Consider the following 72,089-nt stretch of genomic DNA (forward strand, 5'->3'; position numbering starts at 1 on the left):
TTAGTCAATTCTCTGTCAATTATCATCTTTAGTGAACTTATTGATTACTTCTCTTTATTGTCTTTTCTTTTGGTACATTCCAATTTTTCCATTAGCTTTATGGACGACTTTCTTAATTTCGTTTTACGAGGAAGATCTTGTAACATTTTCTCTTTCAACTCGTTTACCTTCTTTAATTCGAAAGAACAAGAGAATTTGATTTATGTTTATGTACTCAATATGTACGAAAATACAGAAATACGGTAAGATTATACTGTACCTGAGCATTGTCACATGGTGTATCATATTCACCTATGTTCAAACAATTGGTTGTAATATTATACCTAAATTAAGAAGAAATAAATAATTCATCCAAAAACTATCCGCCACCTCATACTTTTGGCACAATATTTTATAATGTTAGCACGGGAATTATGCTAAAAATATGAGGCGGCGGAGGGTCAGAGTTCCACCTTTGAGAGATCTCCTTAGCATTTCTCTAAAAATAAAGGATTGTGAAATTAAAATAGAGAAAAATAATATAAAAAAAATAAGGGTAATAGTGTACAAAATGGAGAGATCCCAAAAATCGAAGTTTTTTATACTATTGATTCTTAAGTACATATAGTACAATGTCAAAGTCTAAAGTCTCCAGTTGCCATTTTTCAATATCAAGACAAATGGAAACTACTAATAGACTACTAGTAGGAGCAGAAATTCAAATCGCATTAGTACAGTGAGTTTCTGAGAACAATGCCAGGGAAGTTAAACTCTATCGCCGTCCAGATCACGTTTTAATTCCAGCGTTTGGAAGACCTCACTGACGAGCTGCTGCCGGCAGTAGATTTCCGAGGACCTGTAATGCATTAGGGGAATGAGTAAAGAGAAGGGGCGGCGTCGAGAGAAGGAAATGAAGGGGGGAGGGAACGGAGGTTTGGAGAATTACAGTAGCAACGGTTAAAGTAAATGAATAGCTGCTAGTCTAATGCTTGAATACAACACAACTGTTAAATGCAGACATAAGGATTCAGATACATACTTGGCAAAGCCTTTGAGGAACTTCTGATAACTGACATCCGAGTAGCCTTTGTTTCTGCTAACTTAGGTGATGGCTTTGGAAGTTTAGATGGTGCAAACCTTGAATCCAGATAGAAAGGAACAATTGAAGCATTAGATTTGAAGGAATGAAGCGTGTTTAATGACTAGAGTTTGGTAAATATGAAACCTTCCAAGTTCCAACCTCAATTCAAATCAAAATTTTGAAACGTTGACCAATTAACAAATGGTGCATAAAAAAGTTGAGAATTTCAGAAGGAAAAGTTAGCAACCTTTTATACTGTCAACCAGCATTCTGGCAATTTAGAAAATGTCAAGCATGACAAGTGCAGCCAGCAACAATTAAATAGTGGCCCAGATAATTTCAGCAATTAATTATTGTTCTTACTAACAAAATAGCACGTTATCAATCACACGAGGTTGTGAGGAAATGGGAAACTCACCTTACTGTGCGCTGGGATGGTGTCTTCTCGCCTCGAGCATTCTCAGCTTGAGTTTTTGTGACTTCTGTATTTCCAGCATTTGTATTTTCTGTTGGTTTTGTAACATCAGGGAAAAAAGAAAACTCCATAAAACTGGCCATGGAACCCTCGGTTTCTGTTCCCATTGAGAGACCGCCATCAGATATGTCGCTTAATCTCTCCCCAGAATCTTCCTCACCAAAGCCCAAGAGCTCAAAATCTTCAATGATTTTTTGACTTGACTCATCTCCATGCTTTTGTTGAGTCGAGTGCTCCTTGTGACGTCTAAAGTCATCTATTGACTGTTCAGAACTGCCGTCAGAATGCTTTCCTCTACCTCCATACTTTGGTTGAGTTGAATGGCCATTATGATTTCTAAAGTCATCCAGTGACTTATCAGAACCAGCTTCGGGACTCTTTGTCTCACCTCCATGATATGACCGAAGCGAATGTTCCTTAGTATCTTTAAAGTCATCTGCTGACAGCGGAGAACTATCTTCAGAATGGTTTGCCTCACCTTCATGCTTTGTATGTTCCTTGTGATGTCTAAAGTCATCCATTGACTGAGAACTACCTCCATTCTTTGACTGAGGAAAATCTTCCCTACGATTTCTAAGGTCATCTATTGACAGCTGAGAACTAACTTCAGAACGCTTATCACTATAATATCCTGAGCGTCTTCTACGTGGACTTTTTTGGCTCAGTCGAGGAGACCCAATTGAATGTCTTCTTGGAGAGGAAGACGCAAATCTTAGTGAGCTCATGCCACGGGGTAACCCATTACTATTAACCTTCAGCAATCGTTCAATCTCCTCATCTTTCTTAGCAATTGTGTCCCTGAAGGATGCCACCTGCAATATTTAACAGAATTACACAATTGAATAAAAACATTTTCTCTCTAATTCTGAGGGGATACAATATTTGTCAGCTTTGCAGTGTTGCAACCCCGATATTTCATCTTGCCAGCTGATAATGTCAATAATATTAATCTGGGAACTTTTTTTTTCTGGCCAAAGGAAAACCTCCTACAATCATTGAGGCTTTATTCCCAAAAGCCACAGTATTGGGAGGTCATAATGTGAACATGAAAAATACCCCTCCTATGAGCTACCATGGAACAAATGCTTTCAATCAACATTTCCTTTATTACATACACCGAGTCACTGAGTATGCAAAGTATTCTCAACAGTCTACCAGGAATAGACCCAGAGGCAATGCTGGAAACAGCATCAAAATAGGGCGCCTAAACAGAAAAAGGCAAGTTCATGTTAGAACTATTCTCTATTGGTAGTTGACATGCTAAATAGGGCACCATCACACGTGGCAGGTGCATGCTCTGCTCTCTGAGCAGCAATTTGAAGTGGGAAGCCAGAAACACTTAACATTAAAGGAACTCCAGATGCAGTTAACTCTCGTTATAGCAAATTTATTCCATTGGTGCCTGCAATGCTCACTAAACCTCCGAGCTACTTTTTTGCCTTTTTTTTTTTTTAAATGGAACAGAGTTAATGACCAGCAATAGCATTCCTAGTGGACAACCCATTACTTTCATAGGAAACAAAGAAAACGAATCAAAAGGACATTCAATTTTCTTTAACCTCTACTTATTTTACAATATAGTGAACTAATTTGAAAAGGTAACAGAAATTATCTTAACTTAATCCAAAAGGCACAAGGGAACTACATCTAAGTAGACATATTCAAAAAATAAGTATTTGTACCTGTTCCATAAGTTCTCTCACATATCTTCCCTCTTTGTTGCTCCGGGCAGCACCTAATTCAACACCAGAAACCCTCTCTGCAAACTTCAGTGTACTTGTAGTTTCAGCAAAGGATTGAACATCCGGATTCAGCTGTACAAACATAAGTGTCTTTGCTTGACCACCTACAGTTAGGGAAGCAAAGCAATAAATAAACAATCCATAAATTGAAGATGGTGAGAATTATAGAACATAACTTGCATACCATAACAATGAACTTGTCATCAAGAATGAAACCAAATAATTGAACAAGTACCTAAAGAACTCTGAAGCACTTGAGTTAATTTGCTGTTTCTATACGGTACATGTGAAGACTTCTGTGCAAGAGCAAAAATCACATCCCCGAGAGCAGACAGTGATTTGTTTATATGCTGTGCCTCCCTAAGCCTATCTCCAGTAGCTTCAGAGCGATCCACTCGTTCGCTTCCGGCAAGATCCACGAGGTGTAGACTACCACGCATTGAAGTGTCAGACTTCAAGTCCACGCCACGAACATGAACAGTCAAAACACTGCACCATTTTTATTGATTAAAAAGCATGTCTCATGGCAGAACAATTAATATAATGTCGGTCAAAAAACCTCTCTACTCAGAATATAACCTATGAGATCTGCTGCTTCTTTCATTTAGGGCCGTGGCACCAACTGCCCGGTTCATCAACCCAATATTCATTAACTTTAGGACATCTGCAGTTGAATTAACAGGATGCATGCTTGCATCAGGGACAGCCAACCCATTTGGTTGGGTAGTATTCCAAATCCCAAGTGTGTGCAAGTTAAAGGAAACCAAATCTTTTGTAATACCAAAATGAGGAATCATATCAAATAAATAAATATGAACAAAACTATTAGTCAACACAAGCACCCACTTCTCAACCGTGGCATTTGAAAAGGTAACACAAATTAACGGAATGAAGGATATCTTTTTTGGGGACCCTCACTTGAGAGTAGATCACGAACTTGTTCATTATATATCTCTACCATTTGAACACCAACTTCATAAGCTATGGAGTGTTCCCTGCTCTGAGATATTTGGAAAAGATCATTTAATGCTCGATAGTTGACACCCCAGTCATCTGTCGATGATACACTAGGCCCAGTCTAGAAGTAACACAAAAAATATGTCAAGACACGGGTAAAAATAATTTCAACTGTTGATCTGAGAAATCAAAAAACATACATAAACTCTTACCATGGTATATGTCTTTCCTGAACCAGTTTGACCATAGGCAAATATACAAACATTGTATCCATCAAGGACAGAACGAATCAATGGTTGGGTGTCTAAAAATACGTCCTCTGTTGACATAGGTAAATATAAGTTTGCCAATATTAATGACAAAAATCAATGCCAACATCCGTGTTATACAGTATTAGATATTAAATACCTTGTGTAGCTGCAGGACCAAATACTTTGTTAAATTTAAACAGCCTGCGACTGTCTTTTCCTTGTTTAGAGGGATTTGCAATAACTAGATCACCATTTTCACCAACATATTCTATGGTGGTTTGCTTTTGGCTTTGACCCGGAAGGAATGGTCTTATTCGACAGTACACTCTAATATTACCTTCATAAAAGAAAGCATCATAACCAACCAAGCCAAAATCAATTCAAAATATGATAATAACATTATTATAATTGACAATATACCTTTCAAATCCTGAACCTCATTATACAATTTCCGATTTTCATCAAGAACAGCATGATACTTTTCAGCAGCATCTGTCAGTCCTTTAAGCTTCAAACCTTCAATATGAAAAGCATAAATTGTGAAGAGATGCCCTTCCCAAGAAAACATTACAAATTATCAGCAAAATTAGAAATTAATTATCAGTCTTACCCAAGTAATTAAAATCTTCGGAGTAACTTCTTTTTGTCTTCAAGATTTCATGTCTAGTGGACTCCAAAGCGCCACTTAATTCCTGTCAAGCATCAGTATATCAGGTTGTAGAATCAACGTCAACATATTGAATCCATGAGACAAAATTAAAGTCAACAACGACAAACCTGCAAAACTCCAGATTGGTAAGTTACGAAACTTTGATAAGTGCGTTCTTTATTTTTCCATCTCCCTGATTCATTTTCCAAAGATGCCTCTAGTTCTTTCTGGTTATGCTTTGAATCTGTTAGTATGCTCTCAAGTTCTTTTAACTTCCTTTCCAGTTGAAGTTTAGCTTCTTTTGCATTTGCCTCTAACTTCTGGCAGTAACTTTCATGTCGACTTGTGGCCAATTCTAGTTCTTGTTTCAGTGTTGAAATCTCTGAATCCCTGTGATACTTCTCTTCCTTTAATCGCACCGCATCTTCCTCCTCAAGCTTTTTCTGCTCCTCTATATCAAACTTCTCAAGCTGCAAGAAAATAATAACCATATTATAACAATTATATAAAAGTTTCCTAAAACAAGATCGCCTGCCTTTTTCTACATATGAAAACGTATCTTACAAATAATATCCGAGAGTCTTGTTCTGTTATTTAATCAGCATTTTCATAGTTTAGATGAGATGAGAATATTAAAAAGTTAATTATCCTTAATTCAATAGCAGGCTCTTCAGCAAATCAGGTATACACACATACAACAACCACCACCAAGCCTTATCCCATTAAGTGGGGTCAACTGTATGAATCCTAGAATGCCAATTCGCTCAGTTTTGCACCAAGTCTTCCGTTAGCTCCAAGTCTATAGTTAGCAAATTAGGTATAGATGGAGACAAGATTAATAAAAATAAATCACGCATGCTTCCCCAACAAGTGTTATTTCATAGAATGTCAACCAAGAAAGCATATGAGAACAGCATACATGTTACACATATTACACAGCTATCTACACTAAGTCATAGATTCACAGGTTGGGTTTGTATAGCAGAATCAGTTTTCCGGACTTCTGTACCTATACCTTGAAGTAGGATTCTTAGGAAGAAGTGAAAAATAGCTATTCTCAGTCCAATATTTTAGAAATAGTTGAAGTATTTTATTATCAGGACACTAAAGACTTTTTCCTTGGAAGCATCGAGTTAAGGGCACGGTCATTATTATGACTCATTTATGAAGTCAAAGCTAATGGGTCCAGGAAACCCACTTCTTTCCCAGGGTTTACAAAAAACTTTTGCATTTAGACAAGGGAAGCAAAACACAAACTAATTATACCAACCAAACATGAAAATAGAACACTAAACCCATTCCTTAACCATGATTCCATAACAAACACATGTGCATAGTTCTTAACTCACGTGGCTATATCATGTTAACAAAAAAGAACATATGGATTTGAATGGATGAGATATTCAAAAGATGGGTAAAAGAGAAGATGTGCAAGAAATACACGTGTTTCAAAGAGTTTTAAGACAAAAAAAGTCATTGAAATCAAAGAATCAACAGTAATAAACACTTCGTCATTGCTAAATTCAAGATAGGAATAAAAGATTGAAATTGCACCTTGATATTCTGAAGCTGTTTCAGAACAACCTAAAGGAAGATGGGAAGAAGGAACAACAAATGAAAATCGATTAGATTAATATCGAAAATGATAATTTAAAATTAAAAAGGGAAGCATCAACAAAAACATAATAGTCAGTGTACCTCATTTTCTTCGGTAGTCCCAGATGCAAGGGTTTCAAGTACTTTTATTTTCAATAGAAACTTCTCCTCACGGGCCTTATATATGTTGTTTTGCTACAAGAACCCAACATGAAAATTTGAACCCTTAAAACTCATGAATAGAATAAGAACATGATATTTCTTGAGAAAAACAAAGCCTGAAGAATTTACAATTCTCAAGTTCACTGCCTGATTTGCGAATCTCTGTTCAATCACTTGCATGACTTTTCTTAGAAGATATGCTACACACTGAAATTTTTTATAACAGATAACAGTTAGAGATACAAAATAAAATGTACAGCACAAAAAAGAAAATAAATAACTGTGAATGGATTCATGAACGCTTTTACTGGTGTCCATGTATCCTCTTACGGCCATACATGAGGTACATCACCATTGTTTCTGTCGATACTGTCATCCAGAATCTTATTCCCAACATTGAAAAGTGCTCGAGTAGATGCATTCTGCAACAGAGAAAAATTGCAATATAGAACTAAAGTTTCACTAAGATACAGCAATAACTTATCATTATATGTACACCTAACAGAATGTAACAAGAAACAAAAGGGTCAAGAGATTACATCTAAACTGCTTGATTTGACGGATTCCAAAATCTTCGCATCTGAGAAATCAACAAAACTCCCCTGCTTCAGTTGCTGTCCAATATGATGTACTAAATCAGCTGATGGATCTGAAAACAAGGGGGGAAAGGAAAACAAAAGTAATGTATTAACAATATTGTCGCACATATGCAAAAACAAAATCAAAATAACATGCGCAACCCGCCACCCTTTCACTCCGAACATCCAGTCTAACTTTATAAGGCTGTTGCACTTAAGTATTAACAAAGGTACCCCAAAGAAAAAGGTCTCACACATCTAGCTTCAAACCCTACCCCTCTAACACCTAGATTCACCCAGTTGAGCACTAATGCTGCTTGGCACACAGTCTACATGATCTCATATATGCAGCATATAATTGGAATAAAATCTAACACAGACCAGCATCATGGACAAAATTATATCACTACAAAAACATAGAGAACAGTCATAGTCATAGATACCTTTCTAGGGAGGATTTCTCACTTGAAAGTGGTACAAATAATACCTTCAACCCTAAACAACTTACCACATTTAATTTTATGTATGCTCTTCTTGATCATGTTTGCAAGCAAAGCTGAGAAAAAAGTAGCCTAAATTTTTAACAAGATAAATCCAAAAACTAAGTTGAGTTCCATTATTGTGATTTCTCTCATGTGCACCAGTTAGATGACCACAAAAAACTCTTGAAAATATTAAAGCATCTAAACCGAGATATTCAAATAAAATTTCTAAAATTTGTTCCTACATGTATGTTCATACTTCATACAAGTCTATGATTTCCTACCTGTCACTTGAGATGTTGAGTCACTTGAATTTCCTTGAGTATCTTGTCTATTTTGAGTAGATTGTTGTCCAAATGTTGAGATATCCCCTTGGGAACGATCAATTCCCTCTAAAGATTCTACCCCCAACAAATCACTTTCTGTCCTTGTTAGGTGTTTACTGTTTTCTCCCCAAAAACCAAAATCAAAAGAAGATTTAAGTGCACCAAGGCATTGCAACACTGGCACAAGAGAACCCTGCAATTAATCCCAAACCATCAATTGATACAAGGAAATTAAGAGTTAGTTAAAAAAGATAGTGAAGAACCAAGGGTTATTTTACCTCACCAAATACTGGTACTGGACAATCCATCCAGTATAATTCTGAATGAACCTAGGACTTATTATTGGGCTGGTCAGATAGAGATATATATTATGGTTTTATAGGGAACCAGAACAAGCTTCCTCTTGCAGTTGGTACATACACCCCATGTAAAATAAACCCAGAACTCTGTGGATAACAGAGCTAAGGCCAAGTTGGCCACACGATGCTTTTTTAATTTTATTGTATGTAACCAAAGGGACCAGGTTGCTCAGTTTCATGATTGTGCTGAGGTTAAAATAGCTTCTATGAAACCAGAAGTATATAATCCACGAGTTTGGAAAGGGTTCAAAACTGAAGTAGTCAGAGAAATATCAGTTGAACTACCTGCTCTAGGTCTATTAGGTCAAAGCGAGGGAATCCTAATTCATCCACAGCTGCCAGAAACCTCTTGACATTTGCGAAACCAGGGTCCGAACTCCCTCCCTAAATCAGGGCAAAAAACATTCAGAGGAAGAATACAACATAAAAAAAAATAAAAAAAGGTACTACCAAATACAGAACTAATAAAACTTAAAAAAAAAAAAAAATTAAAAAAAAAATAGAAGGAAACAACCTTAACAATCGTGAAGCATAGAAAAATTAATACACAAAGATGTTTATAAGCAAACAAACCAGAACAGTAATCCTACCATTTCAACTGAACCAGGACACAACTTATTTAAAATTCTGCATAAAACAGTGCCATCAACCAAGCAGGCTCTGAGTTCCTCCTCGGAAGCATCCAATGGCAATCTTAAATAAGGAACAATAAAATTCAACCACTCAACCAGCGATAATATCTGGTTGTCTGCAAAAAGGAAACAGAGTTCAAACGTAAATCATGGGAAGAAGGAGCTCCAAATGGGACCAATTTTGTTTACATAAGTCCAGAGATATATATATATATATATATATAGAGAGAGAGAGAGAGAGAGAGAGAGAGAGAAAAGAGAGAGAGAGAGAGAGAGAGAGAGAGAGAGAGGTAGAGAGAGAGTTTACTACCTTCAATTGTGCTGCCGAAATTTTCCACTGGTTCAGCATTTGCAGTTGAAGTCCCATTTAAATTTTCAAACCCCTCCCTTTCATCTATGTGTGACTTTGACCCCCCATTCGCATCTTTGTGTGACTCTAACTGAGTGTTCATGATATAATCTCCAGGAATGTCCTGTTCTTGCTATCAATTGAGGATACGCAGCTACAAGGAAACAATAATACGATGCACATACACCAAAAAGAAAATAAATTAGTCTCTGTAACGGGTAAGGAACCAAAATCTTAAGAAGGGGGACAAAATCCATCAACAAATTTCCCTGAGGAAACAACGAACGCCAGTTGTGCACATGTCCCATTATGTATAAATCAACGAATCATCTAAAGTACCATTCCTCAGTTGCAAAGTTAGTAGTTCATAACTTCATGCTGTCATGATGCATTGGCATTCCAACTACATAATCAAATAACTTAAGAAAGATTGAAAATTTCATAACCAAATTCAGCAATTAAATAAATCAACGAAAATCCCACACACGAAAAAAGAAAGCAAAGTTTATATAGTACATCGATCCTTTTCTTCGTACACACTTCATATAATAAGAAAATCACACTCAACTGGCACACACACACACATTCAAATATATGTACATAAATAATTATATACAAATATACATAGAATTGGCTGACATTAAACAATTACATACCAAATAACTACTCTCCTCCTACCTTTACCTTATCCTACCCTCAATTTTCCCAGAAACCAAGCAGACCCAAATCATCCACCAACAAAAAAAAAAAAAACATCAAAAACCCAAGAAATGACAATGAAATCCCAAACAAAATTCCAACTCAAAATCTCACCTTTCAAATTAGACAACTTCCAGCTGCATTGTCCAATTCTGAAACCCCAAAGAGAAGAACCACAAATCCGACTATCAGATCGGCAAACAAAAACCCTAATTTCAGCAAATATGGTACGAACCTGATTGGACCACAACGCCAGAGAGATCACACCACAGAGAGAGAAAGAGAGAGAGCGCTTCCCGGAGGAATTCGAATTGAAATTCCTCCGAAAATTGCAAATGCCGGAAGGGAAAAAACAAATGCTGGAATTCTGGGGACCGATCCGTTTAAGAAAAATTCAGAAATTAAAATTAAAAATAAATTTTTTTTGTAAATTTTTATTTTTTTTTTAATTCGATTTTTGAGGTCCGAGAAGAGAGAGGAAGCAAACGTTGGGGACAATAGGGAGTGAAAAGAAAGATATGGGGGATTCGTTGGGAATTTGGGATTATAATTTCCTTCTAAATTTTTATTTCGGACTAAGGGCCTGTAATTTTTGTCATTTACCGTTTGGTCCCTCCTCGAGTTTTGGAGTGAGGTTCCCGCCTTGGTATTTTTGTCTTTGTCGTTGTTATTCGAATTTTAAATTTCCAATTAAAGCCTTTCTGTTCGGACAACCAAAACTAATTAATTAAAAACGTAAATTATTATTATTGTTTTTTAATTTAAAGCTCACGAGCTAGCACAGGTTAAGACAGCATCATGCTTACGGCTTATCTATTCCATTTCCGTATTAAGTAATTTGTTAGTTTGTTTTAGAGATAGGGAAGGATTCTCTTCCCTCCTATTCTCATCTCATTTCCTTCTTTCCTCTTACATATTGATTGTTATTTTTGTAAAAAATATTTAACGTGGTTTAACCGTGACATTTCAAATAGGAAAGGAGGGAAAGGGAGAGAATCCTCCTCCTTTAGAGATTGGCATAACTCATCAGTTTGGTTTCTGAGATTGAAAATCAATAGAAGTGGTCATTCACCATCAATCATTTTGGACATTCAATGAAAATTTTCTATTAAACAAGGATAAAATAATAAGAATATTATCAATGTTGTCACTAAATTGATGATATTTTTGTTATTTTGATTATTCTTTAACAATTTATTTACGGAATAACTAAAATGATTGATGATGGGCAAACTTATGGGTCATGGATTTTAAATCTCAGAGACAAAAGTGAAGAATTATGCTAATTTCAAAGATCATTTTGGTTAAAAACCCTAATTTGTTTAATACATTAACTGTCAATGATTAATAAGGAATATTTCTTTTTAAGAATAAAACTCAATTTCACATTTTGCAAAATTTTAAGGAGATATTTTACCATAAAAGCACAAAGGTAATTATTTAATTAGTTATTGATTTGGATGTTTTTCTTTATTTTGTTTAAAGTTATGATGAAGTAACTGTTTTGAGCATTCAGTTAAAAAATAGAAAAACTAATGAAAATAACTTGAAAACTTTGAGTTTTAATCAAAATGACAAAAAGGTGTTGTAATTGAATAATTGCAGGAGTGACTTTTTAGAATAAAAATGTCTTTAACGTTACAAGTGAACAATACCATAAGTGTTTCGTTAAGACTCCCTTAAAAAATACAATAGTAAAAGAAATGTGAGTAATGATATTGTCACATTTGTGACCTTATGCATGTTATGTTGAATGTTTAATGAAGCAACTGTCTCGAATTTTCACTATTTTTTTTTATTTAATTAGAGATACAATCTAAAAATATATTAATTATTTATAGGAGTTTTAGAGCATCTCTACCCAAAAAAACAAAAAAAACAAAAAAAAACAATGATCTAAAATAGTATTGCAGTTTATCATTTTAATAGGTTTTCTGATTTAAAATCTCAATTGACAAGCCGTAGTCTATTTGCTAATTTACTTTTTAATTCATTTGGAAATGTTGTTTTTAAATGAACAAAAAATAAGTGAAACAAAACCAATCAAGCACCATATCTATGTGCTAACGCCGGCAAATGTAAATTATACTATGTTTGAATGAGGAAAATAAATTTGAAATTTTGACAAATGTCAAACTTTAAAAATTAAAATGCATCAATTCCCCTGTTTGAATTTATAAATATAAAAGTTTAGAATTTCTGCCTGAAAAAAAAAATTGAAATTTAAGACCTCTAATTCTCAATTTCAGAGCAGCAAAATAATATTAAATGTATTAATATATAAGAATAATTATTATACCCCACTGATCTCTCTTTGCAATCCAATACTCAGTTTCACTCTCTACGCCATCCCTCTCTGCAAAATCTGGGTTTTTGGTGTTTAAAAGATACAAAATAATTCTTATTAAATTTAAAATTTAAAATTTAAAATTATTGATTCTTCGAATGAAAAAAAAAAATCATATTAAATGGAAAATTTGTATATTTGCTTCTAGGTTCTAAAGGTGTGTAGCCCAAGCTAAAAAAAAAAGTTTTTGGATCACTTTGTGTTTTTGGCAGCCTCAAAGGGTTCTTCAGTTGCCACTTTCATGGAGGTTCTCCTCTCCTCCTTCGCCGTCGTCGTGGCTTTGCCTTCGAATGTCGACTATCTTCTCATATCCCTACCCCATACAGCCACGCCAAACCCTATGTTCGGTTATAAGTAGGAAATTCCAAATGGCTGGAGCGAAAAGAAGCAACGAAAATTTGGTCTTGGGCTTTCCGTAACTTCAACTAAAGGATTCATCTTGTCCGTCCGTTTAAACCAATGGCTTTTATTTTTGTCATAAGATATGTAAATAGGCACGTCAACCGAAGAAAAATTGTTGGGCTTTTAGGTTGGTTTTGTTTCCCTTATTAGGCACAAATTTTGAGTTGTTGTTAGTCCTAAGAGAAATCTCAACCCACTCCTAATTGCCAAGGCAAGGGCAATTAACCCAAAAAACTAAGAGCTCGTTTGGATATACTTTTAAAATGACTAAGAGTGATTTTGGTGAAATTTTTTTTTGGAAACAATCATTAGTAAAAATGCTAATAAATTCTAGAAAAGCACTTAAAATGCTTCATGGAAGAAGCACGTAACTGGTGCTAAAACATTTAAAGTGCTTTTGGAACCCAAGAACATTTTCTCTACAAGCACTTTTAGTCATTTTAAAAACACATCCAAACGAGCCCTAAAAAATGCACCTTCAAGCCCAACTTAAAAAATGGGCCAATTGGTGGGCCTAGAAGCATCGAACTTCTTAGTCATGCTATCTGTGTCCAACTGTGTGCCTGAGTGCCACGTGATGTTAGGCTGACGTCGAGCTGACATCAGCCACGTTATAATTTATTTTGCGTTAAGCGCATGCATGATAAGCGCCCATGAAAGGCGCGTTAGGGCGACAAAAAATCTCTGTGTCTGAGTCTATGCATGGGCAATGTCGCCCGTTTTGGTGCGTTGGATTTCCAGCTATTAAAATTATTGATTGTTTGATTTACAACAATTAACATAATTTGAATTTAAACCTAACGGTTGGTGCATGTGGCAGATTGTGGGCCTTGGATTTCCAACGCTCATACAATGATCCTTCCTTTTAAGGGGTTAAAGTTTCAAAAAACTGAAGTGACCGTTGTTCCCACTTGGCATAACCTAGGCTGTTGGATTGCAAACCAAATGTAATATAACGATCCATATTAATTCGGTTAAAAGCTAATTAAAAACCAGAAAAATGCAAATTAAAAATTAAAAATTTCCTATAAATACTCCACCATCCTCTTCCACCCTACATCACATCTCAGTATTTCCAAACCAATTACTCTTTCTTCCAAAGTTTACAAATACTTCTATTTAAATTTTTTTTTTTTTTTTAAAAAAAAAAAAGGCTAATGACATAGGCTCGAATTGGTCGATCATTGAAGATGTTACTCTAAGTGAATGTTGGGTTCGAATTTGTCATAACCCAATTACAGATAATGAGCAGAAGTTGCATCAACTTTGGAAGAAAGTTTATACCGATTTTAGCAAAAATCTTGGCAATAAAAGAATGGAGCAATCTCTAGCTTGTCAGTGGAAAACCCTCAACAAAGAATTTACTAGTTGGAGAAAATGCCTCAAACAAACTCAAGATAATCTTCAAAGTGGTGAAAATATATTGGATATCAATATTTATTTATTAATTTTGTCAATATTTAAGTTTAAATTGAGTTTTTTTTAGCTCCCCAAATTTTTGTAGGTGCTTCAAGCACAAGCTTGGTACAATGCGGTCAATAAGAACAAGTCATTCACCCATCATGAATGTTGGAATGTTGTCAAGGTTGGCCCAAATACAAAATTGTGGGAAATGGTCCACCATTTGTCATGAACAACACCCCTATGCACTCAACACCAGAAGAAGACCCATGTTCAGGAAGGCGACCGCGTTGAAGTGTCAAAATTGGCAACGATCCATCATTCACTTAGGCCTCATGGTCGAAAGGCTGCAAACAAAAGAGTTGCAAAAGTAGAGTAGAGGTGGGTTCAAAAAACAGAAAACCCAAAAAAGAAGATTGAAAATCGAACTGAGGCAGAAAAGAACCGAACCTGATGTGAAAAACTGAACTAAACCAAAGCTGATTAGTTCAGCTTCGGTTTTTGAGGTTCGAAAACAGAACTGAACATATTATTATTTTTATTTATTTATACTGGTATTTAATTTTTTAGCCTAATTTCAAGCCCAATTTTCAAACTCAAATGTTTTGAAAGGTAAACTTGAAGCTCAAACATGTTAAGAGAAATCTAAGTAACAACGGACTTAGGTCTTTGTTCTACTGCTTTCTCCCTAGCAGCCACATTTCTCTCCCTCTTCGTTTTCTTTTGTTCCTCCCTAGCAGGCTAGCTATCTTCTTTCCCTTTTCTTTTTCTTTTGTTTCTCACCAGCAGCTATCTTCTCTCCCTCTTCTTTCGTCCTGCCTGAACCTAATCACGAATTCCTTCCTTCGTCTTTCATCTTCGTTCTTTGTCCTTCTGTCATTCGCGATCGCAACTCACCGTCTTTATCCTTCCTAGTTTATGTGTACGAAAGGGCATGCGTCTCGCATATGATGAAGGCAAATGGCTCTCTTTTTTAAGTTCAGTTTTTTCTAGTCTTTTTATGATGGTTACTAGCCAATGCTGCAAGTGTGCGAAGGTTTTTCATTGTCTATATCAGGTTGTAAAACTCTTGTAATTTCAAATTTGTTCTGCAAGTGTATTTCACTTTGCATTTTCTCATTGTCAAGCTTTAAAAATTATGGTGGTTAATTTGATTGTGTCTCTATCTGTATAATCACAATGCATCTTTTGATTTTATAGCTTTACCCCTGCTATGGTAATTATCACAGTTCGAGATTGCGATTTTTAGCACAACATTCTTTAGAAAAAAACCAAAACCGAAAAAAAAAAAAAAAAAACCAAACAGAACAGTAAATTCGGTTTGGTTTTTCAGTTTCGGAAAAAAACCAAACCCACCCCTAGCAAAAAGGGTTTTTTTTCATGAGTGACACGTGATATTACAAGATTAGTAAAAAGTCTAAACGAAAATCTATCCATAAAATTGTAATTTTGGATAGTGATATGTGGCGCGACGAGATTAGTTAAAAATCCTATCTGAAACTGAATATAGTATTAATTTTTTTAATATCAATTGCCTTGGCATTTCATTTACAAGTTGAATATGCACTTAGGCAATCACCATTCACTATGGCAGTATGTGCCTATTGCCCATTTGCCTGGGCAATTATTGCCTTTTAAAGGTGGACTCACTTTAAAAAAGAGACAAAACACACGATTTCCATTCATTTCAATTTTAAGTCTAAGCCCAAATCCATGGTGCTGACATCAGCGAGTTATTTTAATTTTTTTGCGCTAGGTGCCCGTAAGGGAGATTGACTCCATTCGATATGTTTGAGCCACGGGGCCACATTTCAGACGTCAATTTCAAATTCTCACTTTAATCCAACCATTCTTATTATCTTTGGCAATAAAAAAATTATAAAAAAATTCAGAAAACTTAGCAAAATATCAAAACAGATGAAAAATAAATAAATTTTAAAATTTTCCAACAAATAAAAAAAGCATTTTTACTAAACATCGTCCAACAAAGCATTAAAAAACATCATAATTGAACAAAGCATTAAAAAAACATAAACTCAAGAAAGCATTAAGAAACAACATAATTCAAGAAAACATGAACCAAACGACAATTAAAGCTCCATAATTTTCTTTCAATCTCCAATTGTGTTTGATCAAGTCAAGTTAATGTACGCCATGAATATAAGAAGATTGCATTTCAGTATGATGCTCCATCATCCTGGTGAACAAATGACTATCTCTAAATAATGACCATTTTGGTTGCACACGTGGCGCAATGAGAGCAACCAAAATTTACTCAAAAAGCTCAACAAAGATTCCTAATAGATATGGCTGAAGATAAGAGGATGACATGTGACGTAATAAGAGCAATCGAAAACTAGTCGAAAATTTAAACATGATTTTTGATAGACATGGACACGTATCATAATCACAGTCACCCAATCTAAACTAATCTCATCTGTCCATATCTTGAATTATACATTAAAAATAAATAAAATATTGGAGAAATTAGGATGCAATCCCCAACCACCAATATCCTTTGATTGAAATCTTATTGATTTTAATTTTTTTTTTTTATCAAAGTCCTTCCACTTTATACACATCAACATATTTACATTTAAAACTTTATGCCACCTATAAATGTAATTAATTGGGTAAAGTACAAAAAATTATTTCAACTATTGGTGTCACGACACTTTCATACCTCATTTTTTAAAATTGACAATGTCATACCTCATCTTTAGAATTTGGTCCAATGTTATACCTTCCGAAAGTGGGACTCGAATCAAGCCACATCAGCATTTAACTGAAAAGTAAACGACCAAGTAACGGAAGGTATAACATTGGACCAAATTCTAAAGATGAGGTATGACATTGTCAATTTTAAAAGATGAGGTATGAAAGTATCGTGACACCAATAGTTGAGGTAATTTTTTATACTTTACCCTAATTAATTCATTACTTTTCAAAATTTCATAAGATTAGTGAGAACTAATCAATTCCTACATTCAAAATATGTTTTGGGAGAAAGCTTTTTATTTCGTTTATATCTTAGTTTGAATTCAAGTTATTTATTTAACGGGTACATGTGAATTTAAATGCACCCATTGGTGCATTTGGGATAATTGCACACATAAACATGTTATGGTTTTTCTTGACTTGTTACATATACAATTTTTATAACATGTATATTTGAGCTCCACATTACAATTGGTACATTATTTCTCACAATTCCTTTGATGGGGTACAATTATAGTGTGTACATATAAATCTGAGATAATATTATAGATGGGTACAAAGAGAACACAAAAAGGCAGGTTTAATTTGCACTTTGTGGGTAGAAAGACAAAAGAAAATATTGGTTCATGGGTACAAAGATTGAAACATAAATAATTGTTCCGCAAATATACTACAATTAACGGTGATATGAGTTTGCACTCTGCAACTTTTGGATTGCTTGGGTGATTTTACAGAAGAAAATTGTGTGTGGGTTATAGTTGGCCAGGTTGTACCCACCAGTAAGCAGTGCAGATTATGTCAAATTTGAAAATCAAATTAAACTGATATTTGGTGTGCTTGATTTCACTGCTATGTGTTTTTAATTTGGGATAATTTGGAGGTTAATTAGATTGGATAATTTGGAGGTCTTAGTGGCAAGGTTAGTAATTTAAGGTGCATATATGTTTATCGTTAAGATGAGTTTGCACAATGTAATAAATGGAGGAATTGAATCAAAGTTTTTAAACTAATAAGGCGTGAGTCTTTAATATATGATCAAGAGGGACATGAAGGCGTGAGTCTTTAATATATGATCAAGAGGGACATGAAACTAAGTGTCCCTAAAATAATTCTGAATAATAAAAGTCGTGTTAGTTACCATTCGCAATGAGTGGAAAGTAAATATTAACAGTCAGAATAATTTACTATTTAAATGAATAGTAACTGCCATAAGTCTAGTTCTAGATCGAAATCAAAATGGGCGGAAGTGCTTTAAGCCCAGGTTTGGTACTACTTAAATTATTTTACAAGGGGTTATGAAAAAAGCTGGAGTAAAACTTGTGTTTGGTAAGATCATCTCTAAAGAAAATGTCAAATTATAAGAGTCCAATTACAATTGATGGTTGATGTGGCAATTTGAAGTCTTATGTCAAATTTTGTACTTCTCAAACCGAATTGTCAATCGTATTTTATTATTTAAATAGAGTTTTAAATGGTTGTAATTATTAAAAAAATATTGAAACAAAATTTTTATTGGTTGAGATGTTAGTGGAATAAGGGATCCACAATTAAAATGAATTAAAAATGAATCTGACATTGATGTCAAATTTGACTCCAAATCATAAAGCCTTCAAATCTATTCAACAAATAATACTTCGGTTGGAAAGGTTTTTTATGTCAAATATGCACAATGACATTCAACCTAAGATTTTGACATCTTCCTTGAAGACTCTTTAAGTATGTTTTTTCTAAAAAATCACGGGTCATTCAAAATGAAAAAATAGTTAAAAGCAGAAGAAACATTTTGCTCATTCTCAAAACCTACATTTTTTCAAAGGAGGCGGATGAACAGTGCCCTTTAATAAATTTTTCTAAATGGCATTCTTGCCCTCTCTTTCTCCCTTTTCGTCAACCTTAACTTGATGGCTTCGATGCTAAGGAACCTCCCCTTTAACGTCTGCACCCTTCTACAATAACTTCGGTGCTAGTGGATTTTCTCTTCAGATTTGATTTTCTGGGCAATTTTATGGTTTTATCTATTTTAGATGGATAAACCATCTTATATAGGTTTCATTTTTATAAACAAACTAGCCTCTTCGCAAGCACTAACGTGCGTGCGAGAGGCATTTTTGCATCACGGGTGCTACGCGCCCTAAAATGTCATTCATACAATTGTAAAACAACATGGGATTTTGGATGCAAGTTCCTACCTAAAGTCCATGAACAATAGTAAGTAGATGTAAATAAAAAAAAAAAGTAGATGAAAAGTACTCGTAGCAAAATACATAACTTAAACATCAAAATATAAAACCTACATCACAATATGTACATTATTCACAATACGCATAAAATCTATATGTCACTGTTTCTTTAGAAAAGAAAGTTTACATATTGACATCAATGCTGCAATTTCCACCCATTTGTTCATGATTGATGCTTCATATTTTCATTGCCAATCTACAAACGATAGTGAGAAAATTAAAATCAAATAAAAATAGTTAATTGGTAAGTGAAAAATGCATACTGAAAGGTTATCGTTAATAAAGTTGTTACCTATTAGGAATCACCATAATTAGCTGGAATGAAGCAAGACTTCTTTGTATACTACATTATGTGTAAATACTCCTTGTTGGCCTATTATGGAGCCATTTTTTACTAACACGGTTGTGGTTGACTTTGAGACCCCAATCAATAAAGCCACATATAATTGTCCATGACTGAAGACGTGATCTGGAAGGTAAATGCCTACATGTGGTATTGTCTGGCCTTGAGATTTGTTTATAGTGATAGAGAAACTTAGTTTAACCGGAAACTACTTTCTTGTAAGTTCAAATGGAAGCCTAACAATATCAGTACTTTTGAGAGGGATTCTTGGTAAGAAAGCTCTGGATCTGGCAAATTATCCAGTTAGAATTTCAGCATCAATAAGATGTCGTTAAGAACCACGACACAATAATCTTATACCATTACACAATCCCAATTTCCGATCAATATTTCTTAAAAGCATAATTGGAGCACCTTTTTTCAGAGTTAACTTGTGTAGAGGCAAACCTCCAAGTGAGATTGAATTCAAGAACTCTGGCTGATACAAATTCCTTGTGTCATCCTCAACTAAATCAAATGAATACATTGTCTCTTCTAAACCTGGAAACATATTGCTTATTTTTTCATGCAACATGTCAACGTCTTCATTTGTAGGAGTTACCACTGCCCTTTGCACCATGTAGGTTGCATCATTTGTATGATCCTCTAAGTCAAGGAAGATTTTGGCAATTAATTGATTAATGAAATGCTCACTCTCCCATGGTATCATCCATAATAACATCTTCATTCCCATCACCAACACAAAGTAAAAATTCTAAAAATTCACGATCATTTATGGATCTCAAATATTTAAAAGTAAAGTATTTGGTTGGAGCTTCATTCGTTTGGCTTTTTTATTTTTTTATTTTTTATTTTTTATTTTTTTTATAAGGATTATAAGGGAGTGGGAATAGATGAAATGTTTTGAATGCGAATACAAAATGGAAATTTATATTCATTTAGAAACGTAAAGGTGTAAATTGAACAAAATAACAATCAAGTTTGTATGCTAATATGAATAGGTTACGTTTTCACATTGAATTGGGGTTCAACATTAGAGGTTCTTTTCTCAAGTCTCAACATTCAGCAAAATGAAGAAAACAAAAGCAAAAAGCCACATCTTCGACTGTTAGCACATTCCCTTTTCTTCAAGGCTCACTGCCAATAGAAAATCTATGGCAAGAATACACTTTCCCCTCTTTCTTTTTCTTCAAGCCTCAGACAAATGGGTTTGCAACCAATGAGTGTGTAAAAGCATCAAAAGTTGTATTAGTAACATGGATTGTATGTGTTTTCAAAAACTCGGATTTACGAAAAATTGAAAGTGAACGAAAAGTACCATGAGCAAGATTATGCTATTAAATCAAATAAAAGTGAGATCCATTGAAATATGTACAAATCTAACCAACAATGGAAACCAAAACCCTAACTTTCTCAGAGAAATTTGGGTAGAAAAATTGTAGAAAGAAAGCAAGATGAGAGATATACCCTAAACCCTATACCTGGCTCTGGTTGTAATTGCTGGTGATGAATGCTTGGGAGAGAAAAGCTTTTATCTTTCACTCGTTTTTTATTCCTGTAGTCATAACAAACATTCAAACTCCCTGTAAAAACCATTTTATTTCAAATAATCACATAACATCTTCGGCCTTGTCTTCTTAATCCAAAACCATAATCTTACAGGAAAAAAAAACCCATGTCTGTTCCGGTCAGAATTTACATTATTACTTGAGATAATCAAAGGAAAATCAAAAGCTATATCCAACAAATTTTTCAATAAGCAATGAAATCAATTGGGTAATCCATGAGAACGCAATTAAATTGGCAAAAAGAAATCAAGCATTAAATTGGTAAAATTAGAAGAAGTGAAATGATAAACTAAATAATAATAATTAAATATTTTTTACCAATGAGAGGTTAATCTGTATAGATATTAAGGGTACATGCATATAAATAAGGAGGGCTGAAGAAAGTGAGAGAGAGATATCAAACCTTGTTAAAAATAAGCACACAGCCACATTTTCCGCTGTTAGCACCTTCCCTTTTCTTCGAGGCTCACTGCCAACAGAAAATCTATGGCAAGAATACGCTTTCCCCCCTTTCTTATTCTTCGAGCCTCGACAAATGGGTCTGCAACCAATGAGTGTGTAGAAGCATCAAAAGTTTTGTTAGTAACATGGATTGTATGTGTTTTCAAAAACTCGGATTTATGAAATTTGAAAGAGAACGAAAAATTAAAACATAAATTACTAAAAGAAAAAAAAAATGAAGGAAAACCGGTAACCATTGGAGTTGAGGATTCTAAAAATGAAAGAAATGAACCTAGAGATGCATATGAATTTGGAATTGGAACTTAACGTATGTATAAAAGAGCACAGGTTCATATGACAATTTTGAGTCATCAAAGAAACTAAGTGAAAGCAACAATTCATACACAATTAAAAAAATTGTTTAAAAGGGGAAGAGAATGAAAATGTAAACATGAATTAGTAATGCAATGGAATTTTTGATTTATAAGGAAGAATTGGTGTTTGAAAGATCGGATCCTCACCAATTTCTGTCACTGGCTCTCCCTTTTCTTTTCATTACCAGGAATACACTTTCCCCACAATCCTTATTATTTGAAATTCATGAAGCTACAAATATTCAGGAAATAGCAAAATTTAGTTATAAAAGCATATAAATTCAACAACAAAAGTGAAATGAATGAAGGCATGCATATGTGAACTATAGATTACAAAGCATATCTGAACTGTAGTTTACAAACTGTCATGGTTACACACAAAAAATAAACTTGAAAGGAAATCCAAATTGATAACTGATCGGTTTGGAAAAGAGAGGCTAATGTTGAAAATTTCAATCGAAGATTCACTTAACATCGCCTCAACTCTTCAAGGACCACCCCAAAAATCTCATAAGAAAACTATGCCAAACAATCATTAACTGGACAAAGTCGAGTTTCCCTTACATTTTGATTTAGAGTCGACTATCATGCATAAATTTCCGGAGGTCTCTTTTCTGAGTGTCAAGCATCTTCCCAGATTTAGTTCCTTTTTTTTTTCTCCAAGAAATCAAACCTCCACATCCTTCTGGGTTCTTTGATTAAGTGTAATATTTAGCTTCTCAAGTATCTTACAACTAAGCAACAAAAATCTGCTTCCTAGTTTCACATTGCCATTGTTTAACAAAGAACCCTAAAATATTTTGAAAGAAAGGCTTGAATTGGACAATGTAACCTATGGTAACTGGCTTGATAGAACCTTTACGATTATAACCCAGTAATGCAAGTTTCTACCAGATGAAACCTAAACTTCAGACACCAAACATAAAAATAGCAACAACAAAGAATTCCAAAAGAAAATATATACGGAATACATGGGTTATATAGAAAACCAAGAAAGATACAATCTTAATGCAAAGAAAGCAAAGTTAAAATACCACGAGCAAGATTATGCTGTTAAATCAAATAAAAGTGAGATCCATTGGAATATGTACAAATCTAATCCAACAATGGAAACCAAAACCCTAACTTTCTCTGAGAAATTTGGACAGAAAAATCGTAGAAAGAAAGCAAGAGGAGAGATATACCCTAAACCCTATACCTGGCTCTGGCTGTAATTGCTAGTGATAAATGCTTGGGAGAGAAAAGCTTTTACCTTTCACTCACTTTTTATTCCTGTAGCCAAAACAGACATTCAGACTCCCTGCAAAAATCATTCTATTTCAAATAATCACATAATATCTTTGGCCTTGTCTTCTTAACCCGAAATCATAATCTTACAGGAAAAAACATTACTTACAACAAAATAATATTATTCAAGTTAGAGTATTATAATGACTATAAATCAAAACTCCATTGATGCAATGCAGTAGACAAAATTACAATGAATAATCCAGAAAGGGTTGTACCTGTTGAAAAGACACCTTGCACACATAGCACAAAACCGAGAACACCAATAATAGTGAGAAAATATTTGGCACCGGAAAAAGACGCAACTTGATAACCACCCCAAATGTCAATATGTATTAACTCAAAACATGATTTACTAGAAATGGTGCTTAATTGAAAAGGCAATCTTGTTTGTTTGGCTAATGGACAAATCAAACAATTATTGGAAGCACAAGATTTATGATTGAAAATGGGAAATAACGAAGAAACTTTTGGAGAGGGATGTCCAAGACGTTTGTGCCATAGACTAGGAGAAGTGACTTGAACGTTATTGCATGTTCCTTTCTTAGGGGGGTCAAGGTAGTAGAGCCCCTTCCGTTCAATGCCCATCCCAATCATCTTCCCCGAGCGTAGGTCCTGTATGACACAAAAATGGTTTAGGGAAATGGTGATATAGAGTGAGTCATATGCTAACTTGCAGATAGAGATCAAATTTAATCGAAAAGGTGGTACACATAAGACATTATCAAGAATGAGATTGGGTGAAAAGATTATTTGTCCAATATGGGTGACTTTAGCAAATGAGCCATTGGGTAATTCAACAGTGTGATTCTCAAATGGTTTTGAATTCGTGAGAAGATCAGGACTACAAGCAATGTGGTCCGTAGCCCCACTATCCAGGATCCAGATATTTTGCTTGCCATGATATGTAAAAAAGAAAGCTTTACCTGAAAGATCTTTAACATGTGAGGGATTACCGACTTGATTAACGAAGGAAGACTTGTTTTTGTTCAACATTTGAAGAATTTGTTTGCAATCTTCCTGAGAGAAAGGAAAGCTAGGCATCACCTCCTTTTTGTCATGCAATGTAACTTGATTCCCTTTGGAAGACAAGGAATAACCTGATTCATTTTCAGCAGCAGCTTTTCTCTTTCGACAGTAGTCAAAAGTGTGACCTTTCCAGCCACAAAAGGTGCACTTAAGGTGTGCATGACAGTTCTTTGTGGTGTGGTTTGTCTTGTTGCACTTACCACAGCGTTGCCCACTATCGTTAGACTTGGTTTCACGTCCAGCACCCTTCACAGCGAACACCGCTGCTTCTGGTTGAACAATGCTCTTACCACTCGAGACTCCAGCTTGTTTCTCATGTCGAAGGACAAGTGCATAGGCTTTGTTTACAGTGGGCAGTGGCTTTAGCAACGCGGTGTTACCACGAACCGTAGCATACGATTCATTTAAGCCCATGAGAAACTTCATAGTTTTCTGAGTTTCAACATATGACATCATCATCTCTCGCTTGGTCTCACAACGGCATGCCGAGATTGAACACAAGGCATCACGTTCATCCCAAAGACTCTTAAGTTTGGTAAAATAAGAGCTTACCGTCATGTCACTTTGTACACAATCATGGGTTTCGTTTTCAATATGAAATAATTGTACGATGGTCACATGAGAAAACCTCTCCTGCAGGTTTAGCCACATCTGCCGTGCGTCCTTGCAATGTATGACACTTCCCGAGATTTCCTTTGACATGTAACCAAGCAACCACGTTTTCACCAGGTTGTTGCATTTGTTCCATTGTTGCAGTTCTTCAATCTGTTCATCACTTGGTTTCTTGATCGTCCCATCAACAAGCCCTAGTTTGTTCTTGACCATCAAAGCCATGGTCATGGATTAGACCCATGTGCCATAGTTATCTTCCACAAGCGGTTGCGGCACAAGTATTGCGCCAGGTTGATTCGAGTGATGAAGGTAGAGTGGATGATTAGGGTTGTCCCATTTTTGATACAAAGTCATGCCTGAAGAGGTTGACTTTTCTGATTTGTCACCCATGGCTATTGCTGCTAGGGTTTGTGTTTCGTGTTTTGTGTGTGTCCCAGTTCGATCACTCTGGTACCATCTAGAGAAAACTGATATGGTGTAATAGGTTTTCTTATTGACTTCACAGAACAAGATTACATTCTTATACACACTGTGTACGACTTGATCCTATTCTATTGCCTATAATTAAGGCAAATTGAGAACTATATAAGGAAGTAAATCACTAACGAATAATTTACAATGTTTGACCTAATCAATCCAAGATATCCTCTTTAACCCTTTTCTCTTTCCGTTTCTAAATTCGCCTGTTGATCTGAATAATTTCAATATTGTGTGTTTTTGCGGCTATGATTTTGTTGAAGATTGAGCTCGGAGGAGAAGTACCAGATCGTGAGGAGCGTGGCGGAGGAGTGCATTCAAGAGGATGAGCTTCAGAATCTGCTGGCTCACAAGGCCGAACCCATCTGCTACGACGGGTTTGAACCCTCGGGTCGAATGCACATTGCTCAGGTTTCAAATCATTTTTTTGAGTATTCATTACATTTATAATAAGAAAACAAATTGATATCAATTGTGTATTTGTGAATTTGAAAAGATACTCAATTGGAACTTTGTAGTGTGTTAGTCTTATAAACTCATTTGGGTTATGGTAGACTTTCTAGTGTTTCAAAAGAACAATTGGCGTATATTTGTTTGAGGATTGCTTATTTTAATGGGTTGTTGTGTAGGGAGTTATGAAGACCATAAATGTGAACAAGCTGACATCCGCTGGCTGCCGAGTGAAGATATGGATTCCAGATTGGTATGCACATTTGAACAACAAGATGGGGGGTGATTTGAAAAAGAATGAGACAGTTGGCCGCTACATGATTGAGATATGAAGGGCTGCGGGGATGAATTTGGACACCGGAAAAGTTGAGTTTTTGTGGTCGTCAAAGGAGATTAATGCGAGAGCACATGAGTACTGGCCTCGTGTGATGGATATAGCTCGAAAAAATAAACTTCCTAGAATCATTAGGTAGCTAGCATTGTGATGCTTATTGTGCCCATTATATTTGTCGAGCCTGTAATATATTTTTTTTCTCCTATATATCCAGGTGTAGTCAGATTATGGGTCGAACTGAGCAAGATGAGTTAACGGCAGCCCAAATTCTCTACCCATGCATGCAGTGTGCAGATATATTCTTCCTTCAGGGAGCTAGCTTTTTTGCTTTTGAATTTTTGTTAATAGGATTTGTTTCCCGTGTTGCAGTATGTTGAAACTGAATATGACATCGATTATTAAAGGAATGATGCTAACTTTTTATGTACTAAGTATATGATAGGACCACTTAGGACATTGCATTTGTTTTGTGCTACTTCAGTTATTGAACCTATTTTATAGAATTACATGAATATGAAAAGCGTAATGGTGAAAACTACAAAGAGCAGGAGGCTCATGAACGTCCATTTTAATGGCACCCCATAAAGGGATGTCCTAAGACTCACTATTTACCTAGATCTTATTTAGATGACGTGTCTTCTGATCAGGATGCATGTAAAAGAAATCCGTTAGATTTTGTTTATATGAAAAGAATGAAGAACATTAGATAACTTTCAGTTGTGTCAAGTGCACAATTTAGTCCATACTAGAGACTCAGTTCACTACAACCAATTCCTCAAAGATCGAAGGAATATTACAGTTGCATAAACCTGTCACTTGCAGACTAAAATGTAGTTCAATAGCCACTTAGTACTACGGTCTAGTGGTATTCTTCTTCACTTGGAAGTGAGAGGTCTTAGGTTCGATTCTCGCCAGAGGTGAATTTTAACCATATTATTGCTAGCCCATAGTGAGGCTAAGCCCACCCCTTCCCCCTTAATGTAAATAGTATCATTTGTTAAAAAAAAAGTGTAGTTCAGTATATTTTCTTCCTACAAATCTGTTATTTGTACTACTACGTGATCGTGCATTTTGACATTTGGCTATCTGATCTTCCCATGTTTTAGCTTTTTATCTTTTGATATTGTTCATCAAAATGCTAGTTTATATGTGTTTTATCTCATATAAAGAAGAGGGAAAAAATATCCATGTAGAAGTAAGAGTGACCTGTAAAATATTAGCGGACATCTGCCAGTTGGGAATGGATCAACGTAAAGTCAATGTGCTTGCAAGAGAGTATTGTGATGACATAAAAAAGAAGAACAAACCTATTATCTTGTCACACCGTAACTTTCTAAATCCTTTTGCACATGTTGCTAGTCTAACGTTTTATCCTTTAACATGGGAGCGGCGACATGGTTTTTGTTTGTTGTTCTAAATGATGATCTGCAGACATGTTACCTGGTTTGCAGCAAGGGCAGGAGAAAATGTCAAAAAGTGATGTATCATCCTCCATATTCATGGAAGATGAAGAGGTGGGTTGCGAACTTGCTACTAGCCTGTTAGAGGTGAACTAAATTTTAAATTTCTGTGAGGGTCATGGTTATATGATCTGTATAAGCTGCATATGAATTGGAAGACAAATGTATTCAAGTTTTAAGCTAGGGTGTTTATCTTCCATTGTAATCCACTAAATATTTGTTTTATTTTTTGACATGTATCACTGAATTTTAGGCTGAAGTGAATTTGAAGATAAAGAAAGCTTACTGTCCTCCAAATGTTGTTGATGGGAATCCATGTATGGAGTATGTGAAGTATCTAATTCTACCTTGGTTCAATGAGTTTGTTGTAGAGCGGACTGAAAAGAATGGTGGAAATAAGTGAGTGATAGACTTTAGATCAAATCTATACTGGTTAAAAGTTTTAGTTAAAGGCTTTTGCCAATTCAGCTTTACATCCTGCCGAGAATGCCACTTTTAAGAAAATTAATATTGTTGTCTCTGCTAATTGTTCTTTTTGTGCCCCCTTTTCTTTAACTTCCAATACAGAACCTTCAAAACCTTTGAAGAATTAGCTGCAGATTATGAAAGCGGCGAGCTACATCCAGTAGACCTTAAATCAGCTTTATCAACAGCATTGAACAAGATACTCGAGGTAGGCTCACTATGTATATGTCATGTTCTTTATCTCGCCAGATTTCACGGCCTGATGCCAATTTGACTAACCCTTAGAGTGCATGCAAAATGTAAACGTTACACGGTGAGGATTTGGGAAAGAGATCTGCATTTATAGGCTCAGGACGTCTGTTTTTACATTCAATAATTGATCTGTCTCATAAAAAGGGTCCTGGAGCTGATCAGAGTCTTTCTCTCTCCGAGTCTCTGCTTTAATCTCAAACTTCAAGTGTGTGTGCGTGTGTGTATATACTATATATATTGTAAGTTATGCCTATCTGGTAAAAAATGAAAATGAAAAAAGAAGGGAGAAAGAGGAATGTCTGGCTACTCTTTTCTGCTGCTGTAGCGGGCCTTTATTCCCTAAAAAAATCACTGCCAGTTTGGTTATTTGCTGCTTGGTTAACTTTCTCTTTGTTTCCGTATGCAGCCTGTACGAGCACACTTCATGAATGACAAAGCTGCCAAACAGCTATTGCAAATTTGATGGTTTTGCTTTCAGATACAAAACGTTTTCTTTGCTACACATTTCAGAATAGTTAATTTGAACTCTCCTTAACATCAGTTTATTAAATGAAAGAAAACTCAACCAAGCTTTTCCCTGGTTATGTAGAACTATAGAATCACCAGGTGATAACTGCTATGGAGCTTGGATTTCTCATCGTTGCCCTTCTGCTTGCTCTATCCTGATTTGTGGATGAAAAGACCTGTATTTTTCGGAGATGCAAAATATATACTGTTTAGCAGAAACGATATGCTTAGGTGCTTTTGAATTTGATCTCTCATATATTAGACAAGAATCAAGATACATGAAATTGTTCGGGTTCCACCGCTATTAGTTCATATTACTGTTTGATTTTCGTTCTCAAAATTCCGAGGAAGGGGTTTTATTTGACCATTCTGTTTGTTTTTGTATGGTGATGAACAAGGGAAATATGTCCGTGGCTGGTTGATGGAATAAGCGGAAAAGTCACCGCAATATTATCTCTGTAAGCTTTGATTAGCAGCAAGGGTGGAACCTGGTGTTTAAACGATGGGAGGTGATTTTGTACATACTTCTTTGTTAACCTAGCACACAACATTGTTTATTAATGTGCTAAATAATAGAAGATTTTCGGGGCAGATTTAGAATTTTAAACATCTGTGCAGAAAAAGGCGTGCGAAATCATTTCCCTAAATGATTTGCAAGTGGTCATCTACCACAATGGTGTGGTGGAGGGGAGTGTTGCTTTTGCATCAGTGTGAGTGTGAATTTCGTCGGTTCTCTAATCTAACAAATCTTTCGTTTGACAAAAAAATAAAAATAAAAATAAAAATTTGAGCGAAAGGGTTTGAGGTGGAACATACACTAACTAAACCTAAGAATTTTGCATCCCTGTAGGTTATGCTTGGAGTTTGATTTTGTATTTGCCACTTAGGCCTCATTTGGCATACTGTATAAAGCACTGGATAGGGTAGGACTAATTATAGGGAGCCAGTTGTTTGGTGCCCCAACTGGATAAATAGTCACCCGACAATTAATCTGGCCCCACTTAAATAACACGCTTCACACCTGCTAAATAGTCCACTCCAGAGTGTCTGTATAATTAGTCGGCTCCATAAAACGCATGCTAAGTTCAATCTTCTTCTTCTCCGGCCGAAGCTTTTAATCCATTTCTTGTAGAGTGGTATGAGAAACTAGGAGGTGGGGTTCACTGGATTGGAAGGTCCATCAATGGGATTTACTGGTGGGAAAAGATATGAATAAAAGAAGAGGACAACCAGGTTTTCCATTTTCATTCCTTTATTTTATTTTTATTTTGGGTAAGTCTCAGTTTACTACCCTTAAGTTTTGTGATTTTCAACATTTGGTACATGAAGTTTTTTTCGTCCCAGAGTTATACCTAAAGTGTTAATTTTGGGACAGTCTTATACATCCGTTAATTTTGGGACAGTCTTATAATTTGTCTTCTACCTCCCCCACCTTCCCTTCCTCCCTTATCCCTCCATTCTCTCCTCTGCACCAACCAACCAAACCCTCCTATCCTCTCCTTTTTGACTCGTCATACATCCACCCTTCCCATTCCATCTTCGACTCCACCCATCCTCTTATGCGTATTATCCCCCAGCCCAATGATAAGTCCGATAAAATTGTATTTGGGATATTCCTTCATCAGTATGTAAAGCTTCTTATGAAGCCTGGGTGGCCTGTAATCAGCCAGGGGCTTAAATGCCGAGTTCCTCTTCATAATCTGAGCAATAATTTCCTGCTTTTCTTTGTTCAACCTTTCACGGGCACAGAACTCTCTAGTATTAATCCTAATTCCCATGGAATCATATAGAGGTTCTAGTGAAGGAAACCTAGCCCCTTCAGGACGATCATCTAAGGGCAAACCCGAAGACAACATTCGACTAATCTCAAGTGACTTACTATTCAAAGCTTGAATTTCTGGATCAAACTCAATACCTTCCATGAAATTCGGCAACTGAATCGCCTTCGGCTCTTCATGTGCCCACCTCGACTTCCTCTTCCTCGTCCCACTGCTCGTCTCGCCACCACCACTTTGATTCTCCGACTCGAGCTGAGGATCCCATCAACTGTGACGATGCCTGTTGGTCGTCTTCTCAGTAGCAGCCTGGGGATTTGGGAATGGGTTTTGAGCATCGAAAGCTACGGTTTTAGTGGGCGGTGGTTGAGGTGGGCCAGTTGAATCTAATGCTAGGATTTTGGCAGGAAGAAGGGGATTGAAATCGTAAAAGGGTAGGGTTTCAGAAGGAAAGGGATGAAGATCTAAGGATGAGGATCTAGGGATTCGATTGGAGGATGAGGGGTTAGGGTTTAATGCCTCAATGGATCTGAGATTGGAGAAGCTTCGAGTGCCAGAGGTCTAGGGAGAGATGTATGTTTGCTCCTAAAGACGAAATTTTTTGGGTAGATGGGGTTTGGAGGTTCGAGCTCATGAAGGCCATTGAAGAGAAGATGAAGGTTGGGTGGGTGGATGGGTGAAGTCGAAGATGGAGGGGAAATGGTGGATGTATGATGAGTCGAAAAGGAAAGGCGAGGAAGGTTTGGTGGGTTGGTGCAGAGGAGAGAATGGAGGGATAAGGGAGGAAGGGAAGGTCAGGGGAGGTAGAAGACGACCAAATTTTTTTTTTTTGAATTTTGAATTTCCACGTGGACCCCTTAATGACACGTGGCGTCCAATCATTGTCCACATGGGCGCCGCGTCATTAGTTAACGGGATACTTAATAGCCAGACTAACAGATGTATAAGATTGTCCCAAAATTAACACTTTAAGTATGACTCTAGGACGAAAAAAAACTTCATGTACAAAATGTTGATCACCACGAAACTTGAGGGTAGTAAACTGAGATTTACCCTTTTATTTTTATTATCATCCAGGCAAAGGACAAACAAAAAATAACAATATGGAAAACCTTTTACAAGCACAGTATTAAATAGTCAGTCTTTAGTTCGATACTGCACCTAACACCTGACTAATGTAGTCGGGTACCATCTGATGACAAATTATCCTATCCGACTGAAATAGTCAATACAGTTCGAGCTGCCAAACGAGACCTTAGTATTATAGATTAGTAATATTCTTATTCACTGATAATTGAGATGTTTCAAATTCGATTCCCATTGAATCACATAAAAAAAAAAAAAAACCAAATGTGCAAAATTCAAATGCCAATTGTAACTTATCCAAATTTAAATTAAAAAAAAAATTAAGATGTTCAAAATTAAATATTGACATTCGACAACATATCCATTAAATATCAACATCAAATACAAATCGTTTCAGCAATTAAACATTGAAAAAAGATCATTTTGACTAATTTGTGAAATTAAACTACAAGTCTTTTTGGTGTCAATAAATATAGGATAATGCTATTCATACATTTATTTTGACATTCTTGTTAACATTCGGTCATTAATCTTCTTTAATTAATTCGATCCAACGGTTAAAAATTAAAAAAAATGTGTAAAAAATAAAAATGAATGTGTGGATAGCAATATGCTAAATAACTTTGGCCTTTACTTTTGCTTTCGTTTTATTATTTTTATTCTAGAGGAAATTGTAGAAAATAGTCCATCAACTTTAACCCAATTGAAGAAATGGTCCCTCAACTTTATTTCCATAACCATTGGTCCCTCAACTCATCAAAATATGTAGCTATGGTCCTTTTCCTTAACACCGTCAATAACTCCGTTAAATTCAGTCATGTGCGTGGCACATGACACTAACTGTAAGGGCAATTTAGGAAACAAATTATTTCCTAGATAAAAGCATCCTCATCCCTAGGTTGAAGTCGATACCCATCCCCAAGTTGAATTCAATACCCATCCCTAGGTTGAAGTTGATACCCATAGCTAATTTTATGGTTAGTTTAGCAGATGACGATGGAATTGTCGGATGTCATGAGGTGGACCGGAGATCCTCCGAAATATTGTAAGGTTTTCCGAAAAACTTGAACCTTTTTATAATTTGTTATTCTATATGGGTGTTTTCGAGGAGAAGATCTACCTTTTATTAGTTGATTTCTTCATCTTTGTCATGCTTTCTTTTGAGATTCTTATGTCTGCAACTTTTGTTGATATTATAGTGTTTGTGCTCCTACATTGGGGTCCCAATGTTGTCGGTTTGTCATCACTTGGTTTCGCATTTGTTTGGAGCTTGTATTGTTTATGTTGCCATTGAGGCATATGCTCACAATTACTAAGCTTATTTAGGCAGGTGTGCACATTTACTCTACCTATTGCTTCTTGCCTTTAATCACTCAATCTTGGGGTTTTTTTTTTTTTTTTTGGTGCAGCTAACCCTGAAGAGTGTACTCTTGCACTGAATCATGGTGGTTACTTGATGGATCATACTTATATTGGTGGCAAAGTGTGTTATTTGGACCATGTGACGGATGATTATCTGTCATTGTTATAGTTTAGAAAAATTGGGAAGTATGTAGGTTATGATGAGAATGATCTTTTCTCAGGGAAAGTTCAAATACACTACAGGGTGCCAGGGACATTTGAAGAGATTGTGGCTGACAGTACAGTTGTCACCCTTATTGGTAAAATACCATCAAATAGGTTTGTTGAGATCTTCTATGTGGGTCCTGATGCAAGCAAGGAGTTTGGTAGTCAATTCTTTTTGGAGTGGCCTACTTTGGATGATGATGAGTTTAACTTGGATGGTTTTGGCAAGATTGGTATTAATCAACCAACTGACACTGACAAAGGTGAGTAAAATGAAGAAAATGATGACGACTTTGTTGATAGTGAGTACGAGTACAGTGAAGATGATGATAAATTGTATGATAAATGTTGAAGAAGGGCTAGAGAATTTTGAGGCAGAGCCGCCTTTTGAACATACTGGAAATATATCATCGGATGAAGCAAACTCTGAGGATTTTGACAGCCTTGATGAGGGTGAAGATAATATTGAAGAAATTGAGTCAAATAAAAAGAGGAAGAAACGAAAGCCGAAGTTTAAAACATGGAAGAGGCAAATAGACCTTAAAAATCCTCAATTTAGAATTGGCATGATGTTTGCCAACAAGAAAGAAGCTAAAGAGGCTATGGAGCATCATTTTATGAGGACTGGTAGAGCTATTAGATTAAAAAAAAAAAATGACAAGACGAGATTGAGGGCTATATATGAAGGGTCAGAAACTTGCCCATTTATGATTTTAGCCGCGAGGAAGAATCCAAGCTCGGATACCTTTGTTATAAAAACCGTGCAGTTAGAGCACCAATGTAGGAGGGTAGACAAAGTTCTATATGCAGATTCAAGATGGCTTTCAGAGCACTATATAGACAAACTTAGAACAAATCCAAATTGGGATGTCGATGACATCATGGCTGAGGTTAGAAGAGAGTTCAACTTGGTGGTTACTAGAAACCAAGTTTTCAGAGCTAAAAGGCTTGCTAGAGAAGTGATTAAAGGCAGTTATGTGGAGCAATATGCACGATTATGGGACTATGTGGAAGAGCTTAAGAAGGCCAACGAAGGTAGCACAATCAAGGTGAAGACTCAAATGGACGGTGATGATATTCTTTTTCAAAGGATTTATGTGTGTTTGGCAGGGTGCAAACAAGGCTTTTTGGAAGGCTGTAGGCCTATCATAAGAGTTGACGGTTGTTTTATTAAAGGCCCTCATCTGGACAGATTTTGACGGCTGTTGGGATTGACGGCAACAATGGTTTATTCCCAATAACTTATGCAATTGTTGAGATAGAAAGCAAAAGCATTTGGGTTTGGTTTTTGGAGCTTTTGATTGCTAATTTGAAAATTGAGAATGGCCTAGCATGGGATTTTGCAAGTGACAAGCAAAAGGGTTTGGAATCAGCAATAAAAAAAATTGCTCCCAACTGCTGAGCATAAGATGTGTGTTAGGCACTTACATCAAAACTTCAAAGCTTTTGGTCTTCAAGGGTTGAAAATGAAAAATATTTTATGGGCAGCAGCAAGGGCAACAACAGTGCCATGGTGGAAGGAAGAGATGGAAAAGATGAAAAATCTACATGAAAAAGCATGGGAATGGCTTAATGATAGGCCTGCTAATAATTGGAGTAGATCTTGCTTTAATACTCACTGTAAGTGTAATGTTCTACTTAACAACTTATGTGAGAGTTTTAATTCTACTATTCTTGTGGCAAGGAATAGGCCTATCTTGGGACTTCTAGATAACATCAACATGTATATCATGCTTAGGATGACCAATAAGAGAGCTGCTGGGAGGAATTGGAAGCATCTAGTTGGTCCAAGGATTTTCAAGATAATTGAGAAAAGCAAAGTGGAAAGTACTTATTGTATTCCTAAGATGGCTGGTGATAAGGAGTACCTAGTACAACACATAAGTGGTAGACAATTTGTAGTGAAGTTGAAGGAGTTCACTTGCTCATGTAGGAGATAGGATTTATGTGGGATCCCATGCTCACATGCAATTGCTTGTATATTCGCTAGAGATGAGAGTGTTTACACCTATGTCCATGACTGCTACGAGAAGGAAGCTTACTTGAACTCCTATGATCCTATGATCCACCCCATTCCTAGAATGGATTTGTGGGATATGACGGATTTAACTCCATTGAAACTTCTAATATGCAAGAAGCAACCTGGCAGGCCAAAAAGAAAGAGAATTATGTCTGTAGGTGAAGTTAAGCCATAAGCACACTATCTTCCACCACCAACTAATCTATTGGGTGAGCACAATGACACACTGCAACCTCAGAGACTTAGAAAATGGTTTGTAGAGATAACTTGTGGTAAATGCAGAAAGTTGGGGCACAATAAAGTAGGATGTGGAAAATCACAACACACAGATGCAACAAATAAGAATCAGGTACACATTTATGCTTTAGTAAATCCTAAAAAACCAAATTAGCAAGTGTTGTATATTAAATTGCAGTTTAATTCATTCTTGGGTTAATGCAGGAGACTCAACAAGTAAACACTCAAGCAACAACTCAAAATGCCCAAGCAAACTCTCAAACTTCAGGGACACAAATGTCTCAAGGGAACACCGAAACACGAGCTCCAATTAACTTTCAAGGAAAGAAAAAGCAACATGTCAGTTCTCAAGTAGGGCAACAAGGAAAGGGAAAACAACCTGTAAGTTTATGTTTGATTATTTTCTCATACATTATATGCCAATTTGATTTGATTCACTGAATCAATTCTTTGATTTAGGTGAGAAGGGGTGGATACAAAGGGATGGGGAACCAAGCAAGACCATAGAGGCTTTGAAATAGATAATATTGCTACTTGTTTTTTGATGTTCATGGACCAAGGAGGCCTCGATTAGTTGATGTTACCACTTGTTTTCTGATGGAGGATGTGAAGACCGTGGTGGTTTTGAAATAGATGATGTTGATGCTTGTTTTTTGATGTGGATAGACCATGAAGGCCTGGATTAGATGATGTACCTATCTTTTTTTTTTTTAGTAGTAGATAGTCGTAGACCATGAAGGCCTTATGAATTGTATTTTGATGACTTAAATTCATGACCGGAATGGTTTGTTTAATGTATTTGATGACTAGACGTGTTTGATTAGAATGTTATTTTCATGATCATGATTAAGAATTTGAATGGATGGTAAATGTACATGGTGGGAATTTGAGAATTGGGCATGGAGGAAAGCACACCAGAGCCTTAGAATGGTGAATAAAGTCTCCGACTGGTTGGAGAAGTTCGTGCCTTTGTATATTATTTGGAATGCTTTTATCTGGGAAATAATTTGTTTCCTAAATTGCCCTTACAGTCAGTGTGTGCCACACACATGATAGAATTTAACAGAGTTATTGACAGTGTTAAGAAAAAGGACCATAACTACACATTTTGACAAATTAAGAAACCAATAGTCGTAAAAATAAAGTTGAGAACTATTGCCCCAATTCGTTTTATTATTTTTATTCTATCATGCTATTGATCAACAGTTCCAGTCTTCAAGACAAAACCCGGAACATAGCCCGCGGGAAAATGGAGGAAGACGGAGGAGAACCACCTCGACCGCCCCATCCGACGAGCTCCGAAGCCCTAACCTCAGACCCGCCCCTCGATCCACAGTCCACGTGTCCTGATTCCACACTCGATCCCAGTGAGGACAACCGCACCGATTCGAAACCCCCTCCGATGAACCAGACCGAGATTTTCCGCGCTCTCGAAGTGGTCGAGAGAGACTCCCTGGCCATAGCCGACAGCTTCACCTCCCTCTTCGCCTCCCTCCGCCTGGCCCTCTCCGAGGTCACTCCCTTCATCTCAATTTTGTTTTGGCTTCGAATTCATGTTTGGTTCTCGAGAAAGTGAAGGAAACGGAAGAAAATTTGTTTTCTTTTATTTTAATTTTTAAAATTTTTTCTCGTGATTAAATCAAAATCGAATGATTTGGGAATTGCTGCAATGATGAAGGTTACTAGCAACTCAGTTGATCACATGCATTGCTTTGGTGACGCTGCTGGCCGCCTTCAAGAATCTGGTATGTTTATGCAAAACATTGTAACGATTTTGTAGTTAGGATGATTAATTCCGAGTTCCGAATTTATGAAATTGAATAATAGCAATGTTATTGGATTTTGAATTTCAGTGCTTGATGCTGCTACCAAGGGAAATCGGTATATAAATTCATGTCTCAGGTAATTTACTGAAGGCTTTGATCATCCCGTTTTATGATTCGATAAATGTTGGGAGATGGAAATTTCTTTGGATGGTATGATCGCTCAGAATTGTTGATGCATATGATATGATTAAGGTTGTGTAATTTGAATTAGTAACCACGAATAGCGGTTTCTGCAACTTGGTTTCTTCATAAAAATTGATGGCTCGTCACCAACCTAATGATCTAAACCTGGTGGTATTTGTTTGCTCAGTATACTCATCTCCTACTAATTTATGTCATATGAAAAAGTACTTTTGCAGTCCATGTATATAGAAATATATAATATTTGTCAAATTCTGTTTCCCATTAACAGTGTGGCACATATTCTTGTTGTGAGTTTGTGACCGGCCACGGAACTACTTCCACAAGGAAGTGTTTACCTGTGTCGGAACAAATCTAGTGATGCATTGCATTGCATTGATACGACCGTGTCTCAGTAACGCCTAGTCTTAACGTGGCTGTTGGGTGCTTGGTTCTAGGATAGTTAAACTTTTAGGTCCCTCATAACGATGGCCCTTCTAAACAAGTTGTTGAATTTTCCTTTTTTGGCAGATTAAATGAAGAAATGAAGGGCATTGACAGTCTAGCCTTGCAGCTGTATCCTTAACAGTTAGTTACTTTGGGTGTATACCTATGTGTGTTTCATAGTTTATGCTCTTGAATTCCCCCAGACCCACCATAGCGGTGGTGGTCACTTGCGCTGAAATCAAGGATTCATCCTGCTCTGTCTGCTAATATGAACGCAGCTGGATGCTCAGTGGGTTATCAACCTGCTGGCGGTTAAAATTACTCATCAACCCAATTTAGAATTCCTTTGAACTGCTATACCTTAAATGCTTTGGTTTTGTGATATGGTTTTTCTTCTGGTTCCTTAATGCATGACCAGAAAAATCTTGAGGAGAAATGTTGATGCTCTCGACTCAGGTGTGAACAAGCTCCTTCGTCTTCCATGATGTCGACCTGCCTGTTTTTATTGCTACATCAGTTTTGGATGCGGGAACATCTCTTCCATTTATTTTCTTATTCCATCAGGAAATTTTGGTTACCGAATTCAATGTGTGAACTAGTCGTCCAATTCGGTTCAACTTAAGCAGATGCGCTATTTCGTTGGCCGATAAGCGTTGAACATGGAGAGCATATATGTGAACTATTATGGTGAAAGCAAATATTCATGTTTATATTGTTTGTTCTACCTCTTGGTTCCCTTTGCTGTAAAATTATCAGCAGCAGCAGATGTTTAGCAAAGCCTATTTGGGGGTCCGAGTCTCTTACCATATGGCAGCTGTTGGCCCAAACCAATCCACCTTGTTTGGTGATTTCCTGGCCCAGCTTGTTAATGGGTTTGGAATGCAGGTCCATACACTATAATTACCAAAAGGGCCCTTTCTATGGCCATCATGTAGGCTTGCATAAGTTGAAAATTTTGCCACTTAATACTACGGTTTTTTGTGATTCAGCTTAAATCCTCATTATAGTAGAATATTATTGTACGCAAAAAAATTCAATAAGTGTATTCTTCATACGTGTAATTTTCTTTCTCTTATATTGAAGCTTTAGTGTACACAATAACTTTTTGGAATGCTAATAACATAATCTAAATAACAAATCATCATCAAGGGGGCAATAATAAAAAAATAAATAAATAGAGTTTCTTGTCAATGCTAGCATATGTGGGTCGGTGGATATCTTGGCATCTTGCATGAAAATTATTAAGTAGATAGTACAAAGAAATGTCAACACATTGATTAGTATGAGACCAAATTCAATTCCATATAAAAAGTTGAGTTTAGCCAATTGATCTTCTTCTGCGTAGTTTAATTAATTTTAGTGTAAATTATCTTATCGTTTATGAAAAAAGAAAAAAAATCTGGAAAAAAACATGCAAGGGCAACTTGGGATATAACATGCTTTTGCTACTGCACAAGTTTGGACATGGTCCAATTATCTATCCTACATCTTCGCTTACACACGGTAGATTATTCACAACCAAATTGTGCTATGTTCGTCTTTTCTTGTGAACTATTGGATTTGCGCTTACACACTAACACTATAGTTTATTCACAACCAAATTATGCTCTATTGTTTATCGAACATATTTTCTTGGATACCTAGAGTCACTAAGTACCAATACAAATTTGATCATTGTATTTGATTCACTGGTAAATTGAGTGACTAAAAACTGTTGATTAATTTTAAATTAACAGTCAAATATGTGTGGGCGCATATTATCTTTTAAGCACTAAAAAAAGGCTTGATGAGACAATTAAAATAAATATATGTAAAGGATTGATGGGATAACAGTTATGAGTTTTAGGCAGATTAAAAAATTGATTTGGTGAATGGTGGTGAGTTCCACGGAGAAAGGTAGATTGTCTGCGTCAATAAGAATATAAAATGATAACGTAATTTAACCGTAATTGTACAAATAACATAAGATAAAAAGAAAATCTAAACAGTTGGGCAGACAATCTACTTTGAATCCCAAAGGCCAATTGGGTTAATTAAAGTCTTGTCTTCAATCTAATTAAAAGCATTTCAATATCAACCACATCATATCTTCGTTGAAACTTGAAAGATTCTCCAGACCTTGGAACCCCTAAAGCTAAATGGCCCCCACATTTATAGTATATTCAAACTAGTCTGGTTATAATATTCAAATAGGAAGAAAATAAACTTAATTATTAGCCTAATTTGGTGAGAGTCTACTATCTTCATTCCTAGAATTGGTAACATGTATTTCATTAGTTAGAAAAACATGGTTTGGGATGTAAAGCTTGTTTAGGAATGCTTTTAGAATGATAAAAATGTTTGTTGTCAGCTAAATTTTCTTTTGATAACGTCTAGCAGAAAAAGTTTAAAAAAATGCTTCTAGGATCATAGAAGCACAATCACCTCTTTTATGTTTTTTTAAAGAACTGCTTGCTTTATTAATTAAAATTTAAACGTGATTCCAATAAAAGAACCACTAGCAAAATGGCTTAATTTATAAAAGTGATTCTTACAAAAGCAATATAAATATGTTGTTAAATTGTGAGTTGAAGAGGTGACCATTAGTTGGATGTTTTCCTCACAGATAACGTTAGTTCATTAATGAATTAGCTTACTTGGTTAACACAAGCATGTTAAGATGAATGCTGATTATAGGATTAACTAATTAATATATATATATATATAAGTATATGCATTTTTTTTATACAAGCGATAATGAAGTAGAAGAAATTCGAGTAGAATATCTGGAATATGAGTAAAAGAAGAAGACCCTAATGAGTAGGTCTATCAACAACTTGTTCATACCAAGTATTTCTAATTAAAAATAGAGTAATCATTTTGTACAGGCTACAGTAGTGACAAAGGCGAAGTTACAGAGGCACAAGAAGGGGCGGCCACCCCTAGAAATCAAGTCGAAGAGAGATGGTTTCTAGCCCTTTGGTCCCGTAAAAAAACCTGCAATCCCGTCTGGTTGCTTTACTGCGTGTAGGGTTTTATTTTTATTTTTTGAAAAATCTAGGCTAAGACGACGTTGTTTTGGTCCTGGAAAAAAAATAAAAAATAAAAAAATTGTAAATGGGACGACGTCATTTAGGCATTCAGTTAAAAAAAAAACAATTAAAGCAATCAGAGTACAAGCCATGTGCCCCAATTCCCAGTAGCAATAACAGAGATTTCCCTCCCCTCATTGGCCCACACGCAAGCAACCAAGTCCTTAATGAACTTTTGCGTTAGATTCATTAAAGACGGACATGCAATTCGGACTGGAAAGGAAGCCCCTTCTCAGTGACACATTGCAATCTTTAAAATCCTCAGACCTAGAATGGGGCAAGGTCAACAAATGAGCGGCACGCAATATAAAAGAAGAAAAACTCATCAAAGTCAAGGCTTTGAAGGATATTCCAGGCGAAGTCCTATCATTTTCTCATATTTAATCCGACTAAGGCATCATGGCATGTACGGAGCAAAAATTTTCTCATGGGCTTACACTCGGTGTCATAGTAAGGATACTCCGGTTATTGCAGTGAAAATCCTTATGAACACTTAGTTTGTGAGGTAATATTTTTTCGAATCAACGTTACCTAGGGGGCTTTGAGTTTTGTCCCGGGCTTATAAATTTGTTCGTGTTTTACTCTGTTACTCATTAGTCTAGAGTTAGATTTACTTGAAAAGATTTGTCGTATTAAAATACTATTTCTTGATTAGGAAGGAAGGGATGAAAAGTTTCAAGCACTTTATTCTAACAAAATGAACGACTTGAATAAAGTTATAAATTCTCATAAAACATGTGAGCACATGTTTATTATCAAAGTCCCATGAATAGGGCAAAATGAGTACAATTCTTTGGGGAGACAAGCCTTCACCCCTAACATGCCAATTGTCCTAAGGATGCTACATGGTTGACTTGACTAGGATTATCAACTCTGACGAGGTTCAATCTATCGTCAAGTTGATTGGAAGGCTCTACTTCAAGAAAGAATCAGGCAGCCTTCAATGAAGAAGAACCCATTGAAGAATCTCAACACTCTCCTGAAGTTGAATCTGTATGCTAAGGCTGCGAGGAGGATGTTGCCAGTGGTTCAATAAAGGATGATGGCTACGGAACCCGATAAAGGAAGAACAATTATGGCTTATCCATAATTCATTTGATTTTGCTTGATAGAAATAGATATGGTAAGTTCCTTGGTTACAAATTCTAATGATTGAAGGCTTAAAGTAAAAATTGAGTTTGGGAATTGAGGCATGAAAGAGATAGAAACTTAAAAGAAGGAGTTTGAGAAAACAAAACTAAGGTTGGGCTATTTAAAGAGAAGCTGCAAAGAGATCTCACTGTCGAATTTGAAGAATTTTTAACTTGAGATTTGTATGTTCGAAAGACGAAGTCACTCGGTGATTCAAAGAGCCACCCCTTGCTAAATGTGCATAAGCAACTTAACATCTCTCATCATTGCTATCTACTCTCTACGATTCTCAAGACCAAATGTCTGAATCCAAAACATCAAAGTTCACAAGGTTCGAAGCTAGAATGCCACGCGTTAGAAGAATTAAAACGGTATGTAATCCAACTTACTCCAAAGGGCATGGTTTTGGATAACTATCCATTCTTAAGGCAAAGAAGTTCTTTCAGATACATAGTTACATAGTTAGGGGCAATTGTGGGACCAAAGTTTGCCAAGGTCGGAGTAAGGCAGATCAATATACACATACCTCAAAAGTCTGGTCATGGACTTAACAGCCTCTATTGCGGAGCTGAATAAGCAAAACAACAATACCATCACCATTATGTTCTTAAATCAGTAGGTGAAGTTCAACGACTCCCTTAAGAATGACCATGTTTGTTTTGCAAGAGGAAACCTAATACGGCAAAGAATCAACATGTTTCCTATAATCTCGAGGTCCTTACAATCTAAGGATTGGAGTATGCCACAAATAATCACACTCCTAAGAGGATAGAAACTTCCTATATATCCTTTGGGACTCTCCTAGTTTAATAAGGATTTTACTATCCTAAAAAGTCATCTCCTTGACTGGTATAAATACACGTTTTTAGGGTTCATTTCTAGTAGTGCAATTCTTGCATACTTATTCTCTTGCCTACTGCTTGAGTCTTATATTGCTTATTAACCTGACCGTTAGAGAGTCTATGATTGGCACACCCTCTCAATCTTTGGCTTGCTTACGACAGTTTATTCTTTTACATGTACTTGGATTTGTGCATCTCCTCCATCAACGGTAGTGCGCGAATTTGGTTCCAACTCTAAGACCATCTCCAACCATTGGGTTAAAACCTAAAATTTAGGTTTTTAACTAACCCAATCCTTCTCCAATGATTGAGTCTAAATTAATTTTTTGGGTTAAAACCTAAAATTTGGACAAATTTAACCCATAATTTAGATTAGGGTTAAAAGGCTGGCCCACCAAAATTTAGGTTTTAAACTAACCAATCATTCTCCAATGGTTGGATCTAAAATAAGTTTTGGGATTAAAACCTAAAATATATTTGGGCAATTTTGAAAATTTAAATACATTAAATCCAACAGCTAAGATCAAATATGATCAAATTTAACTGTAAAAGAAAGATCTAAAGGCCCAAAATAAAATCCAACGACTAAAACAATTAAAAAAATTATTTAAATCAAAATTCATCCAAAAACTCTACAAATATTAAATACATGCTTTGTGGAGTCGGTTTAATGAATTTTCAAATTTTCTCGGAATCTAAATATTTTTAGGTTCAAATGTTCATAAAAATAAATTATGATAATCTACATAAATTTTATTTTGAAAAAAGTTACCGAAAAAACATTTAGCCTAAATTCATTATTTAATAATCTTGGGTTAAAATTTTAACCCATAATCATTGGAGCAAAAAACTGTTCCTAGGTTGAAACCTAAATTTTTTGGGTTAAAAATTTTAGGTTTTAACCTAATGGTTAGAGATGATCTAATGGTTGGGTTAAAACTCAAATTTAAGTTTTTAAACTTGCCTAGAGCTTCTCCATTCACTGGGTTAAAAAATGATTTTGGGTTAAAACTTATTTTTGGGCCTAGTCCTAATTTAACCCAAAAAATGAGCCAAGGTTAGTGGCTGGGACTCCGTTGCTGACGCTATCAGCCACTTGCGGAAAGGCCAATAACTATTCTTTTGCTCGGACAGACCAACAACAGTCCAGGTTCAATTTTTTATTTTTTATCTTTTAAAAAATAAATATATAAATATGTTAAATTCAATAGTTGTGATCGAGTATGAGCAAATCTAATGGTAAAAGAAGATCTAACAACCCAAAATTAGATCCACCGGCTAAAACAATAAAAAAGCTTATTAAGCCAAAATTCATCCAAAAACTCTATAAATATAGGTATTTGTTCAAACATGCACACAAAATCCACTCTTGTCAGACAATTCTTCCTTTTCTTTTCTACTCACCAATGTATTTGTGTTTAAGAATGAGGTAGGTTTAGTGATTTTTCATTATTTTGTTGAAATTTAAATATTTTTGGTTAAAATGTTCACAAAAATAAATAAGGATAATCTACACAAATTAAAACCTAATTTTTTAGGCTAAAGGCTTAAATCTTAACCCCAATCGTTAGGGTTGATCTAAGGAGTTGCATGCATTATTCAATTTAGATAAATAAAAGATGTTAAACAAGTTTAGAACTCCATTACGCACCGACAGATCATAGGAGTCACGCACTGCGTCAGGGATTAAATGGAATCTATGCAAATAGAATGTCCCACGTTTTAATTAATCTGTATGACAACGCCTGCATGCAAATGAAATAGACAGAATACTGTTGCTGGAGTAGTGTTCCAGAAAACCCTTCCAAAAGGTGGCATTAATGTAATTTTGCTAAACTGAGATGGAGTCGAAAGGATTCAACTACATTCTTTGACAGTGGAAACATAATCAAGAAAGCATGCGATACACATTTCAATCAATAGGTGCAAAAAACTCAGTTTTTTCGAAATTGCAAGGGTCCCAATTCCCTAAGAACTTCAAATGGTCCATCCCTTCTTATCTTAACATTACTCATGAAATTTTTCCTTTTAAAAGTCAGTCATATGCAGTGTTGGCTTTGAGGGGAGCAACTTGTGCAATTGCACAGGGTCTCCAACTTTTGGCTCATATATCGTTAGATAATTAACTTTGCAAATTGATCACTTTGATTCTTGTTTAGGCTGAGAAAATGGAGTGAGAGATAAAGAGATTAAGAAAAGAATGTGTGGATTTTCAATTTCAAAATTTTAATATCACTTGTTGCTGAAGATTTGTCTTTGGATTTAGTGTTTTACTATATTATCATCATTTTTTTTGTTTCATGGCTTCTCTTATCTGTTCACCATTTTGTTTTGTTTCATGGCTTCTTTTATCTATTCACTAGTGATTTTGTTGATTTTATCACATAATTTTAGTTATAAAATTTCTTTTAATTTTGATATTAATACATGGTAAATGTTTATTGTTTTAGTACATTTGTGAGATTATGTAATTAGGTACCAGAGCAAAATGGTCCATTTATAATTTCCACACAGGGCTCCTGACATCTTGGAGACAACCTTGATCATATGAGTTTTACCTTTTGTTTTCACAATATATGAATTTTATTTTTAAGAAATTTGGACGGTACGAAAAAAATTTTATTGATAAAAAAAATTGCACTTAGTTAAGACCCAAAAAAGAAAGGGATATGAAACCTAATCTCTCCAACTCCAAAACAAACCTAAGAAAGAAGTAAGAACCTCCAAAACACTATAAACAAGAGATTTCGTAAAACTAAAAATCACATATCAGGAGGGAGAGAAATCTGTAAATTGGGATACACAAAAAAATTGACAAACCCTAATTAATATTAGCTAGTCTATCAACAATAGTATTCCCTTAAAACGCATGCGCTTCATTTGCACTCAACCATTCCTCCATCTGACGCAAAGAGACCGTGGAAGGAAAGTAGAGGAGGAGTTCAGACAAGAAATGACATTTACATGACTACTTACAATCGGAGTCACTACTAAGAATAATTGCTTAGGCGATGAAGGGGCAAGTGTTGCGTAAAGGCCAATACTGTCGTCAGAAACATTGGACGGCGAAGAGAGCATCGTGCAAATTTTGTCGCAGAAAGCTTGTGACGTCAGACATTGCATGACGGAGGAAAGTGCTTCGTCATGCGAAATGAAGGTTGTGCGACGGAATTGGTGGTCGTTGTGCGTCATCAAGCGTCCAAACTAGGGTTCGACCCCCAAACTCTTGCTTGACGGACATAGAGGGTCGACCCCCAAACTGTTGCGCGACGGACATAGGGGTTCGACCCCCAAACTTTTAAAATTAGTTTTTTTTTAAAATAATTTTTATTTATTTATTATTTTTTTTCCTTTTAAATGTTGCTAATATTATTTTATGTAAAATTTAAGGGAAATGTTATTGGCACACCAAAAATCTCATTCTACACTCTTTCACAAGTGTATTTTTCTTTCCTAATATAGAAAGTTTGGAGTGTAGAATGAGATTTTTGGAGTGCTAATAACAATTCCCAAAATTAATTTAATGAAATTAAAAATAGAAAATGTAAAGAGGAATATTGAATTAAAAAATTATTGAAAATGTACATACAATGAAAAAAAGTATTTTTAAACTTGAAAACAATTTAAAACAAAACTAAAATAGGTAGTCGTCCACGTCACAATCGCCTACTGGTGGTGTTGCTGCTGCATCGAGGAGAGGGCTAGAAGGTCGTAGCTGCTACGATGGGGGGGTTGTGAGGTTGTTTCTGGAAGTGGTTCAACATTGGGGAACTGAATGCTAGAGATTTGAAGTGTGCGATGAATTTGGTTCATCAAATTGCTTTGGGCTGGAATCTGAGACTCCTGGGCGGCAATATGCTATTTCAGATGTCAACGTTTCGACCTCTTCTATTCTTTGCCTAGAGGATGAGGCAGACGGCTCCCAAAGGAGGGTTTTCCCAAGCTCCCAGTGAACATTCCTATGCTTACAACGTAAGGTCTGATCGAGTGTGTCTGTCATGATCTGAAAACCGGCACCTCCTCGATTGGGGTCTCTAAGGGAAGCTAGGAAGCCACCTCATCCAGAACGGTCTGGCCCTTCTCCACCATGGTGGACTAGAAAAATGAAATAAACAAATTAATTTGAATATAAATGTAATTAATATTAATACTAATTGAATTGTAAAAAATTGAAATAACTTACATGAAGCTGCTCCTTCAGCTCATCCCCGGGCTGATCGTACACCTGAAAAAATTAAAAAAGTGTTAACGATTACCAATTGTGTAATAAAGAGTAAAAAGATTGCAAACTTAAAATAAATATATGGTTACCTTACGTCGCTCCGCCAACCTATAAAGAGTAAAAAGATTGCAACCAATTGTGTAATATACGATTGATCGAGTTTGCCTTCATCTTTTTCTGTTGAATAAAAAAAAAAATCGTATTAGTTTAGATATTTATAACAAATGAAAGAAAATATGAAAAATTTTATTTAAAATTGTAAAAATTTTAATTAATATATTGTTGAAATATATATTATTCTTACAAGGTATTTCTCGTCTTGAAAATGGCCGTAGAGCCACTCCTATTCATCATGACGGTCCACCAACTCTATAAGGCACCCAATTGCTAGAGCGACCTCCGAACTGTCATATAGCTCATAATGCTTGTGGAGGTCGCTCTTCCATTGAGTGAACCTACTGGTGCAAAGGTCGTTGATGTACTGCTTTTGATTGGCATCGAGGTTAGAGAGCTCATAGTGATGCTGCAAAACTCAACAAATAAATAGCAGTTAAAATTTATAATATTTGTATACTTTAATAAAAATTTAGTATTTGAGGTTGAAAATACTTACTGATAATTCATGAAGAATGACTTCCTTGACTTCAAGTGGGACAGCTTGCCATGACTCCCACATGAGGGGGCAATGGTTCTTGATGATCGAGCCAATGTCGGTGGCCAACGCACTGTGCTGCTCCTTTGTTGCAGCCACACGATGTCGAGGATCCCACGTAATGGTGATCTTCTCGGTCGTGGTGCAAGTGGTATGTGACGTCCTCAATAGTCTAGAAGGGCCCCTGGTTTTTTTTGAACTACCAAATAAACAAAGTAAACATTAGACGAATTCTATTTTCTACCGAAAATTCAGCAGAAATTCCCGTGAAAACTATAACATTTCTTAAAACCTGCAGATAATATAACAACAAAAACAACACATCCACCCAACAATTCAAATAGTTTATACCAAATGGGGACGTTAAAACAAAATTTACAACTTGTTGATATGACTTCACACTACGAGTTTGCAACAAGTTTTGGCTTCCAAGGCCAGGTGTGCCAACTTAAATCGTTTAAAGTAGTGGTTTTACTAATATAAAGAGCATCTGTTTGTGGGATTACATGAGCTCATAACAATAGAGGCAAATCACTCAAAGCGAAGTTCTTAGTAAGTTCGTTCCAATTAATGGGAAAGTGACAATTTTGAAGGTTCAAGCATGTCTAAAGACTAATGTCAATGTTTCTTTGACCATCATGAAAACAGAAGCAAGCTTATTAATGGACAAAGCAAGCTTACCTGTTTGGGATCCCCTTCCATGAACAGAAGAAGCCTCACCAAATTGCTGAGCCTCCTTAGAACTTTGGGACCGTCAATGAGTCTGCTGGGCACTTAGTATAGGATGAGTCACCGAAGAAGTCGATGACACAGGAGTCGTAGACATTGTTGGCCCCAAAGGCGTGACCAGGGAGACAACCGTTGTGCCCATATCTCCCTCCCTCGTCATCCATAAACTTGGCCTAATACCCATTTTTTCTAGATTGATCTGAGCTTTTATTGTGTCCTTTATTTTGCCCTCGATGTCTAGTATAGTTCCGATCAGTGTATCAAACACATTTTTCTCAACATGCATTACATCGATGTTGTGTCTCAATTTTAATTTGGACCAGTATGGAAGCTCAAACAACCTCATCTTGTGTGTCCAGTTCAAATGTGTGTCTGGTTTTGTCTTATTTATGGATTTGCCCAATAGAGCAAAATCCAACCTATTCACCTGAGCCAAAATTTCATCTCCGGACTTTCTCTGGGTCTTGGCTGAATCTCTGTGCCATTAAAGAAGGTTGTCTCATTCTGATGCCACTCGTGGTCCCACGACAACCATCTACGAGGCCTTAGGTAACAAACTTTTCCTGTGTGCCAACCAGACATTGTGTTCTCTTTGCAAATTGGGCATGTGTAATAACCCTGAGTGCTCCACCCAGACATCACAGCGTACGCAGGAAAATTTTTTATAGTCCACATCACTGCTGCTCTCAAAGTGAACATCTTCCCGATATATTTATCATATGTGGGAACACCGTTTTCCCATAATTCTTTTAGTTCATCGACCAACGGTTGTAAATACACATCAGTAGACGTGCCTGGATCTTCGGTTATCAACAACGTCATCATCATATATTGTTTTTTCATACACTTCAAAGGTGGCAAATTATACGGAATTGCGAAGATTGGCCAGGTGCTGTGGTTTTGGTTTAGAACTCTGAATGGATTAAACCCTTATGTCGCAAGTCCTAATCTAACGTTCTGAGGCTCATGTGCAAAATCGGGGTACAACTGATCAAACTCTTTCCAGGCTTTTTCATCTGCAGGATGTCTCATAACAGCATCATCCACTCGTATGTCCTTATACCACCTCATGTCGCTTGCAGTGTGAGTCAATATATACAATCGTTGCAACCTGGGTTTTAATGGGAAATAACGCATAACTTTTTGTGGAATCTTTGTTCTTCTATTTTGAGAGGTCATTTTAAACTGTGACTCATTACATACAGGGCATTTGTCCAATGCCTTATTCTTTTTGTAGAACAAAATGCAATTATTTTTACACTTGTGAATTTTTTAATATCCCAATCCAAGATCACTCAGTACCTTCTTTGCACTTTTATGATCTTTAGGCAGGCAATTGTCCTTTGGAAGCATCCTCTTGAAAACCCCCAAAATGTAATCAAAACATTGGTTCGACATACGAAACTTTATTTTGCCATGCATCAACTTAACAATGGCTGTGAGCACCGAAAATCCTTCCCAATCAGGGTGTAATTCTTGCTTGGCACTATTTAATAGTTTTTCATATTTTTCAAATGCTTCATTGTCCATGGTGGGATGGACTTCATCTTTTACTTCCTCATTTGTATTTGAGCTAGGGTTTGGAAAACCATCATTGATAATGTCTATACTTTGGTCATTTGGGTCCACAACAGATTCAACTATATCCACTGCTCGGGTAATATGGGAGGATGAAGCATATTGTATTTCTTCTCCATGATGATTCCATGTAGTATAGGTCTCCATCATCGTATTTCTGACTAAATGGTATAGAACAGTTTCAATATATTCAATCATTAAGTTGTTACACTTTCTACAAGGACACCGAATTTGAGTTGAATTGCGGTTGTTTGCAACTGCAAAATCAATGAACTGATTTATTCCATCCAAATAATCATCAACACATCTGTTAGGATTATGTATCCACTATTTGTCCATTTCACCTGCAAAACAAAAAAAAAAAAAAAAAAGAAAAAGAAAAAGAAAAAGAAAATTACAAGGTTACAACAACTTCAATTATGACATGCCACCTTATACCTCCGGTATGGGCCCTATCTCATTCGAGAATGCATAGTTACGTGCTGTAATCTACAGTTCCAACACATTAGAGTTCGATTGTGGGAAAACTTCGGCAGCATCTCCCTATAGTTCTTTAAGTGCACGACGTAGATACAAAAAACTACGACACAAATAGATGCTACCAAATTTCCCACGTTTAAACTCTAATGCTTGAACTGCAAAATATAACATGTAAATGTGCATTCTCAAACTACCCAAAATTTTGGGACAATTCAAGAATTAATTGGACCGCAGTCATGCTTTTGCATCCATTCGCGAAATCCAAATAATTCTCAAACGAGAAACTAAGCTCGTATGAACATTGCAAACCATTTTTTGTACATCCATACAAAAATGTTTGCATACAAATACATAAACTCGCAACACCGATAAACTACATACAACACAATTTGAATGAATGGAAATTAAGTTAGTTAAGAAAAATTATACCTCCGAGAGTAATGACTATCCTGATAGCTGGAAATTCTAGCAGGAGAAAATAGCTGTTACAATTGTTTTGCAGCTTCCTGCATTTTGCATAAGTTCAGTAAAGTGAAAGACTTTGCGCGACGAAAGCACTATTGCGCAAAACATGGAGCTTCAACTTTTTGGCGCCATCCAACTACGCTTTGCTGCGTTTTATAACACATTGCGAGATGAACCATAGTTTGTCGCGCAGTACCTTTGTTTGTTTGCTGGAAATTCTAGCAGGAGAAAATAGCTGTTACAATTGTTTTGTAGCTTCCTGCATTCTGCATAAGTTCAGTAAAGTGAAAGACTTTGCGCGACGAAAGCACTATTGCGCAAAACATGGAGCTTCAACTTTTTGGCGCCATCCAACTACGCTTTGCTGCGTTTTATAACACATTGCGAGATGAACCATAGTTTGTTGCGCAGTACCTTTGTTTGTTTGTTTGTTTGTTATTTATTTTTATTTTTTTTTAAGTTCATTTTTTGAAAAAAAAAAATTTTAATTTTTCATCCACTCTTCAAATTTTTTCAAACCACATAAATACTTAATAAATCAATAACTTATTTTATTATACCATTTGTGCATAATTAATTAATATACGTATTTATTAAAATGTATTAATTTTATTCATAATAAACATTAAGAACATATTTAATTAAACCGTTCATACTTAAAAAAACTTAAAATTTAGTTCTAATTATTAAATAAGTAATAAAATAAAAATAAAAAACACTATTCTACTCCTCCATCGGTAGTTATGGTTCTCGCTGTAGTTCTGGCGCGTGTTGATTATCAAACTTCAACTCCTAGAAACGAGACTTGAACATGTTGTCGATATCTTTCATCAGATTTGGGTTACTTTTGTCAATGTCCCAATTGGGCTGTCATGCAAAAATTATTAAATTAAAATCCCACTATTATATTATATTTAACAAACATTATTATTATTATTTAAGTAATAAAATTAACACATATAGCTAACACATCAGTCTTGTGCATCTTCAACTCCTCGGGGATGACTATCCAAGACTCCCAATGCACAACACGTTTGGTATGCACCAATGCTCCAACATCGGACTAAAAGCTGGCACACTTTTCTGACTTCACAACCTCTATTATTTCGTTAGCAGTGATTTGGTAATGGTTGCCACCATAAGTGTGTTAGATCCGTACTGCAACAAGTTTCTTCTTGTCTATTAACAAAATATATTTTCATAATACTAAAGCTAAATAAATTTTTTTATACAAAATGCAAAATTTACAACGCAAATCTCTTCTCGAACCTTCACCATTCGTTGTCTTTGATGAACGCGCACCACTATCGGCCATCGTACCAATATTCAAAGAATGATATAATCTGCAGAATTGTTAAGCGTTTCTGAAACGAATTATGAAGAATAAGTAGAGTGTAAGAGCATATTTATAGGAATGGTTAGGATGAGCGGCGAAAACTTCGTCGTGTAAACATCTGTACTACATACAATATTAATTCCTCTGATTGAGATGCACCAAATACTCTGACCTAAAACTGAACACCTTTTGTGCGACGAAGCATTTGTCGCGTAAATTTTTGCACAGCGACGAAGCCTGTCACATCCCAGTCTTGACTCCGCCGTAGCACGAAATTGTCTGCTTTGGGCCTCGACCACACATTCGCAGTTTTGTTTCTAGGAACTCACACGAGAACTTCCTAGTGCGTAACCCATCCTAGGAATGCTCTCGCCCGAACTCACTTAACTTTGGAGTTTCGATGGAACCCGAAGCCAGTGAGTTCCTAAAAAGCCATGTGCTATATAGAGGTGGGCTTGTACATATAAGGCACATCACCCCTTCTCCGTTGGGTAATGTGGGATGTTACAATCCACTCCCCTTAGGGGCTCGACGTCTTCGTCGGCACACTTACACCACACGGCAGATGGTTCTGATACCATTCTATCTCGGCTCTGCCGTAGCACGATATTGTCTAGTTTGGGCCCTAGCCACACCTTCATGGTTTTGTTTCTGGGAACTCACACGAGAACTTCCTAGGGGGTCATCCATCCTCGGATTGCTCTCTCCCGAACTTGCTTAACTTCGGAGTTTTGATGGAATCCGAAGCTAGTGAGTTCCCAAAAAGCCTCGTGCTATATGAAGGTGGGCATGTACATATAAGACACATCATCCCTTCTTCGTTGGTCAATTTGGGATGTTACAATCCACCCCCTTTAGGGGCCTGACGTCCTCGTCGGCACACTCGCATTGAACGGTAGAGTGGCTCTGATACCATTATGTCACATCCTAGTCTCGACTCCGCTGTAACACGATATTATCCGCTTTAGACCTCAGCCACACCCTCATAGTTTTGTTTCTAGGAACTCACACGAGAATTTCCCAGTAGGTCACCCATCTTAGGAATGCTCACGTCCGAACTTGCTTAACTTCGGAGTTCCGATGGAACTCGAAGCCAGTGAGTTCCCAAAAGGCCTCGTGCTATATGGAGGTGGGCATGTACATATAAGGCACATCACCCCCTCTCCATCAGGCAATGTGGGATGTTACAAAGTCTTTGTCGCTCAAACTCTCTAGTGACGAAGTCTTTGTCGTGCAAACTCTTTAGCGACAAACGTGAATGATTGTAATTATGAAGATATCTATGTTTACGTAAACTTCATAATTACAACAAAATATTCAGTTATAATATTTATTCTAAAAATAATTAAAACATTAAATAAATTGAATTAATCCATTCAATTATTTAAAAAACCAAACAGGAATTAAAGCCTAATTAAGTCCAAATACATAACCTATAAAAAACCTTAAATTATTGTCCTCAAAAACATAAATTTAAAACTACTGTTTCGATGGTCCTCTATTCCACTCCACATCATAATGTCATCGCTTGTAACCTCCCTTCAACATCTCCTCCATCAACTTCATCAACTCGTTGTTCGTATCATCATCAAGAGTATACTTACACTGTTACACATATATGCAATTAATTAATTCCAACATATAACACAAAATCTAACAAAATTAATTATTGACTCATCAACAGTATACGTACTAATAATTGATCCATCACCGTATTTTTCACATTCTCAGGCACATATTTCCAAGAACACCACTCAGCAGTAGGACAATTATTACGTATAGCTACACCAATCGCATGCGTGAACTCCACATGTTGCCTCATATCATACGGGTTGGCGAGCATGCTCTCATCCCGGTTTTTATCCTCCATCCCAGCATGAACAGAATTGTGAAGAATAAGGAGAGTAGAAGCGCATATTTATAGGAAGGTTAGGGCCTTTGTGCGACGAAGGCTTTGTCGTGCAAACATCTGCACTAAATACAATGTAGATTCCTCTAATTCACATACATTGAATGCTTTGACTCAAAACTGACTGTAACTTGCGCGATGAAACCTTTGTCGCGCAAGTGTTCTTCAGATTCCCATGTATTGAATGCTCTGACCCAGAAACTGAACGAGCTTTGCGCGACGAAGCCTTTGTCGTGCAAAGGTTCCTCGGAAAAAACTTCGTCGCGCATGTTTTTCGAGCAAAAAAAAATACCCGCGTTTACTTTGCGCAACAAGTATATTGTTTTCGTCGTGCAAACTCTTTTGTGCGACAAAGTTTTTCGTCACGTTCCTGTTTTGCTGCGCAAAATGCTCTTGTGCGATGATTTATGCTTTGTCGGGAAAACATTTGTCACGCAAATAATTTTTCGTACTAGTGTGTGGAAATCAATCCTTTAAACAACAAAATCTACAGCCGATTTGGCAAGAAATAACACCTAAACCTTAATGGTGTCATTTTACAAGTTGGGGTGTGCTTTATAAACAAAAAGGGAGAGTAATCGACCGGCCGGGTCCGATCCAAAAATTTGTGCCCTAACCCCTTGCTGTGCTGTTTTTTTTTTTTTTTTTTTTGGTTAAAGTTCTTAAATTTCAATGAATTTATATCAGCATAGCAAGAAACTATACAACCACAACTATCATCCTAAGAACTTGTATCCGTGTAGTACTATCACGCCTCAACTTAGCTAACACATCACCAACTTCATATACCTTCCTATGAACATGTAGAACGCTTTCATGTTAATTAAAGTTATGCATTTGTCATCATAGGATTCTCTTCAGAATGATTCGAATCTTGTTAGAAACCATTCTCATCTTTAGTAATCTTAAATCAACTAGGACCCAATGCCCGAGTCTGGCCTCCTAACATTCCTACTTTAATTAGGACTTGGCTGAATTAAGGCTCTTCTAGGCTGGGAGCTAACTGGCCTGCATAATAATTATTGGACTAAGAATCGTAACATTTCATTTCGGATTATCCCTTCTTGGTCCAAATTCTGTATTTCGGACCCAAACAGATTCATAATTTCATATCGATGCCGAATGGATTACTGATCTCATATGCACAACAAATAAGATATACTTTTTAATAACGATAACCTCTTCTAGATATAGATAGACTCGACATCAGTTTGACATGCATGTAAGCAAAAACTATGCCCATCGAGTGCCATGTAAAAAATAGAGGTTAACGTGATGGAATGACTAATAGCATAAAAATTTGTCAGTTTAAGATAGTAAAGCATCGATTTTTTCAAAGACCGAGAGCAAACTAGTACATGCCCTAATCACGAGGGTGAAAACTCTACGGTATTTACCCTAAAAGGTTAATTATTATTTGCACCCATACCTCAAGGAGTTACATTGGGGGAGGGCCAATGTGGTATAAGAATTCGAGAATTTTGAGTTGTTTTAGTCGATTTTAAAAGGACAACGGCTAAATTTATTTTCTTTATTTTTAGTGTAGATAATAAAGAAAGACTAGAAGGGACGTGGTCATCGGATGACTGTAATCTACACACGTGCGCATTACCTGTCTCACCTCCCTCTCAACTCCCAACTGAAAATGACCGCGCAGCCGCCGTCGGGAGATGCTTGACTGTTAGGTACCACCAAACCCTAAAAAATCTTCATTTTCTATGAACCAGTGTTTGGGTAAGGACCCACAAGGTTTTCATTTTCTTCCTCACTTGTCCTTTTTTAAATTATTTATTTTTTGGATTATATTCGTGTTTGGTGCGATTCAGCTACATTTTGCCGGATAAGATGCTGAGCCCACGAGCCTCAAATTCTTTCATTGGTGCTCCTCCAAAAAAAATTTTCAACCCCAAAAGAAAAAAAAAAAAAATCTGCTAGAAACCAGCATAAATGTTGGAGATGCAGATTACAATCAGGTGCAAGATCGAGAGCAAAAATATTTCTCCGACCGAGTGGAGTAACACATATATGCATCATATTTAACAGCTTTTAGAAACGCATTTCTCACTTAAACTTAACAATTCATTTTGTATTTGTAAACCGTGAAATGTTGACCCTGAAAAGGGTTTAAATTTCAGCTTCAATATTGAAAGCAGATTTTCATTGATATGCGCAAACATGTGGTTGATCTGATCATGCAGTTGCTAATATTCAAAGGACTTGTTGTGCATGTAGATATTAATAAATCAAATACAATAAAATTAGTTGAAACTTAAAAAATTAGGTAGTGATTTTCACTATGTACACCTAAAGACATTAACAGAACGCATGAATTTTCGAATTCTGTTTTTAAAAGGCTTGAGGGAAAGAAAAAGTGAAAGAGTTGTATTTACACTTTTGTTTCAAAATATATCAAATACTCAAAAAATTAGTATGGTGTTTTAATTATTATGATTTCGATACCTATAACAACTTAAAAACATTAGTATGATGTTTTATTATGATTTTGAGCCATAAAATAATGTACCTTCTACCACATTAATAAAAGTTAGCTCACAAACTTCGCTCACAACTTTTTAAATTACTCAAAAAATTTGAACACATGACTTAAAATTACAATAACTGAAAACTATAACACTTTATATTGATCCATCCCTAAACATCCATATATTTCGAGCAACCTTTTTTTCTGTTTAGAACACGTCTTAGTATAGTTTAAGTCATTTATACATTTTTTATTTGCAATTTTAGATTTTTACGAAGTATACATAAATATATATATATATATATATATAATCACAATATTAAAGTGGAGTGATGTCAAGTGTCATTGCATGCCGTTTAAAGTTTAAACAACTTTATTATAATGTTTAAATCGTTTAAACAATCTCATTATTACCATAGACATAAGACCAAAAAAATACTATGGTATCTGTTCGTATACAAATATAGAATATAGTATGTTTCAACAACAGTCTGGCTTGGTATGGTTAATCACATATACTCTCGTTGATTTATTTATTCCTGACAGTGTCTGTTTATTTGACTATCGAAAGGTTCCACAATTGAAATGTCTTAACTGTTACAAATTAACTTGTGAGTGAAATCATACACACACATATAATATTATATAAAACTAAAAAACAATGAAAGTACCAGTTCTACATGTGATATAGCCAACAACTTTCATCTTATAGTTTATCGCATTGTTTATGGTCAACGACTCAATGTCATTCTTCCAAAAGTAATTTCATAGATCTTGCCAATATTATATACTTAGTACAATACTTTCAACTACTTTTTTTGACCTTGTCCAGAACAACAATATCACACATATATGCTCCTTCATTATCATAGATCTGCCAATAATATATACTTACTTAGTACAATACTTTCAACCACTTTTTTTGACCTTGGCAAGAACAACAATATCACATATATATGCTCCTTTGTTACTCGAAAAGTGATTTTCACATCTTTTTTTTTATCTTCTTACACACATATCTTTATTTATGGTAATTGAATTGAATAAGCCAAACAAAAATCATAATTAAATAACAGTGGGTGAGAAGTTAAAAAAGATGTATAAAAATCAGTTCACATCTTCTAAACATGTGAAATTGGACCTGAAATATTAGGTTATTCTATCTAGCCCTAATAGGGTTTTGATTTATATGAAGTCATTAGCAATTTAATTCAACCTGTATATTTTAGGGAATATTATTAACAAGGCTTAAAAAAAACTTTTAGATTATATATAAACATTCGTTAATTAGTTTAACAATTAAGGACAGTCTAAAATCCACTGAAACAACCCAAATATTAATACATGATATGCAAACTTATCCACAGAGACTGCATGTCCGTAATTTTCAGAGGAAGTTTGGACTATATCCTTAATTGTTTAAAAAATGATAAAATTTTAACCCAAAAACTCTTAAGTAATATCCTATATTGTATAGTACGTCTTTCAGTAAGTAGCCGTATTGTTTGGCCTTTTATATAAAATTAATTCCGGCAAAATATTGGGTCAACTTCTTATCTTCTTTATAATTAACTTCTGTCACTCGACAATCTTGCATAATCTTTCTGTTATAAAATAAGCTACGTAAATATTTCATGCGTAAGTAGAATTATTTATAGATAAATTTTGTTTGTGGAGATGAGATTTTCATGCATGCATGCATGTATACAATTAATTGGTAGCTTGTGTTAAGTTGATTAACTTTGATAATAATGTGTATTCCCACTAGCTATTGTGTTTGTTTGCTAGTCCTTTAATCAGAAAGCAACTCTTCAATTAACTTAATGAATTGCCAACTACGCCATTAAACATGTACAAATTAATAAGACGGATTGGCCAGTACACGCACTTATAAATATTTTACTTAGCTTGTGGTCAGAGTACTACTAGCAGCTGGTTGTGGTATAGACATTTTACATATATACAAGTCTAGAAAATAATTACGTAGAGGATGGTGGATGTATGCACCACACACACACACACACATATGTATTTGAAGAAAAAAATGCTTAAGAAAAACCCTGCTATAAAACATAATTTTTAAAACCTAACTTCAATGTAGCTATATATATAGTGCTTAATAATGATTTTGGTTTTATTTTTTGTTTCTTTTTCCTTGTTATTTATTAGTATTGTAGTCTTCTCCTAATTCAAAGACACAATCAACCAACACGCTTGCAATTTGTCTAATAGTATAAATTTTTGTGATCATTATAGATTATGGGATGTGTGTGAAAATGCATCTCAATTTGAAATGATATATTTGTGCTGAAATTAAGACTCATACACTATCATACTATTAATTCCTACATATCTATCATATTTAGAGAGACTATTCATTCCCCCAATATATGAAGATCGGTGCATATATCTCACCTAATAGCCGCGCGTCACCAAACTCTGCACTCAGCTGATTAATGCCACGAATCTGCATTTGAACATTGCTACCATGTATAAAAGAAACGAAACTAAAAGTGAAAGCAAGGTCCCAAGGGGACGCACATTATTTCGGATCTTCTGAGCTCAAGGCTTCTGATCAAACAATGTGCATCGTTAGATTTTTATCTAATTATTATAATTAATATAACTTTAAAAGAACATTTTTGTTTGTAGCTGCTGGATAAAAATCTAACCGTTCATATTGTTTGGTCAGAAGGATCCTCTCCTTGAGTTTAGGAGAGGATCCAAATCCCATTATTTCATTTGTTTTTCTTATTACGTTCCCAAAGTTCTGACATAACTTTTTTTTTATTCCCAAACATATTCTTACATGATTAGACATGAGGGTATTTTTTTATTTCGTATTTTTCAATATTTTTTTTGTTTCCTTTTCGTAAAGTCAGATTTTTTCTAATCTATGTTTATATAATTATAATCATTGGGTAAAGGAATCGAAAGAATGTGCATGTAGGATGGTAACGAATCTAACGATGGTCGATATATTCTCATCAGAACTTGTGAAGCATGTTGGATCGATCATCGATCATACATATATACAAACTCATAAGCCCCTGCTGCTACTGCTAATATATATATACACACACAGAAAATATATACTGTATGCATTATGGGATATGGAAGATATCTTGAATATTATAGTTCAAGGTAATACATTAATGGCGATGCAAAGATGAATATTATAATAATTGTATTCTCTTGCAACTTCTAATTAAATACGGATGATAGTTATTTTAGGCAAGTGAATGTTGAGAACGAATTTTACACAAGTGTGTAGAATTATTCTGGTGTCCCTAAAACTAAGAGGAAAATACAAATGTTAGATATTGTCACACTAGTATGTGAACCAATAGCTCTTTAATGTTTAAGTTAGACTCAGTGGATGTTATGAATATGCAGGCTCTAGTTTATTGGCGGAGGAACAATCACCTCTTCATAGTTAGTGAACATGTCTTTATATAGTGACACCTTGAACTTGAAAGGTGATTCATTAGGACACGTAGCGCTCCGTGATTGACTAATTTGAAAATTTGTTATCCCACCCATTAAGTGATTAGCTGCTTGACTTTGAGATATGTGACAAAGTGCACCAATTAAAAGTCTGATAATTTAGGGGGGGGCCTCTTATGACACACCCCGTCCGAAATCAAGGCGTGCTGGCCGTCACGTGAGGGTGATGTAGCCATGTGCATAGTGCGGAAGAAAAATAATAGTAAAAGTACGAATAAATAAAAACCAAACTACCAAAAGCTAGTTAAAGTAACACACTAGTGTGAGACTAAAAGTGATAGACAAAATTCAGAGCACAGAAAGCCTAAGTGCAATCCAAAAGAACGAATACTAATTACACAACACCCAAAGGTGATCCTACATTTGTGTTGTTTTGTCAGAACCACCGTCAAGTCCTTGTGAGCCACCAAAGCGCTTCTAACTAGAACGTGGAGGGGCGCAAAACATAAAGTGTGAGTGGGCAAAAACAAAGCTTTTCAAAATCATTTCATTCTCAAAAGTTCTAACCCCTCTCCGTCAAAACCTGTATAATTTCCCAGAAAATAGAATATATATATATATATATATATATATATATATATATATATATCGAAATCATGCTCAGAATAACAACATTCGTAAATATGCCATATCGAATATCTCAACATAAGATGTTAGTAACCCAGGTAATGTCAATCAATGCAAATGATATATCAGTCGGAGTCACCTAACGTGACATGTACGGCTGAATCTAGAGCTCAAATCCACATCTCAACAACTAAACCTGCACATGAGTCGGAACCACCTAAAGTGGTCTGTACGACAAGCTGAGTGTAAATAAATACGCTCAAGTGCTACGATCACGTGAAGGTTATGCGAAGTATCGCAAGTCACCTACGAGTCGGAACCACCTAATGTGGTCTGTACAACAGGCTGGCACCTACCTTGGATTCAAGGTGAGCGTGTGGCGCGAGAGGTGAACGATCACGTGAAGGCTGTGCCCTAACTCTGGGCGGGAGCACTAACACCAGGGTGTAGGTTTATGACCTCTCAATGCATCTCACATAACCACTAATTCACAACCATAATCTATAAACTTACCTGGCACTTACCTGTGCGTCCGCAACACCAATCATAAATATTTTCAACTACCAACGCATAATTAAATAGGCAGACACTTTGCATGGCATTTTAAAACATATAAACATTCAATTTCATTTTCTGGAAAAACTCTCAAGTATATAGGTATATACGAAAAACCAAAGGCCCTCTCACTGGTATGTGGAAGGGTCGTAGCCCCCGAGCCTTGAGTGACTACGCTCGTCCTCAGGATAGGTCTCACCTATATGCGAAACAACTATATAAATGTCAATTTAATGCACATAACCAAAACTAGGTAACAACTTCTCATACAATGCTCAAATGGGGTGTTTGAATATACCAACGTGATTTACTCAACCTCACAAACATCCCCATATTTTAAAAATAATTTTCTGAGGTCTCACGCACCTTCACGAGTTGGCCACGCGCAGACACGTGCCTGGCACACGGACGCCGTTAACTGCCGTTAGGACTATTCCGTCAAAGTTGACGGAATATTCGTTGTCTTCTCCGGTGATCCTCGCTGGAGCCACCGTCGATCGCCGTCTGCGTCGCCGGAAACTAGGAAAATTTTCAAATCTTCATATCTTTTTCATTTCTCAACCAAATTCCATGAAATTTGTACCAAAATGAAGCTTACAATGAGTAGAACAAAACCTTATCACTTTCAAGCCCCAAAAATACCGGAATTTCGCCGGAGAAATCTCGCAAAACCCGGCCAACCTTAGAACTTGCTATCCTGACGTCCAAAATGCTTCAAACTTGTTCCCCGAGCTTCGTGAGAAGATTCTAAAGCTCCCTATAACCTCAAAACTCAATGAAACCTCTGCGATCATGAGTGCATGAACAGTGCATGAAAACTGGGTTCTCGGGTTTTCGAGGGTTTCAAGTTCTAAAAATGGTATGGATGAACTCAGGAACTTGCAAGAAGTTCGAAGCTTACCTTCTAGACATCGATTCGTGCGTGAAAGGTTGGTTTTGAAGTTTTTCCGTACACTTGCAAGGGAAATGGAAGAAAATCCGAGAGAAAGAAGGGAGAGAGAGCCACGGGGAAAAAAGGATGGGTGTGTGTGGTCCAAATGGCAGCCCACCAACCAAAACAAATCAAACACCCTACAACGCTAATTAACGTCTAGGGGAAAAATCATCTTTTACCACTAACGTTACAAATAATTTAGGACGGGTTATCACATCTTAACCATCATATATCATGGCCTATGACTGAATCATGATTATAGGAATTACAATCTGTTGCTTATCTTGCTAAATCAATCCTTATCCTACTTTAGGTCATCTTCAGTCATGGAGGGCTAAACGTAGCCCTTGGCTAAATTTTTCATCCTCCAACTATGTAGAGATAAATCTTTCTATCTTGGCCTGGGTTGCACATGTTGGAGGTTGTTAGAGTCCTAAGAGCTTGCTATATAGCTAGCCCTTAGTTAAATTTAGCCCTAGCCTAATTGTTTTTTGCAGATTTATTTTGGCCCTTGGGTGAAAACAAGTTTTGCATAAATTTTGTCTAAATGTAGCCTTATAGCTTTTGGTTGAAGATGACCTACTAGACTAAATACTCTTAGACACTGCTAGGTCTAATGAGTAGTTTGAGATTTGATGAGCTGCCTTGGCCCCAATAGCTCTACTAATGCGTATCGAGATTGGTCTGTTTGATATTTGCAAGTTGTGAAGCATTGATGCTGAAAGTTCATAGTTTAAATAAGAAAGGCAAAACAAGAAGACAGACCAAGGCCAACGTTTAGGTAATTGTAAACACGAAATTTTCTGTGATAAATAAAGATAAAAACATGTGTACAGAAGGTTCTAAAAAACACTAGAGGCTAGTCGGGAGGCGGGCAGGGGCCTAGCGCCTAGGCAGCCTAGACAGATTTATGTAAATTTATTATATATATTGTAAATAAGTGCCTATATACACTAAAAAAAAAATTATACTTGTATGGATAATAAAAGAATGATAAAATACAAAAATAGAAGTAGAAGAATACACAAAGTACATCCATCCAACAAGTTCAATATTTAAAAAATCGTAAGCATATAATAATAATGAGGAGTATCCTTGCATTGGATTGGACATGAACTAAATTATTTAACGTTGTTGTATCTAGTTTATTTATTTATTTTTTTTGTATGTATCCCCTCAAAAGTTTTCCAATTCATTTCACAATTGGATGAACTTGTTGTAATCAATCTATCCTTTGTAAATTAGGTACACCATTTCCATAAGTATAACACCATGAAACTAAAAAATAAAAAAGCACACAATTAATTAATAAATAAATAATAAAAAAACCAAATCCGCCTAAGACTGCCTAGGAGCCGCCTAACCCACTGCCTAGGACTACCTAGCCCACCTAGCTCCAGACCATTGTTTGAAACAATGTGCCCTAAATCGCAGCTGGTCTTCACCGCCTAGGCCAATTTTTAGAACACTGGTACAAAATAAATTTACATTAATGAAAGATTAAGGTTACAATGTACATAATAAATTGGCATTAATGAAAGATTAAGGTTGCAATCTCTAATACAAAATGTTAAAGGTAATTTAGCCAAAGGTCAATAAAAACTTTACTATTAAGCCATATATCAATGACTATTGCAGTCATATTTAGAATAGGAATGTGATTGTGTAAATCCTAGGGAATCTGAGAATGTATCTTATATTCCTATTAGGAGTTGATTACCTATTCAATGTTGTAATTCTAAAGGGAAAGGTTTTTACCTCTCCTACTACTATAAATAAAGGCATAATAGGGTGAATCAAACACACCTCACAATTAAATCAATCTCTCTTCTCTCAATAATGTTCAACCCCTCTCTCTTTAAACCTTAGATCATTCAATCAAATAGGCCTACAACACGTTATCAGCATGCTCTTGCCAAAAGCTGAGGAATTGACGCATTGTAGGAGGAGGCTATCATCCACCACATTCAAAGGCTTATTCATTTTTTGCTAATTAGGTATACTTAAAATTTTTACCTCTTCTACTACTATAAATAAAGGCATAATAGGGTGAATCAAACACACCTCACAATTAAATCAATCTCTCTTCTCTCAATAAACCCCTCTCTTTAAACCCTAGATCATTCAATCAAATAGGCCTACAACACGTTATCAGCACGCTCTTGCCAAAAGCTGAGGAATTGATGCATTGTAGGAGGAGGCTATCATCCACCACATTCAAAAGCTTATTCCTTTTCTGCTAATTAGGTATACTTAAAGTAAAGGAAGATATTTTAAACGTCCACGAAGCATGAAAACATTCCCCATGATGCATGAACCCCTCTATGTTTATATTTTCCTTTCAATATATATATATATATATATATATATATATATATATATATATATTATGTTCATATATTTGGCAATATATATATTTGTTTCATGCATCGCACAATTAAATTGTTATGTGGAATTTGTGAGTCAAAATATATATAATAAATTAGAAGCATATTTAGGGTTTCCTAAACCCTAGTGGATTTTGAAAACTATATGGGAATGGGATATGGTGCGGCATACCACCGCACCATCACTATAGACACAACACCAGGCCATGGCCTGGATTTCAACTTGGCAGGGCCTGAAGCCCCACGCCCAAAACGCTCCCAGCCCAAATTGGCTGGGTCCACTCTTGCATGCTGTAGCCTTTATGGTTGCTGGGCTCACTGCCTTCCCTGACCTGTATTCAATCCAGCCCAGGTAGCTGGGATTTTCCCACTACCCGTTTCCTATGTAGCCAGCCCTCGCGACTGGGCTTCCAGCGCCAAACCCGCAAGCTTTTGAGCTTGCTCCTGTGTCCCCCTCCCTTGGTCCAACTTCGAAAGCCAGCTGCGGCTTGGGTTTCCATTCCTCACCCGTGGCCTGCAACCATCACTCGAGGTCCTTTGGGCCTTGCCTTATGCTTAAAGCACCCAAACCCGTGCCATATTACCCACGACACTAAGCCCAAATTATTTTGGGGCTATATTTTTCGACCAATAATATTATTTTTCTTCTACAATCGACCCCATATAGCCCGATTTATTGAATTGATTAAAAGTGACATGTAGTCCATTAATCTGATAATGAATCCAAAATTATTGACTTGAAGATTACTTTTGGACATTAACGATTCAATAATTTATTTTCATACTTTGAACCGTCACATACTTTTGTAGTAACGAAGCTCTCACACTTGAGTTCCCGAAGAACCTCAAATCCACTATATCCAAATTAGTATATTGCATTTTATGTTTCTTGCAAAAACCTCTCATTATGAACTAATTGTTCATAAAAACTAAATTGAACCTGTAGTTTCAAATTTAGTACCTTTGAAACCTGAAGTTTTCATTCAAAACATACCACATGAAGCCCGTAGTTTTCATGCATAAATTAAACCACTACATGTCTATAGAACTTGTATGTACTACGATATATGTCTATGGCTTACCATACGACTAATCACGTTTTCTCCCTCCGTTTTAGGGACATGTCAAACTCTCTGGAAGAAACTATTTGAAGTGGGTACAAGACATGAAGCTCCATTTAACTGCAAGGGGCATTCGAGCCACCATCGAGGCACCTATCGCCGACAAACCTGTTGACGAAGCTCAGAAGGCTATTGCAATGATCTTCATTCAAAGACACATCCATGATGCATTACAGACTAAGTATCTCGCTGAGGAGGACCCACGCACCCTCTGGCTTGCTTTGGCTGATCGTTTCAATCACCAGAAAGACATATACTTGCCTAAAGTAAGACACGACTGGCAGCATTTTCGCTTCCAGGACTTTCAGTTCGTGAATGAATATAACTTTGAAGTTTGTAGAATCTGTTCTTTGTTGAAACTCTACAAAGTGGAACTAACCAAATCAGATATCCTGGAGAAGACCTATTCGACCTTCTATGCCACCAATATTGTCCTGCAGCAACAATATAGGGCATAGAAATTCACCAAGTTTTTGGATTTGATCTTTGTTTTACTTCTCGCTGAAAAGCAAAACCAGCTTCTGATGAAGAATCATCAAGCTCGACCTACTGGCTCGAACACCGTGCCTAAAACACATGCGACTTATTCTAGCAGCCATAAATGATGAAAGAATCGTCATGGTCGTGGTCGTGGCAATGGGCGGCAAACCCAACCACGGGCCCAAGGTCAACAGAGTGTCGCACCTAAGGGAAGAATTGCGACCTAGTAGCGTCCACCACTCGCCCCTAAGGTCCCAAACTTCAAGAACAAGGGCAAAACTCCCATTCAGGCTGCTTCTCCTGAACTGGAAATGTGTTATCGATGTGGATCAAAAGATCATTGGTCACGCGTATGCCAAGCTTCCCCTAAGCCTATTGATAAGTATCATTCTCATCGAAAGTCTAACTTTGCACATATGGATCATCTGGAAGGTGCAACTACATCAATGGAGATATCAGATCTTCAAGAGACGTCATCGCCTATGGGTGAATAAAAATTAGACATGTTTTTTTTTTAGGGTGTTTACCCCTAGTGGCCAAACCCACTAGGAGTGACTGGGCCTACCCCCTATTTTGCTAGGTTTATGGTTTAATTTGGAACAATTTTTCTATGTATTTGGAATAATTTGTTTGGTTTTGGTTTGTTTTGAATTATGGATTGTTATTTGAATGGATATTATTTTCTCGAATTGCTTAATTGAATGAATGGACTTATATCTATGCATGTGACCAATACTATCAATTTGTTTCTAGGTATGTCTAGTGGGGACGTTAGTTGTCTGACAAATAGTGCAACCACGCACACCATATTGCGTGAACAACACTATTTTACTAACTTAATACCCAAGAAAGCTCATTTGACAACTTTCTCAAGCACATCCAACCTAATTGAAGGATACGGAAAGGCACGTATCATGTTGTCTAATGGTACAATCTTGACCATTAAGGAGGCACTCTATTCTCCATGTTTTGGAAAAACATTGCTGAGTTTTAGAGATATTAGAGATAATAAATATCATCTTAAAACCACTGAAGATCATGGTTCTGAATTTCTTTGTATCACTTCATACGAATGGCCTGAAGCATATTCATAAGAAGTTAGAACGACTGTTGAGTGGATTGTACATTACAACCATTTGCGGCATAGAAGCACACAGTGTGGCCGGCCCTATGCCTGAGTTCCAGGACACTTTGTTGCTTTGGCATGATCGTTTGGGACATCATGGACGTGACATGATGCGTCGTATCCTCAAATCTTCTCATGGGCATAAGTTACATACCATGTTGGAATTCCGCCATGCAAAGCATGTTCTTTAAGGAAGTTGAATACTCAACCTTCCCATAAAGATTATTCACGACCCCCCTAAATTTCTTCAGAGGATTCAAGGGGACATTTGTGGACCAATCCAACCAACCTGCAGACCATTTAAATATTTTATGGTGTTGGTTAATACATCGACAAGATGGTCACATGTTTGCTTATTGTCCACACGCAATGCCGCGTTTGCTAAACTCGTAGCTCAAATCATTAAGCTAAGGGCTCACCACCTTGATTATCTAATTAAGTCAATTCGACTGGATAACGCTAGAGAGTTTATGTCACAGACTTTTGACAATTATGGCATGTCAGTAGGGATTAATGTGGAACATCATGAGCCCCATGTTCACACCCAAAATAGCCTGGCAGAAGCTTTCATAAAGTGCCTTCAAATGATAGCTCGGACTTTGGTTATGTGAACCAAACTGCCGGTATTTGCCTGGGGCTATGCAATATTGCACGCAGCTATGTTGGTCCGCCTGAGGCCCACTGCTACTCAACCACATTCACCATTTCAGTTGGTCATTGGATACAAGCCTGACGTCTCGCATTTACGGATGTTTGGGTGCGCCATTTATGTGCCGATAGCGTTGCCGCTACGTACCAAAATGGGTCCTCAAAGAAAAATGGGAATCTATGTCGGTTATGATTCGCCATCAATTGTTCGATACTTAGAACCCTTGACAGGAGATCTTTTTACAGCACATTTTGCGGATTGTCACTTTGATGAGACAATCTTCCCGTCGTTAGGGGGCGATAAGTATGCTAACGTTCCCGTAGAACGCCACAAATTATCGTGGTATGCTCCCATTATGTCGCATTTAGATCCCTGCATTGCCCAGTCTGAAATTGATGTGCGTCGAATTATAGATCTTCAAAGCACTGCTCAAAGTATGCCGGATGCTTTTAATGATCTAGCTAAGGTGATAAGATCACATATACCCGCTGCAAACACACATGCAAGGATAAATGTACCCCGCGTACATCAACAACCCACCTGGGAAAGCTGGACCATCCCCGAAGGTGGGGAAGCCCCGCCTTCCACGTGGCAAGGTACATTGGCGGCTAGCCAATCATCTGCACCGACCCTGAAGTGTGGCAGACCCCTTGGTTAAAAGGATTTACAATCCTGGAAGAGGAAAATGGCACCAACTAATGACCCTAGTTTGAATCTGACTATCGCTCACTCATTGGTTCCAAAGCATGAGGTTATTATAGATTACAGTGATACTTCAGATGAAACATGCCGGCCTCCCGAGAATCGTGAGATTTCGGTCCACTACACAGTATTGGATGAGGTTTGGAATAGGAATGAAATGATGGTCGATGATGCATTCTCGTACTCAGTAGCTACTGACATCATACTTAGCGATGACATTGAACCACGTTCCGTCGATGAATGTCGACGTAGAACCGATTGGTCAAACTGGAAACAAGCAATCCAGGTCGAACTCGATTTGCTCACAAAACTTAAAGTGTTTGGACCTATTATTCCTACACCACCATGCGTGAAGCCTGTTCGCTACAAATGGGTTTTCGTGAGGAAGCGTAATGAGAAGAATGAAATGGTGCGATATAAAGCACGCCTCGTAGTGCAAGGCTTCTCTCAGCGCCTAGGGATTGATTAAGAGGAGACGTATTCCCCCGTAATGGACGTTATAACGTTCCGTTACCTAATCAGTTTGGTAGTTTCCGAAAAACTAAATATGCAGCTTATGGGCGTGGTAACCGCGTATCTCTATGGGGATTTAGATATGGAAATTTACATGAAAGTTCCAGAAGGACTTCCATTGACTGGTTCAAATAGTTCTAGACCACGGAACACTCTCTCAATCAGGTTGAGGAGGTCACTCTACGGATTAAAACAATCTGGGCGGATGTGGTATAACCGTCTGAGTGAATATTTGACAAGTCAGGGTTATGTGAACAAGGAACTATGCCTATGCGTGTTCATAAAGAAGTCACATTCTGGATTTGCAATCGTTGCAGTTTATGCCGATGACATGAATCTCATTGGGACTTCTGCAGAGCTTGAGGAAATTGTTACACACTTGAAATCGAAATTTGAGATGAAGGATCTTGGGAAAACTCGATATTGTCTCGGCCTGGAGATCGAGCATTGTTCGGATGGAATCCTAGTACATCAATCGAACTACACCTAAAAGATGTTGCATCGTTTTAATGAGGATAAAGCGAAGCCTTCGAGTATACCTATGGTCGTTCGGATTCTCAATGCTAAACGAGATCCCTTTCGTCCAAAGGAGGATGAGGAAGAGATTTTCGAAGTTCCTTACCTAATTGCAATTGGGGCTTTATTGTACTTGGCTCAATGCACTAGACCCGACATCTCCTTCGTTGTGAATCTTTTGGCAAGATACAGCAATGCGCCCACACGCAGGCACTGGAATGGTGTTAAAAATATTTTTCGCTACCTCAAAAGTACTACGGATTTGGGCTTGTTCTATACCCGTGAATCTCCAAGTGTTGCCACCCCCTATGGCCTTCGAATTGATTCTCACGTTGTTGGTTACGCAGATGTTGGATATCTGTTTAACCCACATAGAGCTATGTCTTTACCGTTGGAAACACCGCTATATCTTGGAGGTCTACCAAGCAAACGCTAGTTGCACCTTCGTCTAACCATGCTGAGATTCTCGCCCTGCATGAAGCATCGCGTGAGTGCTTTTGGCTGAGAGAAGTTATGGAACTTATTCAAAGCACTAGTGGTCTTACATCAGTCGTTGACCTTCCTACGATGATCTTTGAAGACAATGTAGCATGTATCGAACAGTTGAAGAATGGATACATAAAGGGAGACAACACCAAGCACATGGCGCCAAAGTTTTTTTACTCACACCAACAACAGTAGCATCAAATCATTAAAGTCAAGCAAATCCATTCCTAGGACAACCTGGCCGATCTCTTCACCAAGTCATTGCCCAAGTGTTCATTTCAGAAGCACGTCCAAGGAATTAATATGCGTAAATTATTTGAGTTGAATCGCTTGTAGTTCTCTTATTTAGAAGTTATGTCTAACTCAAGGGGAGTATCTAGAAGCATACACATATGATCTTAATGTACTCTTTTTTCCTACGATTAGGAGCATTTTTCCCACTGGGTTTTTGCTACCTAACGAGGTTTTAATGAGGCATCCATCCTGGGATGATCACACTTCGTTGAGTTTACTACTTTCGTCCATTTTGACGTTCATTTTTAGACATTATGCATACTTCTCACTTTTCTCCTTAGTCTATAGGTTTTCCCTATGCCTTGGGTTTTACCATAGCGAGATTTTGTGAGTTTTACTACAAATGCATACTTCACTTAAATTTAAGACTCGCGATTACCCATTGTGCCGATGACTTCAACAACTATTCTACCTTATCTGCTGAAGATTTGATGTAATGGTTTGTTGAGTATCTACACACTCAAGGGGGAGTGTTGCAATCATATTTAGAATAGGAATGTGATTGTGTAAATCCTAGGGAATCTGGGAATGTATCTTATATTCATATTAGGAGTAGATTACCTATTCAATGTTGTAATCCTAAAGGGAAAGATTTTTACCTATCCTACTTCTATAAATAAAGGCACAATGGGGTGAATCAAACACACCTCACAATTAAATCAATCTCTCTTCTCTCTTAATAATGCCGAACCCCTATCTTTCTCTAAACCCTAGATCATTCAATCAAATAGGTCTACAACAATGACATATTTTTGTTTTGGACTTAATCAATGATATATTTTTATTAATTAGGCATAGGTTAATGATGAATGCCACATAAGCTTTAAGTCCTTATAAATAGTTAGAATTTGACTATTCTATCATTCATTCTATCTTTCTCTCTCTATAAATGTTATATGGGCTTAAGCTATTATAAATATGGATTTAGATCATCTACGGATCAATTTGTGGAGATCCTCCAGCCTGATGGATCTCATCCATTGATACAAATCCAACAGCCAAAATCTCTTATCCTTCCTCTTTTCCCCTCAACTCTTCTTTTTCTCCCTCACTTTGAAGCTCCCAACCTCGAACCACCAACTCCTAAAATTTCAAATTAAATTCAACCCCACCTCAAAATTAGCCCTAACACTGCCATAACCCCCCCAACCCACAACCACCAATGTCTTTTGGTTGCTAAGATCTTTTTCATAACTATGAAAGAATTAGAGTCAGAGAAATCTCAAAGATGATGAAGAAGAAAGACATGGCAAA

General features: G+C 36.4%; 5 protein-coding genes and 1 pseudogene across 5 annotated transcripts; 4 read left to right on the forward strand and 2 right to left on the reverse strand.

Moving 5' to 3' along the window:
* Positions 1-498: 498 nt before the first annotated feature.
* LOC137711142 (kinesin-like protein KIN-14J) lies at positions 499-10,801 on the reverse strand. Its single transcript, XM_068450350.1, has 22 exons — positions 10,432-10,801; positions 9,580-9,772; positions 9,228-9,385; positions 8,923-9,021; positions 8,237-8,471; positions 7,432-7,541; positions 7,231-7,314; positions 7,022-7,099; positions 6,833-6,925; positions 6,689-6,718; positions 5,263-5,604; positions 5,096-5,177; positions 4,906-5,001; positions 4,643-4,822; positions 4,447-4,553; positions 4,177-4,355; positions 3,857-4,021; positions 3,513-3,766; positions 3,218-3,381; positions 1,479-2,347; positions 1,019-1,116; positions 499-835 (listed from the first exon to the last, which is right to left on the reverse strand). The coding sequence occupies exons 2-22, from the start codon at positions 9,719-9,721 to the stop codon at positions 774-776; spliced, it is 3,627 nt and encodes a 1,208-aa protein (XP_068306451.1). The 5' UTR covers positions 9,722-9,772; positions 10,432-10,801; the 3' UTR covers positions 499-773.
* A 13,214-nt stretch (positions 10,802-24,015) lies between these two features.
* On the reverse strand, positions 24,016-25,301 carry LOC137710057 (uncharacterized). The gene is made up of 2 exons (XM_068449015.1): positions 24,539-25,301; positions 24,016-24,053 (listed from the first exon to the last, which is right to left on the reverse strand). Exons 1-2 carry the CDS (start codon positions 25,299-25,301, stop codon positions 24,016-24,018), a joined length of 801 nt encoding a protein of 266 aa, XP_068305116.1.
* A 17-nt stretch (positions 25,302-25,318) lies between these two features.
* Positions 25,319-28,980, forward strand: LOC137710058 (tyrosine--tRNA ligase 1, cytoplasmic-like; annotated as a pseudogene).
* A 3,863-nt stretch (positions 28,981-32,843) lies between these two features.
* LOC137711630 (uncharacterized) lies at positions 32,844-36,463 on the forward strand. Its single transcript, XM_068450885.1, has 3 exons — positions 32,844-35,820; positions 35,913-36,089; positions 36,168-36,463. Exon 1 carries the CDS (start codon positions 33,445-33,447, stop codon positions 34,648-34,650), a length of 1,206 nt encoding a protein of 401 aa, XP_068306986.1. The 5' UTR covers positions 32,844-33,444; the 3' UTR covers positions 34,651-35,820; positions 35,913-36,089; positions 36,168-36,463.
* Positions 36,464-36,882: 419 nt separating this feature from the next.
* Positions 36,883-38,825, forward strand: LOC137711362 (uncharacterized). The gene is made up of 5 exons (XM_068450590.1): positions 36,883-37,221; positions 37,387-37,453; positions 37,562-37,610; positions 38,186-38,230; positions 38,520-38,825. The coding sequence occupies exons 1-5, from the start codon at positions 36,898-36,900 to the stop codon at positions 38,584-38,586; spliced, it is 552 nt and encodes a 183-aa protein (XP_068306691.1). The 5' UTR covers positions 36,883-36,897; the 3' UTR covers positions 38,587-38,825.
* Positions 38,826-66,113: 27,288 nt separating this feature from the next.
* LOC137710060 (uncharacterized) lies at positions 66,114-66,527 on the forward strand. The gene has a single exon (XM_068449016.1). It carries the CDS (start codon positions 66,114-66,116, stop codon positions 66,525-66,527), a length of 414 nt encoding a protein of 137 aa, XP_068305117.1.
* The last annotated feature ends 5,562 nt before the right edge of the window (positions 66,528-72,089 follow it).

The sequence above is a fragment of the Pyrus communis genome, chromosome 12, assembly GCF_963583255.1.
Source record: "Pyrus communis chromosome 12, drPyrComm1.1, whole genome shotgun sequence".
Lineage (NCBI taxonomy): Eukaryota > Viridiplantae > Streptophyta > Magnoliopsida > Rosales > Rosaceae > Pyrus > Pyrus communis.

Bases quoted from the DNA above. Each gene is read 5' to 3' on its own strand.
- LOC137711362 (XM_068450590.1), top strand. From the start codon at position 36,898: ATGCTATTGATCAACAGTTCCAGTCTTCAAGACAAAACCCGGAACATA. The intron at 37,222-37,386 runs GTCACTCCCTTC...GCAATGATGAAG, and splicing joins TCCGCCTGGCCCTCTCCGAG to GTTACTAGCAACTCAGTTGA. The intron at 37,454-37,561 runs GTATGTTTATGC...TTTGAATTTCAG, and splicing joins TGGCCGCCTTCAAGAATCTG to TGCTTGATGCTGCTACCAAG.
- LOC137711142 (XM_068450350.1), bottom strand. From the start codon at position 9,721: ATGAACACTCAGTTAGAGTCACACAAAGATGCGAATGGGGGGTCAAAG. The intron at 5,178-5,262 runs GTTTGTCGTTGT...GATGCTTGACAG, and splicing joins ACCAATCTGGAGTTTTGCAG to GAATTAAGTGGCGCTTTGGA. The intron at 4,356-4,446 runs GTAAGAGTTTAT...TGTTACTTCTAG, and splicing joins CAGGAAAGACATATACCATG to ACTGGGCCTAGTGTATCATC.
- LOC137711630 (XM_068450885.1), top strand. From the start codon at position 33,445: ATGATGAGAATGATCTTTTCTCAGGGAAAGTTCAAATACACTACAGGG.
- LOC137710057 (XM_068449015.1), bottom strand. From the start codon at position 25,301: ATGGCTTTGATGGTCAAGAACAAACTAGGGCTTGTTGATGGGACGATC. The intron at 24,054-24,538 runs GTTATTCCTTGT...TGTGTCATACAG, and splicing joins TGCTGCTGAAAATGAATCAG to GACCTACGCTCGGGGAAGAT.
- LOC137710060 (XM_068449016.1), top strand. From the start codon at position 66,114: ATGAAGCTCCATTTAACTGCAAGGGGCATTCGAGCCACCATCGAGGCA.